The sequence below is a fragment of the Rhinoderma darwinii genome, chromosome 3 (genome assembly GCF_050947455.1).
Source record: "Rhinoderma darwinii isolate aRhiDar2 chromosome 3, aRhiDar2.hap1, whole genome shotgun sequence".
NCBI lineage: Eukaryota > Metazoa > Chordata > Amphibia > Anura > Rhinodermatidae > Rhinoderma > Rhinoderma darwinii.
Window position 1 is genome coordinate 424,486,281 of NC_134689.1, and position 72,089 is coordinate 424,558,369.

General features: G+C 42.1%; 2 protein-coding genes across 2 annotated transcripts; both read left to right on the top strand.

Annotated features, from left to right (window-relative positions):
- The first annotated feature begins 19,573 nt into the window (after nucleotides 1-19,573).
- On the top strand, nucleotides 19,574-20,521 carry LOC142750658 (olfactory receptor 11L1-like). The gene has a single exon (XM_075859649.1). The coding sequence runs from the start codon at nucleotides 19,574-19,576 to the stop codon at nucleotides 20,519-20,521; it is 948 nt and encodes a 315-aa protein (XP_075715764.1).
- A 2,256-nt stretch (nucleotides 20,522-22,777) lies between these two features.
- LOC142750659 (olfactory receptor 11A1-like) lies at nucleotides 22,778-25,825 on the top strand. Its single transcript, XM_075859650.1, has 3 exons — nucleotides 22,778-22,810; nucleotides 23,536-23,574; nucleotides 24,893-25,825. Exons 1-3 carry the CDS (start codon nucleotides 22,778-22,780, stop codon nucleotides 25,823-25,825), a joined length of 1,005 nt encoding a protein of 334 aa, XP_075715765.1.
- The last annotated feature ends 46,264 nt before the right edge of the window (nucleotides 25,826-72,089 follow it).

The window sequence follows — 72,089 nt, forward strand, 5'->3', positions numbered from 1 at the left end:
GAGCGTTAATATGAAGGCTTGTTTGCCTAAACATTGGCCCGTGTATTAGGGCCTTTACTGTACTTCCCTATGCCCCTTATTTTGTGCAGAGGGTTTATTCTGTTGTATTCCGGTTAAAAAAAATATTCTCATGTTCCATCAGATGCCATATTACGAAGCATTGTTGAAAAGTCCTGGTGTTTCCCATGCTTTGTGGTAAATCCAACATAAAGGAAAATATATTCATTTGTCTTAAAATCTTAAAAGGATCAATAAATCTGGCCCCCAACTTGCCACATGATTGTTTTATACTGATTTTTTTTTATGGACTACCACACTCTATCTTCCCCTTTGAATTTATGTGGCCTCTGGTGGCGATCAAACTTGTGTTTAGCACAAAGGGCAGCTGAACCCAAAGCCCAATGGCCCTTACTCCACACTGACTTAACCCCTTCAGGACACAGCCTGTTTTGGCCTTCAGGACGCAGGCAATTTTTTCAAATCTGACATGTTTCACTTTACGTGGTAATAACTTCGGAATGCTTTTACCTATCCAAGCGATTCTGAGATTGTTTTCTCGTGACACATTGGACTTTATGTTACTGGCAAAATTTGCTCGATACATTAAGTATTTAATTGTGAAAAACACCAAAATTTAGCGAAAAATTGCAAAAATTAGCATTTTTCTAAATTTATATGTATCTGCTTGTAAGACAGATGGTAATACCACACAAAATTGTTGCTAATTAACATCCCCCACATGTCTACTTTAGAAGCAATTTCTCACATTTTCAAGAAAATTTCAAAAGGCTATTTTTACAAGGGCCAGTTCAGTTGTGAAGTGGATTTTAGGGCCTTATATATTAGAAACCCCATTTTAAAAACTTCACCCCTCAAAGTATTCAAAACAGCATTTAGAAAGTTTCTTAACCCTTTAGATGTTTCACAGGAATTAAGGCAAAGTAGATGTGAAATTTTCAAATTTCTATTTTTTTTGCAGAAATTAATTTTTCATCTATTTTTTTGTAACACAGAAAGTTTTACCAGAGAAACGCAACTCAATATCTATTGCCCAGATTCTGCAGTTTTTAGAAATACCCCACATGTTGCCCTAGTGCACTTATTGACTGCAGCACAGGCCTCAGAAACAAAGGAACACCTAGAGGATTTTGGGGCCTCCTGTTTTATTAGAAAATATTTTAGGCACCATGTCGGGTCTGAAAGGCTCTTGCGGCGCCAAAACAGTGGAAATACCCCAAAAGTTACCCCATTTCGGAAACTATACCCCTTGAGGAAATTATCTAGGGGTATAGTGAGCATTTTGACCCCGCAGGTTTTTTGGAGACATTATTGGAATTAGGCTGTGAAAATGAAAATCTACATTCTTTCAAAGAAAATGTAGGTTTAGCTAATTTTTTCTAATTTCCACAAGGGCTAAAAGGAGAAAATGCACCACTACATTTGTAAAGCAATTTCTCCCGAGTAAAACAATACCCCACATGTGGTAATAAACGGTTGTTTGGACACACGGCAGGGCTTAGAAGGGAAAGAGCGACATTTGGTTTTTGCAGCTCAAATTTAGCAGGAATGGTTTGCGGAGACCACGTCGCATTTGCAAAGCCCCTAAGGGACCAAAACAGTGACAACACCAAAAAAGTGACTCCATTTAGGAAACTATACCCCTTGAAGAATCCATCTAGGGGTGTAGTGAGCATTTTGAACCCACAGGGGTTTCATAGATTTTATTAGAATTGGGCAGTGAAGATAATAAAAAATACTTTTTTTCCAATAAGACGTAGCTTTAGCTCAAAAATTTTCATTTTCTCAACAAATAAAGGAATAAAAAAATAAAAACATTTGTAAAGCAACTTCTCTGGAGTACGACAATACCCCATTTGTGGTCATAAACTGCTGTTTGGGCACACGGCAAGGATCTGAAGATAAGGAGCGCCATTTGGCTTTTGGAGCACAGATTTTGCTGGATTGGTATCTTGACACCATGTCACTATTGAAAAGCTCCTAAGGTGTCAGTACAGTGGAAACTCCCCAAAAGTAATTCCATTCACAAAACTACACCCCTTGAGGAATTCATCTAGGGGTGTAGTGAGCATTTTGACCCCACAGGTGTTTCATAGATTTTATTAGAATTGGGCAGTGAAAATTAAAAAAAAAACCTTTTTCTTCAATAAGACGTAGTTTTAGCTGAAAATGTTTCATTTTCTCAACAAATAAATGAAAAAAAGCACCACAACACTTGTAAAGCAACTTCTCCTGTGTACGGCAATACCACATATGTGGTCATAAACTGCTGTTTGGGCACACAGTAGGGCTCAGAAGGGTAGGAGCGCCATTTGGCTTTTGGAGTACAGATTTTGCTGGATTGGTTTCTGGGCGCTATGTCGCATTTGCAATGTCCCTGTGGGACCAAAACAGTGGATCCCCCACAGAAGTGACCCCATTTTGGAAACTACACCCCTCAAGGTATTCACTTAGGGGTGTAGTGAGCATATTAACACCACAGGTGATTGGCAGAAATTGGTGTGCACTCAATGTTGCAGAGTGAAAATGGGATTTTTTTCTATAGATATGCCAATATGTGGCGCCCAGCTTGTGCCACTGGAGACACACACCACAAAAATTGTTAAAAGGGTTCTCCCGGGTATGGTGATGCCATATATGTGGAAGTAAACTGCTGTTTGGGCACACTGTAGGGTTCAGAAGGGAGGTAGCGCCATTTGGCTTTTGGAGTGTGGATTTTGCTTGTAGTAGTCTTGTATTGAGTCTTACTGGTGTTTCCGTTTATAATGTGGGGTACATGTAAGCCGGGCGGAGTATATAAGGGGCATAGTCAGGTGGTATAATAATGGGGTAAACAAAAACAATAAAATGATCCATAGATATTTGTTACGCTGTGACACAATCCTTTCTGCACAGGCCGGTGTCGCACTGATAAACTGTGTCCTTTCTTATCCCCCTTTTGGTCCACACTCCGCACCTTTGCAGTTTGAGGAATTTTGCTGAGAAGTGTAGTCCTGGTATAATACGGGCACCCTCGCTTTCAGCAGATATGTTTGGCCCTCCCCTTCCTGGTTCCCTAATTTTAGGGGCCTTGATAATTTGCCACTTGAAACAGAAGAAATGTTTCCCTCGGGCCGGCACAACTGCATATTTTTATTTCCTGCCTTATTGGAGCCTTGACTAATTTTATTTTTTCATAGACGTAGTGGTATGAGGGCTGTTTTTTTTTGCGGGACGAGCTGTAGCTTTTATTGGTACCATTTTGGGGTACATGCAACTTTTTGATCACATGTTATCCTTTTTTTTTTGGGAGGCAAGGTGACCAAAAAACAGCAATTCTGACATTATTTTTTTAATTCATTTTATACAGCGTTCACCACGTGTTATAAATTACACGTTACCTTTATTCTGCGGGTCAGTCCGATTCCGGTAATACCTAATTTATAGAACTTTTTTATGTTTTACAACTTTTTGCACAATAAAATAACCTTTGTAAAGAGAATGGATTTTTTCTGTCGCCATGTTGTGAGAGCCATAACGGTTTTAATTTTTTCGTTGACGGAGCTGTATGAGGGCTTCTTATTTTTAGCGAGACGAGTTATAGTTTTTATAGGTACCATTTTTGGGTACATGCGACTTTTTGATCACTTTTTATTTACATTTTTGGAAGACAGTGACCAAAAAATAGCAATTATGTCAGTATTTTTTAGTTTTTTTTTTACGGCGTTCACTGTGCGGAATAAATAACATAATATTTTTATAGTTAAGGTCGTTACGGTCGCAACGATACCAAATATGTATGGCTTTATTATTTTTTTCAATAATAAATGACTTGATAAAGGAAAAAGGGCGATTGTGTTTTGTGTTATTATTTGAAACTTATATTGTATTTTTACAACTTTTATTTTTACTTTTTTTACACTTTTTTTCTACACTTTTCTTTAGTCCCACTAGGGAACTTGAAGGTCCAACTGTTTGTTTGATGTTCTAATACATTGCACTACCCATGTAGTGCAATGTATTAGAACTGTCAGTTGTTCACTGACAGCAAGCCGATCAGGCTCCGCCTCCGGGCGGGGCCTAATCGGCTAACGTAATGGCAGATAGGAAGCCTTTGTTAGGCTTCCGTTTGCCATAGCAATCGCGCCCCCCGCAACAATCGGCCCCCGCAATCGCGTAGCGGGGTGCCGATGTTGCTATAAGAACTTAAATGTGGCGGTCACTATTGACTGCCGCAATTAAGGGGTTAATCGGTTCGGATCACCGCTGTGATCTGACCCGATGTTTTCCCCCAGTACTAAGGCTGCTAGTAGCAGCCTGTACTGGGAGATGCCGGTCTGCGGGGAGCGTCTGTGTGCTCTGTTAGGAGCACACGTGGATTAACGGGCTGCAGGCACAACGACCAGCTTTGCAACCCGTTAATCTACGTGGGGTGGTCGTGAAGGTGTTAAACATCTTAATTCTCAGTCTGAGCAATAGAATGTCAAAACCCACACTGCCGGCAAATGAAGATGACTTGGGGTGAAAACCATAATTACAGAAAAACGAAGGGACATTAGTGGATTCATGACACAAGTTGTTATAAGCAGAAGCTGGACCCAATTATCATGTAGTTATTAAACATAATACTGGAGATAATGCTCTAATGTCTGGTTTACTCTCTCAGTCTGAACATTGGTCTGTGGATGATAGGCAGTGGAGAAACTCAAATCAAAACCTAAATTTGCACAAAAGGTGAACCCCTGTCAGATACAATAATTTCAGGAATACCATGAAGTCTCACCACTTTTGGAACAGAGTGAGTAGCCAGCTTATCAACAGAGGGCAAGCCAGACGAGGGTATAAAATGGGCCAATGTAATGAACCTGTCTACAATAGCCTAAATGGTATCCCTCTCCCGGATCTGGGCAACTCAACATTAAAGTCCATGGATATGTGTGTCCATGGTTTCCTGGGAATGGGCAAAGGTTTTAACTGACCAAAAGGTGATGCCCTTGATGTCTTATTGCAAGTACAGATGCCACATTTCCCAACAAACCTTTGCACATGTCTCCTCATATCTGGCCACCAAACAGATCGAGACAAGGTCTTACACAGCTTAGTGATATCTGGAATTTGCTACCTTGACACACTTCCCCATCGACTTCTAGGCTCTGAACTTTTCCCAACTTGTGGGCAAAATACCCCTCTTTACTGCAATACAAACAACGACCCAAGTGTCTCCTCCTATACGTCTCTGCCATAGAGAGCCTCAGGAGACCCAGTAGCAGTGGTTCCTCCTCAGACACTTTAAGATAAGAGACATCAACAAGAGGAAACAAAGCAGTCTCCCTCTTTGACCTTCTCTCCCTAATATGCCTGTCAATATTGATGGCTAAAGACACAAGGCTATTGAGAAAATCACACATGCAAAATTCTACGATGGCATACTAAACCCGAAAAGCCCAAACGATACTGACTACGGAGGGCGGCATCATTCCAATCACTATGAGTGACCAACCATCAAAATTCTGCTAATTATTCCTCAACTGTCCTGTCACCCTGTTTTATAGCCTGAAGATGAGCAGCCACTGAAGTAGCTATATCCGGGTCATCATAGAGAAACCCCAAAGCTGATAGGAATGCTTCTACACTTAGTAATGCAAGATCTATAGACCTGAGACTAAAAGCCCAAGATCGTGGATCGCCTTGTAAACAGAATCTTAATAACTCCAACTCTCTGGGTCTCTAACCCCGAAGATCTAGGCCACAAAGGAAAATAAAATCGACAAATCTCACAAAAAAATTATAAAATGAGAACGATCACCAGAAAAATGGAAAGGTACATTTATATGAGGCTCAGGACAAGTTATAGAAGTAACATCACCCCCTGCATATTGTTAGTGAGAAATCAAATGAGCTAAAATATTCTGCAACACAGAACCCAAGGTCTGAATTTGATCAGTCAAACTTTGCACAAGATGCAGATCAAACATGATGTGGCTTCCGGTGGGGCTGGTTATAATGTTACGCCGCTAGTAGTGCTCAAGACTGCAATATCAGGCAATCACTAATACATGGGTAAAGCAGGTATCAATACTGACAGAAAACATATTGCACAAGTTACTCACCAGTGGATAAGCGGAACAGATTACTGAAGGTAGTAGAAGATGGAGACTATGCATAAATGAGTGGATGGCTTGGCAGCAGACCAAACACACAGGAAAGGCATATAAACCAGTGGAACTACTGATCCCAGGATTCACATAAACCACTATACAAAAACTAGATCTCTAAGAGGATGAACAGGCCCCACAGAACAAACAAACATATAGACAACAAGTAGAAATTTGGAAAGAGTTTAGCAAATGTCAGAAACACTATAACCAGCACCTGAGCAATCCCGGCCTAACATCTATATAAGCCCAATAAGCACTCCACCCTAACTAACCAAACAAAGCTAAGTGATGACCAAATACAGACTTAGACCAAAGGCTTTGCCTAGCTGCACCCAAACACAGAGATAACAGAAATCATTGATTAGCAGTAGTCACATGTTATGTCTAACACATAACAATAGTAACACATGTTATATCTAATACCAGATTTTGGGTTTGTCAAGGGAGGGGGAGTGCCCAGGCTACCCTTTTCCACCAGGGCCCATAAGCCTTTAGCTACATTTCTGCACACACCCACCACTGTTCATGAACGGACACCACACAATAGGGAGACACTGGCCCCAATGCACTGCTTGATCTTCAGAACCACTGCCACACAGGACCAATGGTAGACACCGTCGTCTTCCAGCAGTTTCTCCCCAACAGCTCTCTTCCTCAGCAGCTCTCATTCAACTCCTTCTCTCTACAACACAGTTGAGCTCCGGTCACATCAAATCCTCCTAGCACTGAACATTGCTTGGCAAGCCCACTGCCGTTTAACAGCATCGCGCACCCAGACATACCATTACGTCTGGGTGCGGGGTGTGATGTTTGGAGCGTGCTCACGTGCGACCAAATGGGCGCGTCCTAATAGGCGCGTCCTCCGGCACGTCCAAAAAGGCATATGCCCAGGGCAGACCTGGTGGCTTTTATCAGGTGCCCGACTGCCATGGTACCCCATTGGAGGCCCGTGATTGCATTTGCGGGCGGCCGATGGGGGAGAGAGGGAGCTCCCTCCCTCTGTAAATAAGTTAAATGCCGCAGTCGCTATTGACCGCGACATTTAACAGGTGAAACGGCCGAGATCTAAGTAAACTTCGATCGCGGCCATTGGAGCAGTAGTCCGGCTGTCATTAGACAGTTGAGCCCCGGCTCCAGCCTGCATGGGACACCCGTGTAGAACTTATACTGTTCCGCCGTGAAAAGGCGATGGCCTAGCCTAAGGCCCCTTAGTGAACGCCGTGAAAAGGCGTATTGGTGGTCACTAAGGGGTTAATTAAATATATGCCACCCCCAGGGTTATGATGAAGCATAGCCACGTGCTGATGTCACCACTCTGTTATGGAGTCGGGAAAATAAACAAAATTACATCCGGGTCGTAGATCCTGGCATCAAACATATTTAAGAGCCAGCAAGTCAACCATTGTTTGGCCCACCTGCAAAGGATCAATAGTAAAAGCAACAGTGAAATACTGTATACATAGTGCAGCAACACAATGTACACAGGCCAGACAGGCCAAAGAAATCAGACGCCATTACCCCAGTGCCCAGACTCACCACCAAACTGCAACAACAGCGGAAAAAAGCACATTCAAGGTTACACTGCAATATAATCCTTTCCTAATATTTACAATGCCACAGAGGGCCCAAATTACAAGGACATGAAAAATAAAATGTTCTCCTTAACTTAGGGACTTCTCCCTTACACTTTACACCACCACAGACTTTCTCTGCCTTGGCACCACTTCTTGAATCTTGGGCCAGTAATGATAAGCAACACTTTGCTCTATATGGGGTTCTGGAAAGACGCAGCATTTCTTGATAGCAGACGTGCTTTGTGGCCTTAGATGTAGTGTACTTATTGGTATGGTCCACCTAATATGCTTGATACCTTTCCTAGTGTCCCCTCCATGATGTATCCATGATACCTTTGTAATTAACATATGATTTAGATAGATATGATATGGACATGCTGATTTGTAGCCACTTATTTTGTGTATCAATGTGATATTTTTACTGGAGTCCTCTTTTCTAGTCTATGCCTTTATAGTATATATTGTCAGTTTTCTAAGTGATTTAATACAATTTGGTATTTTTTGGGATACATGATAGTTTTTGACTCTTCTTTTTCTTATGTTTTACAATATACCTCTGGTGGAGTTTTTCTATCAGTTATATAGGGGGTTCTATAGTAGCCATGAGCACCCAGCCATACTTACAAATGTTTAGGGCGTTTTCTATGTATCTGCACAACTTTGCAGAGACCTGCAAGTAATTCAAGCACAAATTTCTCCCAGTACGAGAATCTTCACGCCTAGACGCCTTTCTGCTAATACTTGGTGCTCCTACCAAAATTTTCTCTAAAATATACGGGTCTACTACTGAGAAGAGCACTGGAAAAACCTTGTTATTTTCTGACTCGGGGAAGAGAACTGAAGACGTCTTTCTCCAGAGACAAAGTGTCCTTTATTTCTTAACAATCTCACTTCTTTTCCAGGTGTTAAAAATTCAGGAGAACTCCCATAAAACTCTCACTAGGTGGTCTACAAACTAAATCTGCTGTACGAAAGATCTGCAATACAAACTAATCCCGAACCATTCAGGTAATTACTGGAGGTTCAGTGCTCATTCTGAGTCTTTCTCCGACGTTTGGTGAGACTGTCCAAAAGTTCAGCAGTATTGTGGAAACATGTCCGGCATAATTTATAAAGACTGTGACACAAATGTCTTACTCACCCCTGCCTAATTCTGCTTTGGGCCCCCTCAGACTTCTTCTGACCTTAATGGGGAGACCTTGCTTCCCATATGATTGCAGAAGCTAATGTACTAATCCCTCTAATTATGAGCAAACAAGAGGTTCCCACTGCAGATGTGGTAACTAAAATGGACTTCATATTCAGACTGGACGAACATAAACACCTGGAAGCCCTGGATCTCATTCATAACCTCCCCCTGTCTTCTAAATTTTCCTCACCAACTTAACTTCTGCTATAAACCTCTGTTAATACGGCGAGATCTGTACCCACAAAATCTAACCCAGGTGTAATGTCGGGAGAGGGAGACAGACAGATGAGCCCTAATCTACCCGCCACTCAGTCCCTGCCTACTTGCACGGCCCATCCTAGGCGACGGCGTACAACTGGGCGACGGACCCTACGCTCAATATGTGCACGACAGACAAACAGACAAGGGTACACAGAAGCTAGGGAAATATGGTAGTTGCCCACGGCAACACCGTGAGCAACAAGAGTAGAGAACGAGCCGAGTCAAACCAGGAGTGTACGAGGTACCAAACGCAGAGCAGGAGCCTAGTCAGTAAAGCCAGGGTCGATATGAAGCAGAGGTCAGTAGTATTAGCAGGAACAGCAGAGCCAGGAAACAAGAGAGAATCACAGGTAAAGACAAGAAGCAAATGAAGGTATAAATAGACCAAGGGCGGGAGCTAGAACCGTCTGGCCAGGCTGTGATAGGTTCTCCCACTCCTCAGCCTACCAGCCTGAGTGGTAGCAGATCGAGTCACTCTATTAGACCTAGGAGCAGATGCAGACTGATTAACCAGGGGCGTCGACACAGAAGCTGTGTCTGGCAGATCCTTTACAGTACCCCCCCTTTTATGAGGGGCCACTGGACCTTTCCTAGGTGGACCTGGCTTATTGGGGAACCGAAGATGGAACCTCCTGAGTAATACACCAGCGTAAACATCCCGGGCAGGTACCCAAGTCTTCTCCTCAGGCCTGTATCCTCTCCAATGGACCAGGTACTGGAGGGAGCCTTGGACCATCCTGCTGTCTACAATCTTGGCCACCTCGAATTCTACCCCTTCCGGGGTGAGAACAGGGACCGGAGGTTTCCTCAAGGTAATCAAGGACGTGGAGCAGCGTTTTAGGAGGGAGGCATGAAACACGTGTATTTGAATAGACGGGGGTAACTCCAGCCGGAAGGAGACAGGGTTAAGGACCTGAATGACCTTGTATGGCCCTATATACCGGTGAGCAAACTTCTTGGACGGAACTTTAAGGCGCAAATTTTTTGAAGACAGCCACACCAGATCCCCGACCACAAACAAGGGGTTAGCAGAACGCCTTCTATCAGCCTGAGTTTTTTGTACGCACTGGGACGCCTCTAGGTTCTTCTGAACCTGGGCCCAGACTGTGCACAGTTCCCGATGAACTACCTCTACCTCGGGATTGTTGGAACTACCAGGTGAAACGGAGGAGAACCGTGGATTAAACCCAAAATTACAGAAAAAGGGGGAGACCCCTGACGAGTAACTGACCCGGTTATTAAGGGAAAATTCGGCGAGGGGAATGAAGGAGACCCAATCATATTGACAGTCAGAGATAAAACACCTTAAATATTGTTCTAGAGACTGATTAGTCCTCTCAGTTTGGCCATTAGTTTCAGGATGGAAGGCCGAGGAGAAGGACAGATCTATCTCCAACTTTTTACAGAAATCTCTCCAAAACAATGAAACAAATTGTACCCCTCTGTCAGAAACAACACTGACAGGAACCCCATGGAGACGCAGGATGTGTTTGACAAACAAGGTAGCTAACGTCTTGGCATTGGGTAGTTTCTTGAGGGGCACAAAGTGGCACATCTTACTGAAGCAGTCTACTACAACCCACACCACCGACTTGCCTTGAGATGGAGGCAGATCGGTGATAAAATCCATGGAGATATGGGTCCAACATCTCTGGGGAATAGGCAAAGAACATAGTAAGCCCGCTGGTAAGACCTGGGAGTCTTGGACATAACACAAATTTCACAAGTGGCGACGTAGGCCTTAACGTCTTTAAGCAACCCAGGCCACCAATAGGTTCTAGAAATGAGATGCTTGGTACCCAGGATGCCTGGATGGCCAGATAGTGCAGAGTCATGATGTTCCCTGAGACGGAATTGCAGGTTGAACAAACAGCTTGTCCTCTGGAAGGTTCCCGGGAGCTGAACCTTGATCAGCCGCAATTTCAGAGACTAAATCAGAATCAATAGAAGAAATGATTATACCAGGAGGCAAAATACAAGCAGGATCTTCCTCCGAAGGAGGGCTGGCCATGAAGCTACACGACAGTGCATCGGCCTTAATATTTTTAGACCCAGCCCTATAGGTAACCAAAAAGTTGAATCTGGTAAAAAATAGCGCCCATCGAGCTTGTCTCGGGTTTAGCCTCGGGGCAGATTCTAGGAAAACCAGATTCTTGTGGTCGGTAAGGACCGTTACCTGGTGCCTAGCCCCCTCCAGGAAGTGGCGCCACTCTTCAAATGCCCATTTAATGGCTAAGAGTTCGCGGTTGCCAATATCATAGTTACTCTCAGTGGGCGAAAACTTCCTGGAGAAGTAGGCACAGGGACGGAGATGGGTGAGGGACCTGGTACCCTGGGACAAGACAGCCCCCACTCCCACCTCGGATGCGTCAACTTCCAAGATAAATGGCTCCATTTGGTTGGGCTGAACCAGCACCGGGGCCGAGATAAAGCACTACTTAAGGACCTCAAAAGCCTGGACAGCCTCAGGAGGCCAGTGGAGGAGATCAGCACCTTTGCGAGTGAGGTCCGTAAGAGGCTTTGCGATGACCGAGAAGTTAGCAATAAATCTCCTGTAATAATTAGCGAACCCCAAGAAACACTGTTACGCCTTCAGGGAGGCAGGTTGGACCCATTCCGCCACAGCCTGGACCTTGGCGGGGTCCATGCGGAATTCATGAGGAGTGAGGATTTGACCCAAAAATGGTATCTCCTGTACCCCAAACACAATTTTTAAATTTTCGCAAACAATTTGTTTTCCCGAAGGACCTGGAGCACCTTCCTGACATGCTCAATGTGGGACGCCAAGTCCTTGGAAAACACCAGTATGTCATCAAGGTACACTACAAGAAATACCCGCAGGTAATCCCTTAAAATCTCATTTATGAAATTCTGGAAGACCGCAGGAGCATTACACAAACCAAAGGGCATGATGAGGTATTCGAAATGACCTTCGGGCGTGTTAAATGCAGTCTTCCACTTATCCCCCTCTTTGATGCGGATAAGGTTATACGCCCCCCGTAGATCAAACTTAGAGAACCATTGGGCCCCCTGAACCTGATTAAAGAGATCAGGAATCAAACAAAGGGGATACTGTTTCCTTACAGTGACCTTATTCAAGTTACGGTAGTCAATACATGGCCTAAGACCACCATCCTTCTTCCCTACGAAGAAGAAGCCAGCACCTACCGGAGAAGTAGAGGGGCAAATGTAACCCTTGGCCAGGCATTCCTGGATATACTCTCTCATGGCTTCACTTTCGGGACAAGAAAGATTAAATATCCTACCCTTAGGGAGCTTAGCTCCTGGTACCAATTCGATAGCGCAATCGTATTCTCTATGAGGAGGTAACACTTCGGAGGCCTCCTTAGAGAAAACATCAGCGAAGTCCTGAACAAACTCAGGTAGCGTGTTCACCTCCTCAGGGGGAGAAATAGAATTAACAGCAAAACATGACGTCAAGCATTCATTACCCCATTTGGTACGCTCCCCAGTATTCCAGTCAAACGTGGGATTATGCAACTGCAACCAGGGAAGGCCTAAAACCAAATCGGACGATAATCCCTGCATCAACAGTACAGAGCACTGCTCCAAATGCATGGAGCCAACAAGGAGTTCAAAAACAGGGGTATGCTGTGTAAAATAACCATTAGCAAGAGGAGTGGAGTCGATACCCACTACCGGGACAGGTTTAGGCAAATCAATCAAAGGCATAGCTAGAGACATAGCAAATTCCACAGACATAATATTAGCAGAAGACCCTGAATTCACGAAGGCACTGCCGGTAGCAGACCTACCACCAAAAGAGACCTGAAAGGGAAGCAAGATTTTATTACGTTTCATATTTACGGGAAATACCTGTGCGCCCAAGTGACCTCCTCGATGATCACTTAGGCGCGGAAGTTTTCCGGCTGCTTATTCTTTTGCCTAGGACAGGTGTTCACTTGATGCTTGTCATCCCCACAATAGAAGCAGAGACCATTCTTCCTGCGGAACTCTCTACGTTGTCGGGGGGACACGGAGGCTCAGAGTTGCATAGGTACCTCCGAGTCTTCCGTGGAAAAGCGAAGCAACGGGACCTCGGGAGGCATCTTGGGGGAGTCAGAGGGGAAAACACAAAAACGTTCTAGTTGTCGTTCCCTGAGACGTCGGTCAAGTCGTACCGCTAAAAGCCATAGCCTGGTCTAGGGAGTCAGAAGAGGGATAGCTAACTAGCAGGTCTTTCAGGGCATTCGACAGACCCAACCTAAACTGGCACCTTAAGGCAGGGTCATTCCACCGAGAAGCTACGCACCACTTCCTAAAGTCAGAACAATACTCCTCAACAGGTCTCTTACCCTGACGTAAGGTCACCAGCTGACTCTCGGCAAAGGCAGTCCTGTCAGTCTCGTCATAAAGGAGTCCGAGAGCAGAAAAGAAACAATCAACGGAGGAAAGTTCAGGGGCGTCAGGAGCCAAGGAGAAGGCCCACTCTTGGGGCCCTTCCTGGAGCCGGGACATAATTATACCCACCCGCTGGCTCTCAGAACCTGAGGAGTGAGGCTTTAAGCGAAAGTAGAGCCTACAACTCTCCCGAAAGGAGAGAAGCCCTCCGGTCCCCTGAGAATCGGTCGGGCAACTTGAGGTGGGGTTCAAGAGGAGAGGTGAGGGGCACTACCATGGTAGCGTCAGGCTGGTTGACCCTCTGAGCCAGGGCCTGGACCTGTAGGGAGAGACCCTGCATTTGCTGGGCCAGGGTCTCAAGGGGGTCCATAGTAGAGACAGGGACCAGGGTAGACTAGGTATATGGGCTTGTGATTATGTAATGATAGGGGTAGGGAAACGGACAAGTGAGCCCTAATCTACCAGCCACTCTGTCCCTGCCTACTTGCAACGACCTGCCCTAGGCGACGGGGTACAACTGGGCGGCGGTCCCTACGCTCCGTAAGTGCACGAGACAAACAGACAAGGGTACACAAAGCTAAGGGAAAAGGGGCAGTTGCCCATGGCAACACCGTGAGCAACAAGAGTGGTGAACGAGCCGAGTCAGATCAGGAGTGTACGAGGTACCAAACGCAGAGCAGGAGAGTAGACTGTAAGCCAGGGTCGGTATGGAGCAGGATCAAATAGTTAGAAGCTGTAGCTGGGCCAGGAAACCACACGAGAAGAATCACAAGCAAAGGAGGAACAGGAAAGGCAGGTATAAATAGACAGAGGGCGGGAGCTAGCTGAGTCTGGCCAGGCTGCGATAGGCTCTCCCACTCCTAAGCCTGCCAGCCTGAGTGGTGGAAACTGGAGTCAGTCTCCAAGACATAGACTCAGGTGCAGACTGATTACCTATGGGCGTATACACAGAAGTTGTGCCTGGCAGATCCTTTACACCCAGGTAGTCTCTTAAAATCTAATTTATGAAATTCTTGAAGACCGAGTATTACACAACCCAAAGGGCATGACGATGTATTCGAAATGACCTTCGGGCATGTTAAATGCAGTCTTCCACTCATCCCCTTCTCTGACTAGGATAAGGTTATAAGCCTCCCGAAGATCGAACTTAGAGAACCATTGGGCCCCCTGAACAAGATTGAAGAGATCAGGAATCAAAGGAAGAGGATACTGGTTCCTTACATTGACCTTATTCAAGTTTCCGTAATCGATACACGGCCTAAGACCACCATCCTTCTTCCCTACGAAGACGAAGCTAGCACCTACCGGAGAAGTAGAGGGGCGAATGTAACCCTTGGCCAGGCTTTCCTGGATATATTCTCTCATGGCCTCACGTTCGGGACAAGAGAGATTAAATATCCTAACCTTAAGGAGCTTAGCTCCTGGTACCAAATCGATTGCGCAATCGTATTCTCTATGAGAAGGTAACACTTCGGAGGCCTTTTTTGAAAAAACATCAGCGAAATCCTGAATAAACTCAGGTAGTGTGTTCACCTCCTCAGGGAGAGAAATACAATGAACAGAAAAACAGGACGTCATGCATTCATTACCCCATTTAGTAAGATGCCCAGTATTCCAGTTAAACGTGGGATTATGCATCTGCAACCAGGGAAGGCCTAAAACCAAATCGGACGATAATCCCTGCATCACCAGTACAGAGCACTGCTCCAAATGAATGGAGCCAACAATGAGTTCAAAAACAGTGGTATGCTGCGTCAAATAACCATCAGCAAGAGGAGTGGAGTTGATACCCACTACCGGGACAGGTTTAGGCAAATCAATCAATGTCATAGCTAGAGACATAGCAAATTCCACAGACATAATATTAGCTGAAGACCCTGAATCCACGAAGACACTGCCGGTGGCAGATCTACTCTCAAATGAGACCTGAAAGGGAAGCAAGATCTTATTAGGTTTCATATTTACGGGAAATACCTGTGCGCCCAAGCGACCTCCCCGATGGTCACTTAGGCGTGGAAGTTTTCCGGCTGCTTATTCTTACGCCTAGGAGAGTTGTTTACTTGATGCTTGTCATCCCCACAGTAGAAGCAGAGACCATTCTTCCTGCGGATCTCTCTACGTTGTTGGGGAGACACGGAGGCCCCAAGTTGCATTGGTTCATCCGAGTTTTCCGTGGAAGAACGAAGCAACGGAATCTTGGGAGCCATCATAGGGGATCCAGAGGAGAAGGCACAAAAACGTTCAAGTCGTCGTTCCCTGAGACGTCGGTCAAGACATACCGCTAAAGCCCTAACCTGATCTAGAGAGTCAGAAGAGGGATAGCTAACTAATAGGTCTTTCAGGGCGTTCGACAGACCCAATCTAAACTGGCACCTTAAGGCAGGGTCATTCCACCAAGAAGCTACACACCACTTCCTAAAGTCAGAACAGTACTCCTCAACGGGTTTCTTACCCTGACGTAAGGTCACCAGCTGACTCTCGGCAAAGGCAGTCTTGTCAGTCTCGTCATAGATAAGCCTGAGAGAAAAAAAAAAAAGTAAACAGAGGAAAGTTCAGGGGCGTCAGGAGCCAAGGAGAAGGCCCATTCTTGGGGGCCGTCCTGGAGCCGGGACATAATTATACCCACTCGCTGGCTCTCAGAACCTGAGGAGTGGGGCCTTAGACGGAAATAGAGCCTACAACTCTCCCGAAAGGAGAAAAAAGACAGACAGGTGAGCCCTAATCTACCCGCCACTCAGTCCCTGCCTACTTGCACGGCCCGTCCTAGGCGACGGCGTACAACTAGGCGACGGTCCCTACGCTCAATATGTGCACGATAGACAAACAGACAAGGGTACACAGAAGCTAAGGGAAATGGGGCAGTTGCCCACGGCAACACCGTGAGCAACAAGAGTCTTGAACGAGCCGAGTCAAACCAGGAGTGTACGAGGTACCAAACGCAGAGCAGGAGCGTAGTCAGTAAAGCCAGGGTCGATATGAAGCAGAGGCAGTAGTATTAGCAGGAACAGCAGAGCCAGGAAACAAGAGAGAATCACAGGCAAAGACAAGAAGCAAATGAAGGTATAAATAGACCGAGGGCGGGAGCTAGAACCGTCTGGCTAGGCTGTGATAGGTTCTCCCACTCCTCAGCCTACCAGACAGAGTGGTAGCAGATCGAGTCACTCTATCAGACCTAGGAGCAGATGTGACTATTTAACCACAGGCGTCGACACAGAAGCTGTGTCTGGCAGATCCTTTAAACCAGGACCCTCTTGGTATAGTAAGACCGGGGTTACCCGACCAATTTCTGATATTTGAAGGATTCTGTAGATCATATCGTCCAACTGAATTCTGGAAACTATGTAAACGGCTACTTGTCATTTACCATAGTAGAAATGCAATCGGCACTGCTCTACAAGACCTTCACTATAGCGTATGGGACCCTCGACCAAACAAGTGGAGCTCATTGTTAACAGCAAGTTCTTAAACATATGAATCTCTAACTTGACTCTTAACGCATTCAAGACACAGTGGTAAGAAACTTTAACTTGACCTTTTTAATGGTTTTTAATTTACTTAAGTGATAAGTTATCACACTGCAGCAAGTTATCAGAGTCAAGATAAGGAATGCTACATCGGAAATATCCAACTACAAGAAAAAAGTTGCGTCTCTCATTGGCTTAATACTCAATGTATAATTTAAAGAAATCAAATGTTACCCGGGATCATGGTTTATGCACAGAGCTGCGTGTATAGAGTCCATATAGAGCCATAGGCACTCCATGTCTGCTTATGCCATGGTAGATTATCTCCATTTGGCACCATATTACGAGGCTATTCACCCTGGAAGCAATGCCTCACAATATTACATCTGATGTAACATGACACAAGTTTTTTTTATGCCTGAATCCGACAGAAAAAACCGTTGTATGAGATCAAAGGCATCGAAAAGTATAGTGACGAGCCATAGAATACTTTTCATGTCATATTGGGCCTCCTTATATCTTGAGCCTTGTTATGGCCGTGTACATGAGGCTAATGATTATTTTTAATATTTTTTATTATTAATTGTTTACAGTGTTAATCTATATGGAAAATTTGAGTGCAAAAATACTCAAACTTTTAATTTTACTCAATAAAAGTTTCCTCTTCTAATTGGTGTTTTACTTTCTAAACTTTTTCCCCTTGATGTTAAACTATATTTCCATAAGGATGAAATTAATTGATCTGCAAATCAAAAAAAGTTAAGTGAAAGTTAATTATGAAGAAGACAACAAAAGAAACCATCTCCATTGAGTTTATCGACACGTCACCTGTGTTCATTCTGTGTATATATACAGGTAGTCATCACTTTATGCTTCATATATTATTACTATGAACATGTGTCTGATCGCTATATATTATATCACACGACTTCATTACACTGGAAAGCTTCTTATCTTGAACAGTCCTCAGATGCATCCTGGGATATTTTTCTTTTCAAAATTGTAATTGCAATTAAATGTTTCATCTATAAGGAAATGTTTGCTTCAGAAGATGGACCAGATGTAAGTTCTGCTGAGTAAATGCTTACAGGAAATTAGTTTTAGTGACTATTACTGATTATTGTAATTTATCTAATTTTCTAATCCTGTTGATAACCCCTGGACGAAAAATATTTTTTAATTAACTTTTGCTTAATTTATGTTTGTTCTGTCCTAAAGATAAGTAGAACAATGACCTATCCAGGTTATATCCAGTAAGGGCAACCCTAACCCTAAGGCCAGTTTCACATAAGCGTATCTTGGCCACAAATTCAGGCCCAACCATAGGGACCTCTAACCTTTGGACCTCGGGCAGAGATTTGCAGCAATTATACTTTTATGTACTTTTATGCTTCCATACTTAGCTACATGAAACTGACGGTAGGGTGCGCTCACAAGCAGAAATTTATATCTATCAATTGCTCAGGGTCTCTGTACATTTTTTAGTTTTCTCATGCACTATAAATATAAGGCTGGATATGCAAATGTAGTGTTGAGGCAATTTGTATTTAGACAAATACAGAGAGGATTCTAAAGAAAAAAGAACAAATATAAGTTCTTCCTCTACTTTTACGCTCTTTTGAATCCACTTCTGGCTTTAGATAAAATAAAAAAACAAAAAACTGTCCCTAAAAACTTACATGCTGCCTGCTGTCCTGGCAAAATATAAGACCTCTATGAATGATTACTTTTTTTTTAAATAGAAGTCAAAAGCAAATTGATGCAAATATATGGTAACGCCTATCAAAAAAAGAAATAAATATATAAAAGTATTCTATGTTAAGTTCTCCATATGTGAAGATTTCTCTTAAGTGGTAGAATAGAAAAGTTGGGAAGTTGGAAGAATTTATCGACAAAATCAAACCCTCTTAGGAAGATCATTTTAGATTAATGCTATTGTATAATTTTAACAATGTGTTTGTGCTTCAACTTCAATCCAACTCTGGAGAAACTACAACTCCTAGAATGTCAGCATCAAATTGGGGGTAAAATATTTTTTTCAATAATTAGAAAAGTCTTTCAAGTTATATCATATAAGGTTTATCTAATGGCAATAAAACGAGGACAACATTTAGGGGCACGCATGAGGTCTGACTGTTTATAAGGGAATTCTGGAAAATTATCATATTAAAATAGAATTTGAAATGTTATGTACACCCTTATAAACCCTGATCAGGAATGGAGAAGAGTTATCAATGTAAAGACATATAAAGCAAACAAATAATACGTTTGATTGATGTGTTTGGGGTGGGGAGAGGAGGGATATGGAGGACATATTATTAATTAATTAATTGACTTATTTATTTACTTATTCCCTTTTTTCCCCTACATAGTATATTGTTGTTGGATATGATATGTACCGGCCACTTTACTTGTATTTGCATTGAAGGTCATAATGAAGAGCAACAGACATGAACTCAAGTTGTGGGTTTATTATATAAGGAATTATGTATTTTACTTTATTATAAATATAGGGATGTTGTATTCTGAATATCTTGACTTAACATGAGATCTACGTTATTGTTCTAAATGCAGGAGAAGAATCTGACTGAGGTGACAGAGATTTTTTTCTTAGGATTTCAAGGCAGTCAATGTCTAAGATTATTTCTCTTTGGTCTTTTTATTGGTATTTACTATTTTACAATATTTGGGAACCTTCTGATTATCACCCTGGTGTCCACCAGCAAGAACCTCCACACTCCAATGTACTTCTTCATCTCACAACTGTCCATCAGTGACATCTTGTTGAGCACAGATATTGTCCCCGAAATGCTCAATGTTCTACTGAATAATGGGGGGACCATCACTTTTTCTATTTGCATCACACAGTTTTGTTTATTTTGTACTTCAGTATCATTTGAATGTTTTCTCCTCACAGTGATGTCTTATGACAGATATGTGGCCATCTGTAACCCCCTCCGTTACTCCTCTATCATGACATGTCCGTATTGTGTGAAACTGGTCGTCATCTGCTGGTTGTTGGGTTTTTCTGTAGCATTTGTTACCACTATAATGATATTGACATTAACCTTTTGTGGAAACAATATTATTGACCACTTTTTCTGTGACCTCGTCCCTTTGCTAGAAATTGCATGTACAGAAACCTACATGGTCCAACTTGAAGTCTCCTTACTGGGTATACCTGTAGTCATTATGCCGACCATCATAATCATTATGTCTTATGTTCAAATTTTGTCTGTCATCTTAAGGATTCCATCCAGTACTGGTAGACAGAAAGTCTTCTCCACCTGTAGCTCCCACCTGACTGTGGTCTCCATATTTTACTGCTCTCTGTTCACTGTTTATGTCGCTCCAACAAGAGCACAGACATCGACCATCAGTAAGATCCTATCCCTGTTCTACACTGTGCTTACCCCTTTGATCAACCCCATTATATACAGTCTGAGAAATACAGACATTAGGAAAGCTGTGCAGGAATCAGTTAATACAATTATCATATGTGGCAATCATCCTTAAATTAATATTTTTAGGTTGCACATAAATATAATTTTTTTTGGCTGGTAGTACTATAGTGTACTAATAAATAACATACATCTAAGAAGGACAAAAGTGCATCGCTATAATGGCTATTATGGACATTACCCATGCCATTCTAAAAAACACTACTAAGCCCAAAACATGCAACATCCTTGGGGTGCAGACCACACACCGGGTGTAATGGATTTGCCTGACACAGCTTCCTTGTCGACGCCCGTGGTTAATCAGCCTGCATCTGTGCCTAGGTCTGTTAGAGTGACTCGATCTGCTACCACTCAGGCTGGGAGGCTGAGGAGTGGGAGAACCTATCACAGCCTGGCCAGACGGAGCTAGCTACCGCCCTCTGTCTATTTATACCTTCATTTCCTGCTCCTCCTTTGCCTGTGATTCTGTCTGGTTTCCTGGCTCTGCTGCTCCTGCCTGTACTATTGTCCTCTGCTTCAAATTGACCCTGGCTTTACTGACTACTCTCCTGCTCTGCGTTTGGAACCTCGTACACTCCTGTTTTGACTCGGCTTGTTCACTACTCTTGTTGCTCACGGTGTTGCCGTGGGCAACTGCCCCATTTCCCTTAGCTTCTGTGTACCCTTGTCTGTTGGTCTGTCGTGCACTTATTGAGCGTAGGGACCGTCGCCCAGTTGTACGCCGTCGCCTAGGACGGGCCGTGCAAGGAGGCAGGGACTGAGTGGCGGGTAGATTAGGGCTCACCTGTCTGTCTCCCTACCCCGTCATTACACCGGGCTCAAAAGAGGGAGACCAGCAATGGTATATATTATGCAGACTCCTAAAATCCATTTACCAAGATGAAAAGCTCCAGAAAGCCAGAAAGCTTATGAAATTGACTAATGAAAAATAAAGGTGTCCATCTTTTGAGATATCTCTCCTGTGACTCTCAGCAAATGCAGACAACTAAAGCCAAACTGATGCATTAAAGGCAAAAATCATGCCATACTTCTGGCTATTTCCATTTGACCTGTCTTTCACCCTTAATAGTTCACTAAAGACCATTAAAAGAACAGATAACTTCTTGCCTCTTTATGATGACCTCGGCCTGGACCAGCCAAGCTCTTGTCGTGGCTACAGATCACTGATGTTGCAGTCCTCCTGTTTCTTCCCAAGGTTTTACCCTGGCATCCAGTTAAAGAGCATTTAAGCCACAAGAGACTCTCCACACCAGCGGATAGAGAGGCCACTGGGACCTCAATTGGATGAGCTAAGACGTGAGTGGTTGCACTGCCAATCAAAGTACATCCACCAACCTAACCTAACCTGTCAGATTGGTAATCACTGTTCAACTTACTTATTATTTAGTTATTAGCACTAGTCAACATTTGATGGAAGTCGACCTTCATACCTTTAGCATGAAGGTGTTATTCTAGGTTGCCTCTTGTTGGGGAGACATTAGTGCTTTTTATCTTAAGAGACAGAAAATTAGTCAGGATCTATTAGTGGCTTGAACAGCTGCCCACAAGTATATACAAGGGCAACAATAGTGCCCTCCTTGGTAGACGCAGACCTACAATTTCCCCACCCCTCATCTGTATGTATCACTATGTCTGGTGTCATCTGTCACTTCTGGTGTCATCTGCGTCATCTGGTATCATCCACCACGTCTGGCATCATCTGCCACGTCAAGCTCCATCCGTACCAAAGTCTCTGCTATTGTTTGGACTCTTTCAGGTACTCTTGTGCTAAAGACTTTGCATAGAATTTATATAGACTGCGGAGCGGCCTAGTTGGTGCACATACCACTTGACAATACCCGTAAGACCATGAAGGCTTTAAATGCTTAACTTAAGTTATAAAGGTTTTTCACTTCTTTTCTTTAGTATTTTTTTGTATTGAAATCAGAATAAATATTAACTTTAAAAAGAGTTTTACTTTTTTCTTTCTTTCTTTCTTTCTTTTTTTTTTTTTTTTTAAGAGAGTGACAAAAGTGAAAGTCTAAATCCTTTAGGATTATATTCAATAGATTAATTAGACTTATTTCATATATTATGTCTGTACACCGGGGACGCTGGTGGAGCCCTCTCTGGAATCTCCATATATAGATAATTCCACACATGAAGATATAAAATGACCGTATTATGAAGCTTTCTACACTTATTAGACTATTCCACTGGCTGCACTCTGCACTAGTATGTGTGGGATTTCTCTTATTCTAAAGTAGAAACATTGAGTGTTGTCCTCTAATATTATAAGATATAATTTACCGGGTTTTTATTATCTGCACATATGGATATTCTACACAACACAGATAAAGCTGAGGTGAGTCCCCAAGTGTTTCCTAATCTTATCCTATGAAATAGTCATTCTGAAGGAAATGGACCGGGGTCTCTACACAACAGAAATAGTATTAGCAGTGAATGAATTATAAAATGTGGGTTTGGTATCTGCTTATATTGTTATGCGGAGAGTTAGTAGACCCTCCATCACCATGATCAGATGGATGCAAGATAACCTGGAGGTGAGGAGTCTAAGGGTATGTTCACACGATGAGAGGCATTTACGTGTGAAAAGACAGACTGTTTACAGCTGCCTCGTTTCACACGTAAATGCTCCTCCTCGTAATTTACGAGGCGTCTGAGACGCTCGTAAATCTTGAGCTGTGCTTCATTGAGTTCAATGAAGAACAGCTCAAATTACGTGGCAAAGAAGTGTCCTGCACTTCTTTGCCGAGGCAGTCCATTTACGCGTCGTCGTTTGACAGCTGTCAAACGACGACGCGTAAATTACAGGTTGCACAGTACGTCGGCAAACCCATTCAAATGAATGGGCAGATGTTTGCCGACGTATTGCAGCCCTATTTTTAGACGTAAAACGAGGCATAATACGCCTCGTTTATGTCTGAAAATAGGTCGTGTGAACCCAGCCTAAGGGAGCCCATGTCTTAGCTCATAACCCTCTCCTGGAGGTAAGGTCTATTCTGCAGGGTACTTCCCCCATATTGAGGTCATCTGGATAGTCTCTAAATGGTGATAACTGCTCTACAGGGTCCGACAGATGAAGGCAAGGTTAAAGCACAGACAGAGGTAAGATCTGAGGATCATTTTAACCACAGTATCAGCAATGTCAGACTGGATGTGGAATAAATTCTGGGGACAATGCTACAGCTACGTGGATACATTAGGCTAGGTTCACATTTGTGTCGCAGACCTGTTCGGAAAATGGCAGAAAAATAGCGCAAAACCTGTTTTATTTTTTTTATTGGCAGCATTTGCGTGTTACACATCATTTAAGCTTTATTTAAAAAATCTGGGGGTAATGTGAATAAAAAGTAAAATCACTATTGTTTTTTGGCTTTTTTTTTTTTCTAGTATGCACCATGCTGTATAAGTAAATTGTTAACTTCATTCTACAGGTCATTATGGTTATGGCACTAGCAAATATGTCTAGTTTATTTCATATTTACTACTTTTGCACTCAGAGGCGTAACTAGAAGGAAACATTTTTGTCCCTGGATCTTCCCCTAAACATTTTAGCTCCCCACACAGTAATAGTGCCCCCAAAAAGAAATAATGCCCCGTGAACAGCACATAGTTCCCCCAAACAGATGTAGTCCTCTTTTGCAATTTGATCCCCATACATTAGTTAGGCCTTTATATAGAATTTAGCTGCCCCATATAGCAGTTAGGTACCCCTATATAATAGTTAGAACAACATATTTTAGTTAAAGCCCCATATAGTAGTTAGGTCCCTTTTACAGCCGTTAGGTCCCTAATACAGTAATTAGATTCCCCATATAGTATTTAGGTGCCCCTATATAGTAGTTAGGTCCCCCAGAAAGTAGTTAGGCCTCCAAATAATATTTAATTGCCCCCATATGGTAGTTAGGTGCTTCCATAAAGTAGTTAGACCTCCCAGATAGTAGTTAGGCTCCATATAGCAGTTAAGCCCCCCAGATAGTAGTAAGTCTCCTATATAATTTTTAGGCCCCATATGGTAGTTAAGTCCTTCAGATAGTAGTTCGCCCCTCAGAATGTAGTTAGTCCCCCAGATAGTAGTTAAGTTCCCATAAAGAATTTAGGTTTCCATATAGACGTTTGGTTCTCATAAAGAGGTTAGATCTCATATAGTATTTAGTCCCCAATATATTAGTCAGGTCTTCATACAGTAGTTAGGCCCTCATCTATTAGTTAGGTTCCCATCTAGAAGTTACGCCCCAATATAGTATATGACCCCATATATTATTTAGGTCCTAATATAGCAAGTTGACTTGGAAATAGTAGTTAGGTCCCCCATACAGTAGTTAGACCCCATATAGTAATCACGCTCCCATACAGTAGTTAGGTCTTCATTACACGGCTATCATTGTGTGATTCTTAGAATTTAATCATGTGTCTCCTCCAGATGAAATTAAAAAATAATATCACCTCCATCATCCTTCTGGGATTTCCTAATCTACAAAACTTCACATTTCTATTCTTCTCACTACTGGATATTATTTACTGTGGGACCATTTTAGGAAACCTTCTTATCATGATCTTATACTTAGTGAGTACATCTCTCCAGTCTCCCATGTACTTCTTCATTACACAGCTATCATTGTGTGACGTCCTGCTGACTACTGATATTGTCCCCACCCTGCTTCACTCTGTACTGTATGGAGGGAGTACTATGACTCTCATCGGCTGCATCATCCAGTTTTCTGTCTTTGTCACCTCGGAGTCCTCAGAATGTCTTCTACTGTCAGTGATGTCTTATGATCGATATCTGGCCATCTGTAACCCCCTCCGTTATAACTCCATCATGAATCATGTGTTTTGTGTGACATCAGTAATTGTGACTTGGTTGGTTAGTTTTATGGTGATGTTGATCTATACAATCTCTATCTATAATCTTAATTTCTGTGGACCGCACGTTATTGACCATTTCTATTGCGACTTTGAACCTATACTGCAGCTCTCCTGCTCTGATACATCAATCATTCGGAAAGAGGTTCTTATATTGGGATCTTTAGTTGTTATGGGACCCTTTATAATAATTGTGCTGTCCTATGTGTACATTGTCATCACCATTTTGAAGATCCCATCCAATACCGGAAGACATAAAGCCTTCTCCACATGTAGCTCACACCTCATTGTAGTTTCTTTATTTTATGGGACATTAATGATTGTTTATATGTTTCCACCAAGAGGACAATCCCTGATTCTGAGCAAGATCATGTCTCTGATGTATACTGTGGTGACCCCACTGCTTAATCCTATTATATACACTCTGAGGAACAAAGACTTTAAAGAATCTTTCCATAAAATTCACATTTTCGTTCAAATTTTCTCATAAAGAACACTAGTTTCATATAGTGTAGTGTAATAGTCAATAAAGATAAACTTTACATGAAAAAAGAAAATGGTGACGATCAGTAATGTTGTATTTTTTCTTTAAGGTAATAAAAATAACTTGTCACCAAATTCTATGGTATGGTGGTGTTATCCAGTCACAGTATGGTGGTGTTATCCAGTCACGGTATGGTGGTGTTATTTAGTCATGGTATGTTGCTGTTTTCTAGTCATGGTATGGTGGTGTTATCCATTCACGGTATGGTGGTGTTATCCAGTCACGGTATAGTGGCATTATTTAGTCATGGTATGGTGCTGTTATCCAGTTATGGTATGGTGTTGTTATCCATTCACGGTATGGTGGTGTTTTCCAGTCACGGTATGGTGGTGTTATCTGATCATGATATGGTGGTGTTATCTAGTCATGTTATGGTGGTGTAATCCAGTCACGGTACCGTGGTTTTATCTAGTTATGGTATGGTGCTATTATTCAGTCACTGTATGGTGGTGTTATCCAGTCATGGTATGGTGGTGTTGTGTCATCTTGGTATCGTGGTGTTAACCATTTACGGTATGGTCATATTATCTAGTCATGGTATGATGGTGTTATCTAGTTATGTTATGGTAGTGTAATCCAGTCATGGTACCGTGGTGTTATCTAGTCATGGTGTGGTGGTGTTACCCAGTCATGTTATGGTGGTGTTATCCAGTCACGGTATGGTGGTGTTATTTAGTAATTGTATGGTGGTGTTATCTAGTGACGGTATGTTGTTGTTATCCAGTCACTGTATGGTGGTGTTATCTAGTCACTGTATGTTGGTATTACCCAGTCATGGTATAGTGGAGTTATCTAGTCATGGTATGGTGGTGTTAGCCAGTCACGGTATGGCAGTGTTATCCAGTCATGGTATGGTGTTGTTATTTAGTCATGATATGGTGTTGTTATCCAGTCACGGTATGGTGGTGTTATCTAGTCATGATATGGTGGTGTTATCTAGTCACGGTATGGTGGTGTTACCCAGTCTTGGTATGGTTGTGTTATCTAGTCATAGTACGGCGGTGTAATCTAGTCATGGTATGGTGGTGTTATCTAGTCATGGTGTGGTGGTGTTATCTAGTCATGGTATGGTGGTGTTACCCAGTCTTGGTATGGTTGTGTTATCTAGTCATGTTATGGTGGTGTTATCTAGTCATGGTATGGTGGGGTTATCTAGTCATGGTACCGTGGTGTTATCTAGTCATGGTGTGGTGGTGTTACTGAGTCATGGTATGGTGGTGTTATCCAGTCACGGTATGGTGGTGTTATTTAGTCATTGTATGGTGGTGTTATCTAGGGACGGTATGTTGTTGTTATCCAGTCACTGTATGGTGGTGTTATCTAGTCACTGTATGTTGGTATTACTCAGTCATGGTATAGTGGAGTTATCTAGTCATGGTATGGTGGTGTTAGCCAGTCATGGTATGGTGGTGTTATCCAGTCATGGTATGGTGTTGTTATCTAGTCATGGTATGGTGTTGTTACCTAGTCACGGTATGGTGGTGTTATCTAGTCATTGTATGGTGGTGTTATCTAGTCATGGTATGGTGCTATTATTCAGTCATGGTATGGTGGTGTTAGCCAGTCACTGTATGGTGATGTTAGCCAGTCATGGTATGGCTATGTTATCTAATCACTGTATGTTGGTGTTACTCAGTTATGGTATGGTGGAGTTATCTAGTCATAGTATGGTGGTGTTCTCCAGTCATGGTATGGTGCTGTTATCTATTCACGGTATGGTGGTGTTACCCAGTCTTGGTATGGTTGTGTTATCTAGTCATAGTACGGCGGTGTAATCTAGTCATGGTATGGTGGTGTTATATAGTCATGGTATGGTGGTGTTACCCAGTCATGGTATGGTGGTGTTATCCAGTCACGGTATGGTGGTGTTATTTAGTCATTGAATGGTGGTGTTATGTAGTGACGGTATGTTGTTGTTATCCAGTCACTGTATGGTGGTGTTATCTAGTCACTGTATGTTGGTATTACCTAGTCATGTTATGGTGGTGTTAGCCAGTCACGGTATGGTGGTGTTATCCAGTCATGGTATGATGTTATCTAGTCATGATATGGTGTTGTTATCCAGTCACGGTATGGTGGTGTTATATAGTCATGATATGGTGGTGTTACCCAGTCATGGTAAGGTGGTGTTATCTAGTCATGGTATGGGGTTCTTATCCAGTCACGGTATGGTGGTGTTATCGAGTCATGGTATGGTGCTATTTTTCAGTCATGGTACTATGGTGTTACCCAGTCATGGTATGGTGGAGTTATCTAGTCATGGTATGGTGGTGTTAGCCAGTCACGGTATGGTGGTGTTATCTAGTCACAGTATGGTGGTGTTACCCAGTCATGGTATGGTGGTATTATCTAGTCATTGTACCATGGTGTTATCTAGTCATGGTAACGTGGTGTTACCCAGTCACGGTATGGTGGTGTTATCTAGTCATGGTATGGTGGTGTTATCTAGTCATGGTATGGTGCTATTATTCAGTCATGGTATGGTGTTGTTAGCCAGTCATTGTATGGTGATGTTAGCCAGTCATGGTATGGTTATGTTATCTAGTCACTGTATGTTGGTGTTACCCAGTCATGGTATGGTGGAGTTATCTGGTCATAGTATGGTGGTGTTCGCCAGTCATGGTATGGTGGTGTTATCTAGTCTTGGTCTGGTTGTGTTATCTAGTCATGGTATGGTGGTGTAATCTAGTCATGGTATGGTAGTGTTATCTAGTCATGGTATGGTGGTGTTATCTAGTCATGGTATGGTGGTGTTATCTAGTCATGGTACCGTGGTGTTATCTAGTCATGGTACCGTGGCGTTATCTAGTCATGGTATGGTGCTATTATTCAGTCACGGTATGGTGGTGTTAGCCCGTCATGGTATGGTGGTGTTATCTAGTCATGATATGGTGTTGTTATCAAGTCACGGTATGGTGGTGTTATCTAGTGATGGTATGTTGGTGTTATCTAGTCATGGTATGGTGGTGTTATCCACTCATGGTATGCTGGTGTTATCTAGTCACAGTATGGTGGTGTTATCCAGTCACGGTATGGGAAGGGGGGATGTACAAACTTAATGTACAAATTTGCAAATGACAATGACTTGCTTGATATGGAACATGAGCATGATTGTCACAGTTTAATGCAACTCGAAGCCCAAGGGTTACCAGGTGTCACTGATGTACCTTTGACTAACTATGATATTCAGTATTTTGTAGACGGATCTAGGTACTAGAATGAGCAGACGGGACATTTCACCACCAGTTATGTAGTAGTCTAGGAAGGTAAGACAGTGCTGCAAAAGTCACTGCCCTCCAGCAGCTTCGCCCAAGAGGCAGAACTCATGGCACTGGCAGAAGCATGTAAGTTGGGCACAGGTAAAAGTGTGAATGTCTATACAGACTCAAGGTATGCCTTTGGAGTCGCAAACGATAATGCCACGATATGGCAAATAAGAGGCTTTCTGACTTCAACAGGTAGACACCGCTCAATCCATGGAAAAATAAAAAGTTATGACTCTCAGAATGGGTCGGCAAAACACATTTTTTAAAAAAAACATTTAGTGTCTTTCTTGTAAAAGTAGTAAACCATTAAAAAAACTATATAAGTTTGGTATCCCCGTAATCGTATTGACTGGCATAACAAAGTTAACGCACCTTTTTTACAGCACAGTGAATGAATAAAAACGAAAGCCCTCAAAATGTTGAGAAATTGTCCCACAAATCAGTTTCCCAATACAATACATTACATGTATGGTACCGTTAAAAACTGCAACGTGTGGGGGGGGCGGAGTTACCGCGCATTGGGATGGACGCTTAACTCGTGAGCTCCTCAACTCATGTACAGAAACTACAGCTTCTAGGCAGTAACTTTGCAAAATAATGGTAAAACCTTCGAAGGAAAAGTACAAGGACTCTCCCGGTCCCGCTCAGCAGGGGAAAAATCAACCCGACATGGATAAATGCCTTCGGAAAAAGCTATCGTCTCCTTCCATGATGGCGCTGGAGCGCCAAACAGACAATACTAGGGATGAAGACTCTGACGGGGACAGCTCCACAGCTTATTCGGGTACGTCACGGTGTAGAGACACGCTGTCTCTGGCATATCTCAAAAAGGTCCTGACTCAAGCAGTCGCGCCTATAATGCAGGAGCTGGCGGACATTAAGGGAGATATTAAACAAATATAATGCAGAGTGGACTCGTTAGAAGAAACACAGTCCTTCACCTTGAGACACAGTGAGGCGGTTAACTCTATATTGGCGGCCCATCAGACACATATTAACAACACCCATCTAATAATAGAAGACCAAGAGAATCGCAGCCGTCGGAGGAACATAAGAATATCTGAAATTATCACTGGCGATACTTTACCTCAGGTGAGCGTGCAGATCTTCACTGATTTAGTGGGCAAAGAAAGAGCAGATAACATGGTGATTGAAAGGGTGCATAGGGCACTAAGGCCAAAGCCGGCTTTACATGAACCGCCGAGAGATGTCATCTGCGGTTTATTAAGCTTTGTAGACACATCAAGCATCTTGAAAGCGGCCAGAGAACAAATGGACTTTCAATTTGAGGGCTCGAAACTACTCTTTTTTCAGGACTTAGCTCCTAGCACACTAGCAAAAAGAAGAATCCTGAAGCCCATAACGGATACCTTGCGAAATAAGAAGTTGCCAGTGAGATTGCTATTTCCTTTCGACTTGGCGACGGTGAAAGATGGCCGGCAGATTACCCTCCGCGACCCAACTGACCTTCCGAAATTCTGGGAAAAAACAGGCATAACACCTATGGAGATACCATCGTGGCTGCCAGCGCAAAGGGACTTGGATTTCCCGATATTACCTCCTCAACAAGAATGGCGGATGGCACCTCGACTGAAGGCTCCAAGAACCAAGACGAACCGAACATCTACATTGGACGCATGAAACGACCACCTTGAAAGAAGGGACTTGTTCTTGTTTTCTTGATATTTACAGCTGGGAATATGTAAGTGATACTTGACAGCCGTTGATTGATCTTACTATTGACCCTCTTATGTTTTACCAGTTTTGCTTTCTAAAAAATTACCTCTGACACCCCCTGCGGGGGTCTTGTCATTTGCATATGCAATGGCGTTGTGGTATTTTTGTTGAAGGGATAACGCATATATTGGGTAAGATAATAATGCTACACCCTAAAATTGCCTTTCTGCTAAGATTGAATGGTACTGTTTCTGGAGGTGGTTTCCCTCCTTGATGGTGCTGTGCCTCCCACCCCCTCCCTTGCAGGTTAACTGCAAGGGCACATTACTCTGGGCCATTGGGGTTATTCACCTATGTGTGAAAAAACATGTGCATTATAACATCATTATGTTCGTTTATACCCAACTTGACTGGTCTAGGAGATGTGTTTAACTGTTGGTATGTATATAAAATGTTGTTCTGTTGGATCTGTGATCGAGCTTGGGCTACACTGCGTCTGTTTCACGTTAGGATAGACAGATGCAAAGTCTTAACGTTTAATACCAAAGGGCTGAACATCCCGGAAAAACGCAGCCAAGTGTTTAATTTGATGAGAAGAGAAGATGCCGACTTTATCTTCCTACAAGAGAAACACTTTAAAACAAATAAAATACTGTCACTGCCCACGAAACCATATGACAAGTGGTTTCACTGCACTTATCATACAGCGTCTAGAGGCGTTTCTATTGCTATACGGAACACTATCCCGTTCATTCTGGAAGCCTCACAAATTGACCCACTGAGCAGATATATTTTCCTCAAAGGTACGGTTTATGATATGAAAATTACATTAGTAAACCTTTATGCCCCAAATGTGGGACAGGTGCAGTGGATGATAAAAGTGTTGCAGACTCTGCAACCGTTTCTTGATGGTTTGGTGATACTGGGCGGGGATCTAAATTTAACGATAGAACCGAGTATAGATTCTTCTTCGGGGACATCTCATATAGCACATAAGACCCTTAGACGCCTTAAAATGCTCCTGACCAAAATGCAGCTAAAAGATGTGTGGAGACTCCATCATCCGAATGGGAAGGATTACTCATTCTATTCAATTCCACATGACTCGTACCAACGTTTAGACTATATATTTCTGCCAGAAAGGTTTCTACCCCAGGTGGCCTCATCCTTGATAGGGAATATTACCATCTCGGACCATGCTCCGGTCTCTGTTAAGTTTACCTTGAAAAGGTTGCCTGTTAGAGGATGGAACTGGAGACTTAATGATACGCTCTTAGAAAACTCCAAAGATGTAGACTCAGTAGACAGTAAACTGAAGGAGTTCTTTAGGTTTAATGATGACCCCCTTATTTCAAAACCTCTCCTATGGGAGACACACAAAGCATTTGTAAGAGGGGAACTTATTGCCCTAGGGTCACGAGTTAAGAGGAAGAGGTCGCAACTCATAGATGAGGTGTTGGGCAAAATATCCTCTCTAGAAAATGTACATAAAAGATCGCAGCTGGAATCAGTTCAGACAGAACTCCAACACCTAAGGAAACAACTTAAGAACATTCTGAAAGTAAAATTTGCTAAATCCCTCCAATTGCTCAAATATAAAACATATGCTCATAGAGACAAGGGCAATAAGATGATGTTGAACCTTATCAAACAACAAAGGGGGAAAACCTTTATATCCACTATAAAGGGAGACTTAGATAGAAAGATTAACGACACTACTCTCATAGCAAGGGAATTCCGGAAATACTACTCTGAGATATACAACCTTAAAAAAGCATCTGTCCCGACTAACCAGATTACCCACACAGAAGCTATAAGTAACTATTTACATTCCATAGATGCTCCTTCCTTGACTGAAAAGGAGCAATCTACGTTACTTGCTCCGTTTACGCTACAGGAACTAGACAAAATATTAGGAACCATACCAAATGGGAAAAGTCCGGGACCAGACGGTCTCCCAATCATTTACTATAAAAAATGTAAACAAACATTGCTGCCATATTTTCTTTCTGTCTGTAATGCCGTTTTGACAGGTTCACTATTTCCTGCACAGACCCTTGCAGCCAATATTACTATTCTCCCTAAAGAAGGGAAGGATCTGGAGAGGTGCAGTAGCTATAGGCCTATTTCCCTATTAAACTCAGATTTAAAATGGTGGGCAAAAACTTTATCTACTAGAATTAACCTTTTTCTCTCCAAATTGGTAGGGGTGGAGCAAGTGGGTTTTGTACCGGGAAGAGAGGGAAAATGTAATACTATTAGAACTATACATGCCATATTTCTTGCAAAAAAACAGAAGATACCTTTGATGCTACTCGGTACAGACGCTAAAAAAGCTTTTGATCGCATTGATTGGACATTCTTGAAAGCTGCTCTTCACAAATTTGGCTTCCCACAACAATTTATAGATGCAATATTTTCATTATACACGACTCCTACAGCAAGAGTTCAAGTGAATGGCACCTTTTCAGAATCCTTCCCTATTCGCAATGGCACCGTCAGGGATGCCCATTATCCCCTACATTATTTATACTAGCTATGGAGACATTAATTTTGAAGATCCGTCAAACGCCCACTATTAAAGGCCTTAAAGTGGGAGTTTTTGAACATAAAACTGCGGCATATGCAGATGATTTGTTGGTATATATTACCAATCCACGGGACGCTCTACCACAACTTATGCAAATCTTTGAGGACTTTGGGTGGGTCTCCAACTTTAAGATTAATTATGATAAGTCGGAGGCGCTCAACATAACCCTTTCACAAAGTATGTTAAGGACAGTTAGCATTCAATCCCCTTTTAAGCAGCCAAAATCTGAAATAACATATCTGGGATTAAAAATTACAGCAGAGCCAAAGAGGCTCTTTGATAGGAACTATAATCCATTATATTAAAAAATCAAAGACTTCCCAGTTAAACTCAAGGTTCCATATATGTCGTGGATTGGCAGAAAAAACCTTCTTACCACATTTGTACTGCCACAGGTCCTGTATGTATTACAGTCCTTGCCCTTGTATATTCCCACATATTATTTTTCGAGGTTTCGCCGTTTGCTAACTGAATTTCTATCGAATAAAAAACGTCCTAGACTTGCATATACACAACTAATATGTAGAAAGGGTGAGGGAGGATTGTCATTACCGGATCTTCCAACCTATTATAAGGTTGTGCAATTAAGAAGGTGGGCACAACTAGCTAATCCTAATGTCTCCTTCCCACATGTGGAATTAGAAAGGTTTCTCTTAGGCAAGGAGCGGACCTCCTATCTATGGGTAGGGTCAAAGACAGCAAAAACAACTTCTTGTTCACAGGTACAAAGTGATATGACCAGAGGTTTGATTAAAGTGTGTCAGGCCTCATCGGCGTTGCATATGCACCACAATAAATTCTCGGGGCTACTCCCCCTTTCCACTCTTCCTTGTCTGGTTAATAAGACTTGCACTCAAGTACCAGAAACATGGTTACACCTCCATTCTCTGAAGATAGCGAGACTTTTCGAAGCCATAGAGATGCCTTCGTTAGGAACATTGCACGAAGAACTGAAGGTTTCGCCACCTAATCGCATACAAACTTTAGATTTTTATCATACTTGCCAAAAACCGCAAATGTCACTGAGTGCCCAAAAATTTGACCCCACTTGCCTAGAGAATTATACCTTGCTACCCTCACTCCCTAAAAAATATCTCTCTAAAATATATAAATAGCTGATTTCTTCTATGTCCAAAGTCGAACCAGGCTTTCTTTTAGCTTGGGAGAAAGAATTGGGATGCGTCTTTTCCAAAAAGGAGAAAGCTACCATTCTACGAAATTCACATGGATTCTCGGGATGTGTTAGAATGCAAGAAAATTCATATAAATTACTTACAAGGTGGTATAGAGCGCCTGAATATCTATATAAGATTCGGGCATCTCCAATAGATACTTGTTGGAGGTGTGAGGCAGAGGCAGGGAGCATCTCTCATATATGGTGGTCATGCTCGAAAGTGCAGGGTTTCTTGAAGGAGGTTGAAGCACTGATTCAAGAGGTGTTCTCTGTCTCGTTAGCTCTTACAAAAGAAATGGTTCTGCTTTGGATGCCTCTTCGAGATTTCTCCCCTTCAGCAAAAAATCTCCCCACTTTTATTATAGCTGCGGCGAAGCTATTGATCCCTACATTGTGGAAGGAGACATCTCCTCCGTCACGTGCTCATCTAATCACCAAATTTCACCAGATTTGCAGATTAGAAGAATTGGCAGGTTGGGAAAACAAGAGTAGGGGATATTTTCTCAAAATTTGGCAACCATGGCTAGACTTTAGGGATAAAATATAGATGGGTTGGGAGACATGGAAAGAAGGCTGCATTGAATACATAGGCAAATTGAGCAGAAAAGGGATGTTAACCCCTTCCCGCTCCTTGACGTACTATTACGTCATGGCAGCTGTATCGTTGGCGCTCCATGACGTAATAGTACGTCACGGGAGTAACGGCTGTTTCGGCCGTCCTCCCGACACATACAGGAGCTGTGACGCTGCTGTCTTGTTCAGCAGCTGTCACAGCTCCTACAGCGGGGACCGATCGCTGTGTCCCCGCTGATTAACCCCTTAAAAGCCGCGTTCTATAGAGATCGCGGCTTTTTAGGGGTTAAGCTGCCATCGCCGGCCTGCTACGGGATAGCGGCCGGCGATGGTGACTATGGCAACCGGACACCAAACAATGGCGTCCGGCTATGCCATAGACGGAAGCCTAGTGGGTCCTGACAACGTCAGGACCCACTATGCTTGCTGTCAGTGAGTAGCTGATTGTTCTAATACACTGCACTACGCATGTAGTGCAGTGTATTAGAATAGTGATCAGAGTCTCCTGCCCTCATGTCCCCTAGTGGGACAAAGTAATAAAGTTAAAAAAAAGTTAAAAAAAGATGTGTAAAAATAAGAAAATAAAAGATTTAAAAGTAATAAAAGTAAAAATCCCCCCTTTTCCCTTATCAGTCCTTTATTATTAATAAAAATATATAAACAAACAAATAAACTATATATAATTGGTATCGCCGCGTCCGTAACGGCCTGAACTACAAAATTATTTCATTATTTATCCCGCACGGTGAACGCCGTAAAATAAAATAATAATAAACCGTACCACAATCACAATTGTTTGGTCACTTCACCTCCCAAAAAATGGAATAAAAAGAGATCAAAAAGTCGCATGTACCTAAAAATGGTGCTGATCGAAACTACAGTTCGTTACGCAAAAAATAAGTCCTCGCACGGCTTTATTGATTGAAAAATAAAAACGTTATGACTCTTAGAATAAGGTAACACAAAAAGTGAATGATTGTTTACAAAACGTATTTTATTGTGCAAACGCCATAAGACATAAAAAAACTATAAACATCTGGTATCGCCATAATCGTATCGCCCCGCAGAATAAAGTGAATATGTCATTTATAGCGCACGGTGAACGCTGTAAAAAAAAAAGAATAAAAAAACAATAGTAGAATTGCTGTTTTTTAGTCACCACGCCACCTAAAAATAGAATAAAAACTGATCAAAAAGCTGCATGCACCCCAAGAAAACTACAATGGATTCCTCAAGGGGTCTAGTTTCCAAATTGGGGTCACTTTTGGGGGGTTCCCAATGTTTTGGCACCACAAGACCTCTTCAAACCGGACATGGTGCCTAATAAAAAAGAGGCCTCAAAATCCACTAGGTGCTCCTTTGCTTCGGAGGCCGGCGCTTCAGTCCATTACCGCACTAGGGCCACATGTGGGATATTTCTCAAAACTGCAGAATCTGGGCAATACGTATTGAGTTGCGTTTCACTGATAAATCCTTTTGTGTTATAAAAAAAATGGTATAAAGAGGATTTTCTGACAAAAAAAAAGTGTAAATTTAACCTCTACTTTGCTCTAAATTTTTGTGAAACACCTAAAGGGTTCATAAACTTTCTAAATGCTGTTGTAAATACTTTGAGGGGTCTAGTTTCTAAAATGGGGTATTTCATAGGGGTTTCTAATATATGGGCCCCTCAAAGCAACTTCAGAACTGAACTGGAACCTTAAAAAATAAATAAATGAGGCAATACTTCGCTTCTTACATTATACTGATAATGAGCCGTGCCCACCCCGAGATGACCCCAGTTTTGACCGTTTGTATAAACGGAGACCCCTATTAGACCGTTCCAGTGCCCGGTTTTCCCAAGCATACACCCCCGAGAAGTGTATTTCTATTGATGAGTCCTTGGTACATTTTAAAGGGAGGGTTCAATTCCGCGAGTACCTGCCGGGTAAGAGGGCAAGGTATGGCGTGAAGATGTATAAGCTGTGAGAGTGCATCAGGGCATACCTACAGGTTTAGGATATATGAAGGAAAGGCCACCCCCAAACCACACTGCATCCTGGACTACAATAGGTACATGGGAGGGGTGGACTTGTCAGATCAAATCCTGAAGCCCTACAGCGCCATGCGGTGTGGTATAAGAAGCTGGCCGGGCACATCATACAGATGGCATTGTACAATGCGTACGTGCTACGTCGATGTGCAGGCCAGACGGGAACTTTCCTGGAATTTCAAGAGGTGATTATCAAGAACCTAATCTTTAGGGACCAAGAAGGGGGGGCACCCAGTACTTCTGGAAGCGGGGCCACACGCATCGTACCTGGGCGGCAACACTTTCCAGGAGAAGTTCCCCAAACTGGCAAGAAGGGAAAAAGTCAAAAGAGGTGCAAAGTCTGCTATAAGAGGGCGATAAGGGTTGACACAATATATCAATGTGACACATGTCCCGAATAACCAGAGCTCTGTATGAAAGCGTGTTTTAAAATTTATCATACATCCCTTGGTTTATAATTTACCCCAATTTTACTTACCCTGATGCACTCTGCACAGCTTATCCCCCCTCGTCTTTCCCCTCTGAGCCCTGCTGTGTGCCCAGGCAGCTGATAACAGCCACATGTAGGGTATTGCCATACCCGGGAGAACCCACATTACAGTTTATGAGGTGTAGGTCTCCGGTCAAAATGCTCACTACACCTCTAGATGAATGCCTTAAGGGTGTAGTTTTTAAAACGGGGTCACTTCTTGCGGGTTTCAACTGTACTGGTACCTCAGGGGCTTCTGCATACATGACTTCGCACTAGAAAATCCCCAGTAGGCCAAATGGTGGTCCTTTCCTTCTGAGCCCTCCCATGGGCCCAAACGGCAGTTTATCACAACAAATGGGGTATTGCGGCCTTCAGAACAAATTGCGCAACAGAATGGGGTATTTTGTTTCTTGTGAAAATAAGAAATTTTCAGCCAAAACTACATATTATTTGAAAAAAATAATTTTGTTTTCATTCCCAGCCCAATTCAAATTAGTTCTGTGAAAAAACTATGGGGTCAAAATAGTCACAACACCCATAAATGAATTCCTTGAGGGGTGTAGTTTCCAAAATGGGGTCATTTGTGATTGGTTTCTATTGCTTTGATAGCTCTGGGGCACTGCAAATGCGACATGGCACCCAAAAACCAATCCAGCAAAATCTGGACTCCAAAGAACACACAGCGCTCCTTTCCTTCTGAGCCCTCCCATGGGCCCAAACGGCAGTTTATCACCACAAATGGGGTATTGCCGCACTCAGGACAAATTGGGCAACAAAATGGAGTATTTTATTTCTTGTGAAAATAAGAATTTTTGAGCTAAAATGACATATTATTGGAAAAAATATATATTTTTTTAATTCCCAGCACAATTCAAATAAGTTCTGTGAAGAAACTATGGGGTCTAAATGGTCACATTACCCATAAATGAATTCCTTGAGGGGTGTAGTTTCCAAAATGGGGTCACATCTGGTGGGTTTCCATTGCTTTGATACCTCTGGGGCTCTGCAAATGCGACATGGCAGCCGAAAACCAATCCAGCAAAATCTGGACTCCAAAAAACACACAGCGCTCCTTCCCTTCTGAGGCCTCCCATGGGCCTAAACGGCAGTTTATTGCCACAAATGGGGTATTTCTGCACTCAGGAGAAATTGGGCAACAAAATTGAGCATTTTGTTCCCTGTGAAAATAAGAAATTTTGATAAAAAATTACATCTTATTGGAAAAAATTTCATTTTTTTAATGTCACAGCCCAATTGAAATAGGTGCTGTGAAAAAACTGTGTGCTCAAAATGCTAACAACAACCATAAATTAATTCCTTGAGGGGTGTAGTTTCCAAAATGGGGTCACTTTTGGTGGGTTTCCATTGCTTTGATACCCCTGAGGCTCTGCAAATGCGACATGGCACCCGAAAACCAATCCAGCAAAATCTGGACTCCAACAAACATATAGCGCTCCTTTCCTTCTGAGCCCTCCCATGGGCCCAAACGGCAGTTTATCACCACAAATGGGGTATTGCCACACTAAGGACAAATTTGGCAACCAAATGTGGTAATTTGTTCCCTGTGAAAATAAGAAATTTTGATCACAAATGACATTTTATTGGAAAAAATGAAATTTTTTTCATTTCACAGCCCAATTCAAATACGTGCTGTGAAAAAACTGTGCGGTCAAAATGGTAACAACAACCATAAATGAATTCCTTGAGGGGTGTAGTTTCCAAAAAGGGGTCACTATTGGGGGATTCCTACTGTTTTGGCACCTCAACACCTCTTCAAACCTTGCATGCTTCCTAAAATATATTCTAATAAAAAAAGAGGACTCAAAATGCACTAGGTGCTTCTTTGCTTCTGGGGCTTGTGTTTTAGTCCACGAGCGCAGTAGGGCCACATGTGGGACATTTCTAAAAACTGCAGAATCTGGACAATACATATTTAGTAGTGTTTCTCTGGTAAAACCTTCTGTGTTACAGAAAAAAAAATGAAAAAAAAATGGAAATTCCGCAAGAAAAATGAAATTTGCAAAGTTCACCTCCACTTTGCTTTAATTCCTGTGAAATGCCTGAAGGGTTAAAAAACTTTCTAAATGCTGTTTTGAATACTTTGAGGGGTCTAGTTTTTAAAATGGGGTGTTTTATCAGGGTTTCTAATACATAGGCCCCTCAAAGCCACTTCAGAACTGAACAGGTACCTTAAATAAAAGGCATTTGACATTTTCTTAAAAATATGAGAAATTGCTGTTTATGTTCTAAGCCTTGTAACGTCCAAGAAAAAAAAAAGGATGTTCAAAAAACTATGCCAATCTAAAGTAGACATATGGTAAATGTGAACTAGTGACTATTGTGGGTGGTATAAACGTCTGTTTTACAAGCAGAAGCATTTAAATTCTGAAAAATGCAATTTTTTCAACATTTTCTCTAAATTTTGCAATTTTTCACCAATAAACACTGAATATATCGACCAAATTTTACCTTGAACATGAAGCCCAATGTGTCATGAGAAAACAATCTCAGAATCGCTTGGGTAGGTTTAAGCATTCCCACGTTATTACCACATAAAGTGAAATATGTCAGATTTGAAAAATGGGCTCTGAGCCTTAAGGCCAAAACTAGGCTGCGTCCTTAAGGGGTTAAGTTCAGTTCTCTCTAATACTTGGAAATTTCAACTTTGCATTGTAATAGTCTTTACCTAAGCGATGATCACAGGGATTAGTTGGTTTTTGTGTTTTATTGTATGTATAGAAAAATTAAGTACAACGGAACAGGGGAAAACCCCAAGCAAACTAGGAAAAAACCTATAAGCGCACAAGCGCAGGGGATATAACATCCCAATAGAATATGAAAGTAAATACCATGGACAGTAAGAAAATATGTAACTTTATTAATGTATAACAATACATGGTATAACAATGTCAAATATATTAAAAATATATATGGCGGATCATATATCAAAAGGAGTAGCAATATGGTAAAGATGACAACATACCATAAGAAACACAAGAAAAAAAACAACCTCAAAAACACATCCCAATGCTAACATACCAAGGGTACAGGTAAAATGAGATATCAGAGAAGAGGCAACTATATAACTATGTAGATATAATACCTACATAGAAAAAGTGCATATCTTAAATCTACAAGGAATAAATGGCGTGCATACAGACAGGCATATATAATGAATGCCAAATGGAAAAAGTAAATAGTTCAGATACCTGTAGACATGATGGAAGCAGGGGATGTGGCGAAGTGGCACAGGAACGCCTCGACGCTCGTTTCGCCTACCACCGGCTTCGTCAGGAGGCTACCATGTTTAAAAAACCGGGGGTTTATATACAGCCATAAGGCCATGATACTCTGTTGATCTGTTCCTGTAATACCAAACTTTGTTAAGATTTCCCTCAAATATCCCAATGGACTCGATCGAACGCCTTCTCTGCATTCAGAGAAAGAAGGCGTCCGATCACGCTCCACCAACCCCAGCAAATCCACAAACCTCCTTGTACCATCGAAGGAGAGCCTGCACTTCACAAATCCCACTTGATCCTGATGGATTAAATCCAGCAAGATCTTAGCACGGCGATCAGTAGGTATTTTTGAGTATAACTTAAGATCTGTATTTAATAGAGATCTGGGTCTAAAATTGCGCGGTCTATAAGAAGTATTTCCAGGTTTTGGCAAGACAACTACTGTAGCTCGAAGCATCTCTTAAGGGATTCTGCATGTGGTTTGTACAGAATTAAATAAACGCAGCAAGTGATTGAGCAATGTAGAACTAAAATACTTATAATAATTGAGGAGAGACTGAGGGTAGTTGCACAGATTGTAAAAAGGAGGAAATATTGGATGTAGTAGGTTGTATTGTAACGGGACCGTCTTTGAGATTGTACGGGTTAGCATAATAATTCGCACCACATTCGATATTTCCTGAGGGTTAAACACTCTTCCGTTTTTAGTATAATATAGGAAAGGAATCCAAGACTGAAATTTCCTGTTTTTAAGGTGAGAAGCTAATAAAGCGCTGGCCTTATTCTACCCATAATACTTTGCTTGAACTTTTCTCAGGGCTTGTTCATATTTATATAGATCTAATTGGTGATGCTGATTTTGTAAGATAAAATATCAGCCCGTTGTGAACAATAGGCTGGTTTGTTAAGCGCACGTAGCTGTGTAATTGTAGAGGATCGGTGAAATCTCAGATCATTTTACTTCCGTTTGTCCTACCTTGTATATCGGCCGTGTGGGGACACCAGAGTGTGGAAGAAGAAATGATATAGGATCCATTATTTAAGAAAAATTCCTGTAATATAGTTTAGATTTAGTGTCAAATTTAGGCAATTGTAAAAAGTGGTTGTTCAGTCGCCAGGGGGTTGATGGAGGACATTTGCAGAGCCCCAGAGGTATCATAGCAATGGAAACCCACCAGAAGTGACCCCATTTTGGAAACTACACCCCTCAAGGAATTAATTTATGGGTGTTGTGATCATTTAGACCCCACAGTTTTTCCACAGAATGTATTTGAATTGGGCTGTTAATTTAAACATTTTTTTATTTTTTTCCAATAAGATGTAGTTTTGGCTCAAAATTTCTTATTTTCACAAGGAATAAAATACCCCATTTTTTTGCCCAATTTCTCCTGAGTGCAGCAATACCCCATTTGTGGTGATAAACGCCTGTTTAGGCCCATGGGAGGGCTCAGAAGAAAAAGACCACCATTTGGCCTACTGGAGCTTTTCTGGTGCTAAGTCATGTATGCAGAGGCCCCTGAGGTACCAGTACAGTTCAAACCCCCGAGAAGTGACCCCGTTTTAAAAAACTACACCCCCTAAGTCATTCATCTAGAGGTGTAGTGAGCCTTTTGACCCCACAGGTACTGTGTAAAAGATAATGCGCAGCAGATGGTGCAGAGTGAGATTTGCGATTTTCTATATATCTATGCAAGTTCAGTGTCCGATATATTGTGCCCGGCATGTGCCACCGGAGACATACACCCCATAAGCTGTAATGTGGGTTCTCCCGGGTACAGAAATACCCTACATGTGGCTTTTAACAGCTGCCTGGGCACACAGCAGGGCTCAGAAGGGAAAGATGAGGGGGATAAGCTGTGCGGACACACAATATGTTGCTGCTAGAATGTGCCCTGCTCTCACCCCTTCTGAGTGTTTGCCCTGCAGAGTCTTGGGGAGGCCTCTCAGATTTCTTCTAGCAGTGCCGCATGCCGCAGGACTTCTGGAAGTGAGGCATGCCAACCGGGAATGTTTCCTTTTCCACAAGAATTTAATAAAAAGACTCTTAAAACTTTTGAAATAACTAGTTGGAAGTTCAAGAGGCAGACTCTGCATCATGTATAGGATCTGTGGGAGCGCATAAGTCACAAGTAGATTTTTACGTCCTATCCAAGAGACATAAGGAATGTTCAATTGGGAGATAAATTTATGAATTTTGGAGAGATGAGGTTTAAAATTAAGTGCGAAAAGCAGGGACACATCAGCTGAAATCATTATCCCCAAATATTTAATAGCATGCGAGGGCCATTTAAAAGGAGAAATAGATTTCAGAACCGAGAGCTGAGCAACCGGTACATTAAAAAACCTAAAGCCTCCGACTTGTCTTAATTAATTTTAAAATTAAAAATATCTACAAATTCAGTAAAGACATCTATTATCTGTGGAAAGGCTACAAGTGGATTCGTAACCATCAATAGAAAATCATCTGCAAATGCTGCTAATTTATGAGTATAATTCCCCATCCGCAGTCCTTCAATATCAACGGTCTGTCGCAATTTCGCAAGTAATGTCTCCATCACCATACAAAACAGAGACGGAGACAAAGGGCAACCTTGGCGAGTCCCATTTGTTATAGAAAAATAGTCTGATAAAGACCCATTCACTTGAATTCTTGCAGACGGGGAAGCATACAGAGAAAATATGGCATCAATAAACAAAGGAGGAAAATTAAACTTAAGTAAGGTAGCTCTCATGTACTCCCAACAGACCCTATCAAATGCTTTCTCTGCATCCGTACCGAGAAGGACCATAGAGTGCCCTCGGCGCCTCACTTGATAAATAGCATGCAATACCCTACTAACATTGTGTCTACCTTCCCGTCCCTTCACAAATCCCACCTGCTCTACATTTATGAGTTTAGGCAATAAGGGTTGAATGCTGGGAGTCAGAATTTTTGCCCACCACTTCACATCACAATTTAAGAGCGAGATAGGCCTATAACTCCCACAGCATTCTGAGTCCTTCCCCTCCTTAGGGAGAATAGTTATAAAAGCTTCCAATGCTTGCTTAGGTAACGAAGCACCCTCCATCAGAGAATTGCATACCTCCACAAACTTCGGAATCAGTTGCTGACTAAATTTTTTATAGAATGAAATAGGGAGACCATCCGGCCCTGGGCTCTTCCCAGACGGTATTAAATGCAATACTTTCTCAACTTCCTCTTTAGTGATAGGCGCCAAGAGCACTCCACAATCCAACTCAGAAAGGCCAGGAACCGTAATGGAATCTAAGAATCTTCCTATTTTACCAGTCTTCTCCTAAGACGCTAACCCAGAACTTCCTTCCGAGCTTCTTAGATTATATAGGGAAGAATAAGAGGATTGAAAGGCCTTTGCTATAAGCGGAGTGGTAGTCTTTCTTGTCACCTTATCATCCTTAATGGTCCCTATAAATGTTTTAGATTGTTTTTGTCGGATCAGCCAGGTCATCAATTTAGAGCCTTTATCTCCATGAAGGTACATGTGACTTTGGGCAGCCAAAAAAGCTTTAGCCGCTTTAACATTCAAATGATCCTTAAGTTCCTGTCGTAACTGACAGAGCTCCCGATAATCCTCAGCCAAGCTAGAATTTTTATGTGATATTTCCAGTTGGGATATTTTTTTAAGCAAGTCTAGGATTTGGGCATTCCGTTGTTTTTTAACCCGAGAAGACAAGGCAATAAGTTCTCCTCTCATGAAAGCTTTTTGCGTCTCCCAGAGAATGGGTCTAGAGATTTGCGGAGTATCATTAAAGCCAAATAATTCTTCTAGTTTCAGGGCAAGAGCCTGACTATGCTCCTTGTTTGCAATAATGGTATCGTTCAATCTCCAGGTCTATTCCCGTCGAGGCAAAGTAAACAATTCTAAGGAAAGAGAGATCGGAGCATGGACCGAGACTGTAATACTACCTATATCAGCTTGGAGTAATGAAGGAACAAGGATCATAGGAATTAATATATAGTCTATTCTGTCATAAACATTTTTAGAGAGCAAAGAGTTTTACGTAACCACAACAGTTGTCCAACATTAGGCACATATACAGCTGCTAATGTAAACTTTATGTTGGAGATGTGGCCCTTCAAGAATACATATCTACCCATGGGATCAAGCAAAGAAGCTTCCACTCTAAAGGGAATGTCTTTATGAATAGCAATAGAAACCCCCCTCGATTTAGAGGAATAAGTACTATGGAACCATTGAGTATATGGTTGTTTAGACAGATATGGGAGATGTGTAGGACGGAAGTGGGTTTCTTGCAGCATTAATATATCAGGAGTATTAAACCTTAAGGAATTAAAAATACGAGACCTCTTTTGGGGAGAATTCAACCTCTTCACATTGAAGGAACAGATACGTAGTCTACCCATGGAATTTTACATGTAGAACTAATCGGACCGCAATAATGTATGCAAAGAGCCACCACCAGGAAGATAAAACAAAATTGACAATAAAACATATAATAACAAAACAATAAGGAATGGTATCAGAACGAAACCTCCATATTATCCCGAAAATAGGAGGTGCATCAGTGATGCAAATAAGCATCCAACAAATCCCCTGCCAGAGGGGGGGGGGAGAGTTGCCATGGTATACAAAACATCGCACCGATTCTTCATAACTCAAAAGACATAAACCGTATACTAATTCGTATACTAAAACTAAACTGAGTCACCTCAGTGATATACTAGAGGGTGGGAAGAAACATATGCAGGGGGTATATGTACGAACATAAACATCTGTCCAGTGCAGCGTCTGACACACACTATAAAAATTATTCACCATCCTACAATTTAGAAATCTTTACCAACCCCGTAGTAAAACAGTAGCAAATCCTCCTCCCACCTATCAAGGTAAATTTACAATAATGTATTGGGTTTACATGAGATAAAATCAAATGCCCCATCATGTACAAGCAACCACAACAATATGTGAAGAAACTGAATAATATATATCACTCTAAGACATCATTCAAGTGTCCTCAGCCATACACGTCTTCTTGCCTCTCGGAGACTTGGGCTTGAGTAAAGAGTGCCACGGTTCCTGCATAGGTGGCAATACTAGATCCAACGACACCGGCATCCAGGACGGAATTTCCATAGGCTCGATCCCTAATTTGCTCCATGTGCTATCCAGATCTCCAGGTGTGCAAATGGTGATTTGTCGGCCCTCCTTCATTGTAGCAAGGCCAATAGGGTAAAGCCATCGAACAGGTAATTTCTTAGCCCTAAGAGCCTCTGTAACCGGCTTCAGAATACGGCGTTTGGCCAATGTGCTCGCCGCCAGGTCTTGGAAGAGTAAGATCTTAGTCCCTTCATACACTACTTCCTGAGCATCTCCTGCAGCCCGTAAAATGGCCGCAGTGTGAACATAGCTAAGAATCCCACAGATGACGTCACGTGGTGGTTCACCAACCCAAGGTCTGGGGCGAAGGGCTCAATGTACCCTCTCTACCGTTATAGCCATAGCTAGCTTCGATCCCAACAATGTGCGAAAAATAGCATCCACAGCAGCAGGCAAGGCATCATGATCAACCGATTCTGGAATTCCTCGTAGGCGGACATTCCTCCATCTACTGCGGTTTTCTTGATCTTCCATGTGAAGATATAAGTTATTCAAATGCATTTGGTGAGCAGAAAACTCCTGATGTACTGAAGCGCCATATTTGGAAGTGGTAATGTGAGCTTCCTCCAGCGCCATTACCCTATGGCCAATATGATGCATGTCAGATTTGATGTCTGATAAATCCTTCATCACAGGCATGAGTGCCTGAAGCCGGGTTTTTTTTCAAGTAAGCCCTGGATATCGGCACAGAGTCTGCATCCCCAGCCGAGTCTGAAGGCGCCCAAGAGCTGTCTGATTCCTCTCCCTGCTCACAGTGTGAGGACGCCGGCGCCATCTTAGATCTGCCTTCCACAGACGGCAGCTTTTTGCCAAAGTATTTGTCCATGTCGGACAACTGTTTATGAGATCTGGGAGTACCTGTGTGATCCTTAGTCTTGTCCCGACCTGTCTTCACCATGTTAGCTGAATAAGCGGGCAGTAAACTGAAGAATCGGTGGATGTAGTGAGGAGCGCCGGGATTACACGTCCATCACCATGCGTGGCAAGCTCCGCCCCCCTGCATGCGACTTTTTGATCAGTTTTTGTTTTAAGTGGTGTGGTGACTAAATAACAGCAATTCTACTATTGTTTTTTTATTCTATTTTTTTTAGAGCGTTCACCGTGCGCTATAAATGACATATTCACTTTATTCTGCGGGGCGATACGATTACGGCGATGCCAGATGTTTATAGTTTTTTTATGTCTTATGGCGTTTGCACAATAAAATACTTTTTGTAATAAATCATTCACTTTTTGTGTTGCCTTATTCTAAGAGCCAGAAATTATTTATTTTTCCATCAGGAAAGTCGGCGAGGACTATTTTTTGGTGTAACGAACTGTAGTTTCGATTAGAACCATTTTTAGGTACATGCAACTTTTTGATCTCTTTTTATTCCATTTTTGGGAGGTGAAGTGACCAAAGAATTGTGATTCTGGTATGATTTATTATTTTTTTCTTTTATGGCGTTCACCGCGCGGGATAAATAACAAAATAATTTTGTAGTTCAGGCCGTTACGGACACGGCAATACCAATTATGTATAGTTTATTTGTTTATTTATAGATTTTTATTCATAATAAAGGACTGATAAGGGAAAAGGGGGGATTTTTACTTTTATTACTTTTAAAACTTTTATTTTCTTATTTTTACACAACTTTTTTTTACTTTTTTTTTACTTTATGACTTTGTCCCACTAGAGGACTTGAGGGCAGGAGGCCCTGATCGCAATTCGAATAGACTGCATTACATCCGTAGTGCACTGTATTGGAGCTGTCAGTTACTCTCTGACAGCAAGCATAGTGGGTCCTGACTTTGTCAGGACCCACTAGGCTTCCGTAGATGGCATAGCCTGATGCCATTGTTAGGTGTCCGGTTTCCATAATGACCATTGCCACCCACTATCATGTAGCGGGCCGTCGATGGTGGTTTAAGCACTATGAAGCCACGATCGCTATTGAACGCGGCTTTTAAGGGGTTAATCAGTGGGGACACAGCGATCGGTCCCCGCTGAAGGAGATGCAGCAACTGCTGTACGAGACAGCATCTGTCATGGCTCCTGTATTACTATTCCGTCATGGAGCGCGAACTGGATGGTTTCCATGACGGAATAGTACGTCACTGAGTGTTAAAGGGTTAAACCAATAAAACCTGGTGGTAGTGGGTGAAAGATCATGTATATGTAACCTATATTTATCTTCTAAGTAGCTCTGCACCTTGTGATCGCAATGGGGTCACTTTACGCCTTGATCATCTATGCAGGTTCAAATCAGGTGGGGGGGTGCGAGCTCGGAGAAGCAAAGACACACTGAGACCAAGTTCTCAAAGTAATACTTCTAATTTATTGAACTACAACGTTCATACTTATAGCATCAGACGAACAAAGAACATTCCATAACATATGAGTCATCTGTATATTCTAGCCTTACGGCTTCCTTTCCCATAAAAGCTCATTGGTGGAGCACCAGGTATTCCCTTATGTTTCCTTTATGCTTGGGGGGTGGTCAAGTGACGGAAGAGCATCTGCAAACTATTTCTTCTCTTAACCTTTCTAAAATACCCATTATTCTGTATAGTCATAAGAGCATTAACCATTTATCTCTCACAAATTCCACCTTTTGTGATTTTAACCATCTTATCTCTTAAACTCACAACATCCGTCTCTGATCATAGTGTATAGGTCTTCGAGAAAAAGCATTTCTTATCTTACAAAAAGCATAACAATTGAAACATGTAAGTAGTACAAATAATATCATCATACAGATTAAAGCTTGAAACAATACGTGTAATATTGTAGTGGCTGTAGGGGAAAATCCTGTGAAAATATCATACCAGTGGTGGGCACTAACATCCTTTATGGCTGAGGATAAATGCACTATTTTTCCTGAAGCTATAGTGGCCAATACTTTTAATTTATTTAAGGTTACATTGTGTTCTTTTATTAATTTCTGGACATCTTGTGATTTTTGTAATACCCTTCTTAGTTCTTCTAACGGTAAACTAAAATTGCTATAAGGTAGTGGTTTAGGAACCCATATTGTAGACATAATTTCTTCTAGGGTGGGCAAGAAGACTACCGTATCATTACCCCAATTCAAATGAGTCACATTATACAAACACCCTGAGAATGGACTGGTGACATTAAATTGTTTAAGTGTCTTTAGGTCATCCGTTATGAGACATACATGCAAGGGGCCTAATTCTATATATATTCTCAATTGTGAAGCAGGGATAACTGTGAGAGGACAAACATTATCTTGATGCTGCATCAAACAGGGTTCATATATTCCTGATTGCGGATTACACACATATCCCTGTTCTGTCAATTGGCATAGGTCAATGTCAACAGTCGTGTTTTGTGAACTTATGTGAGTTCCCTTTATCTCTGGCATCCAGTACTGTCCTTCAAACATAACTGGGTCTATCATCACCATAGGCATAACTATAAATTTGCATAACAATGTAGGGCTTTTTACCTTGAAAGCTATTAGTCTACCAGCACACTAAGTGGGAGTGCATTTAGTATGTTCAGGTTGCAACAATAACCAAGTATCATCCACTTTTTCTACCGGTAGAATATCTGTCCACTGTCTTACGTGTGTGCTGAATAATTTTGATTTAAAATCATCCATCGGTTCTCTTTGCCATATTGTTTTGAGAGTACATACAGTCCAATTTACAAACGCTGAGATATTCTCCATGGTTCTATATTGCACTAGCATAGATTCGTTAAAAACATTTAAAAACAGCTGATCTATTTTGAGACCACTCTGTTGGGTAGCAAAACTCGTAGGCAACCATGTAGCTCCTACGCGTAAGGCTGTTGCTGTGTCGTCTCCTACGGAACCAAGTTTATTCATGACTGTTTCTAACTGTATACCATTCAATACTCCCAGTCCCGTTCCTACCCCTCCTAACATTGTGTCATACCATTCTCTCTTTATTCTAGTGTGACAATCTGAGGGTTTAGGGAAGGAGATATTGAAATGTATATTCTTCCTTTGTTCTTGAGTAACAGCATTCTTACATGTATGTGGTATTCTTTCTAAACTTTGTTCGGTTATGTGTGGCTTATGTTCATCATGTAAAATTTCAATTGATAATACAAAAATCGTTCTGTTACTTATTTCTGATGCATTGGTACAGAGTATTCTATTCATACCTCGTGTAACAAATACAGTTTCATTTACCTTATCACATCCTTTTACACTTTCATTACAGTAGTCTCTTCGTTGTATCATTTGCTTTTCCAAATATTTCTGCACAAAATGTTTGTCAGTGTTAATGCAACAAATAAGCAATTTACTTGACGCCTGGGTAATCGTGACATTTGGTTGTTCCCCATATTTTAGGTGTAAGTACCCACTCCTTCCCATTGGTCCTGACTTAAAAGTTCCTGCTGTGGTTGTCCAATTGGCAATCAAACACCTGGTATTTTCTTGACATGTAAAATTGCCTTGTTTCCGTGTCCTTGTAGCATTGTTCCAGCTCATTGTGAACATTTTTCCCTGGCCTTCCCCTTGTATTTTTACCACAGGGGTTGCTGTCCATACATTGTGTAACATCATAAAAACAGTAATTATCGCAACAACCGAGAAAAGCTTCATCTTGACTTCACAGTCCTTCGTCTTTGGCGCTTCTTGAAATTCTTCTGATAGTATCAGGACCTTTTTACAGTGGCTGGCATGTATCCAACTGGGTTTTCCTTCTAGCTTTACTGAGGTGCTTGTAACGAGCAAAACTTGAAAAGGACCATCAAACCGTGGCTCAAGGCTCCTCCTCACGTGTCTTTTGACAACGACCCAATCTCCTGGTTCTAGCTTATGCGCGCCGGCAACCGATTCTGGGTCTGGAATGGAAGAAAACACTTGTGCATGCACCTTGGTCAATTGTTTGTTCAGGGTTGATACATAGTCAGTTAACCTACCATACTGCATCTGGAGCACCTGTGGAAAATAACATCCTAGTCTGGGAGCCGACCCAAATAAGATCTCATATGGGCTGAGACTTGTTCTTTTTGTGGGCGTGTATCTTACTGAGAACAAGGCTAATGGTAGACACTCGGTCCATGGTTTCCCGGTTTCTACCATAGCTTTTTGGATTTTCAATTTGAGAGTCCCGTTTAATCTCTCAACCTTACCACTACTTTGCGGTTGGTATGGTGTGTGGAATACTTGGTTTATACCTAACGAAGATAAAACATTGTTCATGATTTCACCCGTAAAGTGTGTTCCTCTGTCGCTTTCAAGTACTTCCGGCACTCCATATCTGCAGACCACTTCATTTATCAGCTTCTTGGCTGTGGCTACTGCTGTAGCTTTGGTGACTGGAAAAGCTTCTGGCCATCCTGAAAAGAGATCAATACAAACAAGCACATACTCATAGGTACCAACTTTGGGTAGTTGAATATAGTCTATCTGCAGTCTCTGGAACGGATATATAGGTCTGGGTATGTGCTTCTGTGGTACTTTTACAGTTCTTCCAATATTATGTGTTGAACAGATCATGCATCCTTGTGTAAAACTGCTGGCCATCACACTAAACCCTGGGGCATACCACACCTTGTTTACCAAGTCCATCATTGCCGTTTTTGATTGGTGAGTCGCTCCATGTGTTATTTGGCGCCATCATTGGGAACACTGTCTTAGGCAGGCACAGTTTATTCTGGTATTGCCAGAGGCCATCTTTTCGTAGCTTTGCTCCTTGGGCCGTCCACTTGTCTTTTTCTTCTTTTGTTGCTTGTCCTTGAAGTTTTTGCAGTAATTCCGGGCTTACAGCTGGCATTGTTTCCTCTGGATCTTTTATCTGACATACGGCTGCTAACACGGGTAGCTTCTGTGCTGCTTGCTTTGCCGCTTCGTCTGCCAGGGCATTTCCCCTTGCTTCTGGTGTGTTGGCCGAAGTGTGAGCTTTTATTTTTATTACTGCTACCTCAGTTGGTAATAATAAAGACTCCATCAAATACTTTACGAAATCCGCATTCTTAACTGGGGTACCTGCTGAAGTCAAAAATTGTCTTGCCCTCCATATGGGGCCATAATCGTGTGCAATCCCAAATGCATACCGAGAGTCAGTGTAGATATTTGCTGTTTTACCTGTGGCCTGATGGCAGGCTTGGGCAAGTGCTTTTAGTTCTGCTTCTTGTGCGGAGCGTGAGGCCGGTAAGAATGCTGTTTCAAGTACGGTTTGTTCTGTGGTGACTGCATAGCCTGTGAAGAAAGAACCTTGCACACAATACCGTGAACCATCCACAAAGAGTATCAGGCCTGGATTTTGGAGTGGGGTATCTTTCACATGTGCGAACCCCACTGTTTCCTGGGCCATAAGGGCCATACAATCATGTTCTTCAGTATCTGGTAGATATTCTGACCATACTTTACCTGTCTCTACTCCCCCTTGCTCCAGAGGCAGTAAGGTAGCTGGGTTCAAAGTGGTACACCTATGGAGTGTGACCTGCTCAGGGAGAAGAAGCGCACAGGTTAATCTTAGATGTCTGGCAGTGGACAAATGCTTAGGTTGTACTTGAGTTAGAATAGCAGTAATATCATGGGGGGCATATATCTGTACAGGAAATGCTAATACAAGATCAGACGCTTTATTCAACATAAGATTAACTGCAATAATAGCTCGTACACAGGATAGGATCCACGGGCAACCGGGTCAAGCCTAGCTGAATAGTAGGCAACTGGGCGCTGTTCTGAACCTTGTGCTTGCGTAAGTACAGACGTGGCATGGCCATTTTGTTCAGTACAATATAGTCGAAAAATCTTGTCATAATTGGGGGTCCCGAGAGCTGGGGCTGTCTGGACCACCAATTTCAAAGTGTGGAAGTTCTCTTCAGCTTCGGGCGTAAGGTGGAAAGGCTGGCTACTGAGGCAGTCATACAGAGGCTGCATGAGAATGGATGCGGAACGAATCCATGGTCTGCAGTAAGAGACTAAACCTAAAAATGTACGTAAAGCATTTAAAGATTTTGGAACTGGTATTTGTACAATAGTTTCTACTCTGCTGTGTGTGAGATGCCTCGTGCCTTGTGCTACACAGTGTCCTAAAAATACAACTTGAGTACAACAAAATTGCAATTTATCTTTAGAGGCCTTGCACCCATTTTCCGCTAAAAACTTCAACAGTGATACCGAAGCTTGGATACACGCTTCAGAAGAGGGACAGCAAAGAAGTAAATCATCGACATACTGCAATAATACAACATCCGGTGGTGGCAGCCAATCGTCTAATACTGTTTGCATAGCAGCCGTGTAAGCACTGGGTGAATTGTGGGCACCTTGAGGTAGAACGGTCCATGCATATTGTTTGCCTTGATTGGTAAATGCAAAAAGGTATTGGCAATCAGTATGTAGAGGGACTGAAAAGAATGCATTTGCCAGGTCCACCACCGTAAAATGAGAGGCGGTAGGTGGAATCTGGGCTAAGAGCACATGAGGGTTTGGAACAATGGGCGTATTAAATACAGTGGCTGCATTTACTGCCCTAAGGTCTTGAACCATTCTATATTTAGTGGGCTGCCCTTTGTCTGATTTCTTCTTGACTGGATACAGTGGAGTGTTACAGGGGGAGACTATTTCCACCAGAACTCCTGCATTCAGAAAATATTTTATGCTATCCGAGATAGCGTCTGATTGAGCCTGGCTAAGAGGATATTGCTTTTTCTGGGGCAGTGGGTGGCCAGGTCTTAGTTGTACAGTGACAGGGGGTACTGGCAGAACTCCTACGTCCATAGGGCTATTCGACCATAAAACATGAGGTATATGTTTTAAATGGTGATGCTGTTCTACTGGAGTACACACATGGACTCCTACTGGCGGTCGGTCTTCCCATGGATCTGTATCACAGGCTGCTATGAGACACAGCTCTTCATTATTTAAACTACCGGTCAACTTGACCGTACCATCCGGAAGATATTCTATGTGGGCTCGTAATTTCTGCAACAAATCTGCACCTAATAGGCAGACAGGAGTTGATTGGCTAGCAACTAATCTAGTGACCAGAGACCGATGTGGGCCAAAATGTAGGGTGACGGGTTTTGTCACTTGATTATTCGTTATACTTCCTCCTACGCCTATGCATTCCTGATAATCTGGGGATAGGAGGTCTGAAGGGACGTGTGCAGTTTTTATGACAGTGGTGGCTGCTCCCGTGTCTATCAAGAATGGAATCGGGGTTCCATCATTAATACTCAAAGGAACTGTAGGGGCAGGTCCTAAAGTTACTGATTGTATTAGGACCACTGCACTTTCCCTGGGTTTGCCACTGTCCTATGCGTGATATGTTTGTATCTGTTGGTCACTAGGTGGGGCCGTAGGTATGTTTCCTTCGGTCTGTCTGGGGCGCTTTGGGCCTCTACAATTTCTGGCAATATGCCCTGTCTTTTGACAGTTGTAACATATTATTTCCCTACGGGGGGTCTATTCTGTGTCCCCTGTGGGTTCTGGTATATCCCTACCCCCGTGATCTGCTTCCTACGCTGAGTCTGGGCTTTTAATCCCTGCTCCACTCCCTGAGCTACCTTCAGCAAATCTCTAGAGTCTAGACTACGATATTCTGGTCTGGCCGTTTTCAGCCCGTCTTGTATGGGTCTTTTTAATCCTTCCACAAAACTACTAGTAAGCAGTCTACAGTCCAAATGGTTTTGTTCTCGATACCCCATGTTCTTCCAGCTTGTCTTGAGCCTAGTGAAGAATTTCTCCACAGTTTCTGAGTTTTCCTGAGTGAGGTCCGTTAGATTTACTCCTAACTCGGCTTGCTTGTGAGTTGCCCACTCTTTTAGCTGTATCACCAGTTGATCCCCTGAATCCTCACTCTGTCTCCATTTCTCCCCTCCCGCTAGGGGTTCTAAGTGATCCAATACTGTGGCACTATATCCTCCCATTTTTGTATGTATCAATTGTGCTAGGTCTTGCCAGGTTGCTTTGTACATACTCTGTATCTGTTCTAGATATCTATAGAAGGGTATGGGTTCTGCCTCTGGATCTGGTGCTTTTTGGACTAATATAAGTGCATCCCTGGGATTCCAGGGTTTGTACTTATATTCCCTTTTCCTAATTTTCTTATCTGCCTAGCTAGCATATATGTTGGTCAGTACCTGGAGCTTGGAGGCTACTGCATTCAGTGCCTCTGTAGCGTCTTTCCCCACTGGTATATTCCTCCCTTCATCCATCTGGTCTTGGAGGGTTTGGAGCTGCCTTTCTCTTTCTCTTTCTTGTTCCTCTCTTTTTGCCTTGTCCTTCCTGTTTTGCTCTTTTTGCTCCTCTTCATCTTCCTCATCCCCTCCCTCTGCTCCTCTATTTGTTTTTCCTGCCCTAGTAATTACCCCTGCTGGTGCTAACACCACTAGGGCCATTCCCGCAACCTGCTTATATGGTTCCGGTATATGCGTGGGGGCAGGCGCAAAAGGGTTGTTGTTCGAGTATCCTGGCACTACTGGGTATATACCTAGAGGATTTTTGTCCCTAGGTCTGGGAGCGCCACATGCATAACATACATCCCTCCACTCCAGGTTCTGAGAACCGCACCTAAAACACGTCCATCCTTGTGGACCATTTGCCGTTCTGTCTCCTTACCCCGGGGGTCTACCTACCTTCTCTGTCCTTTTTCCTGGATTTTCATTATAGCAATCATAATAAAACTTTTTCTTACATTCTGTTTCCATGCATCCCCCTCGCGTTACTTCCTCTGACACCTTCTTCCATGCTTCGGCTTTCTCAGTCAACCCTTTATCTTTCAGCCATCCACGCTTTGTGTCACAACATTCATTCCATTTGTCTGCATCTAACCGTCCATGGGATTCTAGACCACATGCTTTCATTAACCCCTTAAGGACGCAGCCTAGTTTTGGCCTTAAGGCTCAGAGCCCATTTTTCAAATCTGACATATTTCACTTTATGTGGTAATTACGTCGGAATGCTTAAACCTACCCAAGCGATTCTGAGATTGTTTTCTCGTGACACATTGGGCTTCATGTTCGTGGTAAAATTTGGTCGATATATTCAGTGTTTATTGGTGAAAAATTGCAAAATTTAGAGAAAATTTTGAAAAAATTGAATTTTTCAGAATTTAAATGCATCTGCTTGTAAAACAGACGGTTATACCACCCAAAATAGTTACTAGTTCACATTTCCCATATGTCTACTTTAGATTGGCATCGTTTTTTGAACATTCTTTTATTTTTCTTGGACGTTACAAGGCTTAGAACATAAACAGCAATTTCTCATATTTTTAAGAAAATTTCAAAAGCCTTTTTTTTAAGGTACCTCTTGAGTTATGAAGTGGCTTTGTGGGGCCTATGTATTAGAAACCCTGATAAAACACCCCATTTTAAAAACTAGACCCCTCAAAGTATTCAAAACAGAAGTTAGAAAGTTTTTTAACCCTTCAGGCATTTCACAGGAATTAAAGCAAAGTGGAGGTGAAATTTGCAAATTTCATTTTTCTTGCTGAATTTCAATTTTATTCATTTTTTTTTTCTGTAACATAGAAGGTTTTACCAGAGAAACACTACTAAATATGTATTGTCCAGATTCTGCAGTTTTTAGAAATGTCCCACATGTGGCCCTACTGCGCTCGTGGACTAAAACACAAGCCCTAGAAGCAAAGAAGCACCTAGTGCATTTGGAGTCCTCTTTTTTATTAGAATATATTTTAGGCAGCATGCCAGGTTTGAAGAGGTGTTGAGGTGTCAAAACAGTAGGAATCCCCCAATAGTGACCCCATTTTGGAAACTACACCCCTCAAGGAATTCATTTAGGGTTGTTGTTACCATTTTGACCGCACAGTTTTTTCACAGCACGTATTTGAATTGGGCTCTGAAATGAAAAAAATTTCATTTTTTCCAATAAAATGTCATTTGTGATCAAAATTTCTTAATTTCACAGGGAACAAAATACCCCATTTCGTTGCCCAATTTATCCTTAGTGTGGCAATACCCCATTTGTGGTGATAAACTGCTGTTTGGGCCCATGGGAGGGCTCAGAAGGAAAGGAGCGCTATATGTTTGTTGGAGTCCAGATTTTGTTGGATTGGTTTTCGGGTGCCATGTCGCATTTGCAGAGCCTCAGAGGTATCAAAGCAATGGAAACCCACCAAAAGTGACCCCATTTTGGAAACTACAACCCTCAAGGAATTAATTTATGGGTAATGTGACCATTTAGACTCCATAGTTTCTTCACAGAACTTATTTGAATTGGGCTGGGAATTTAAAAAAAATATATTTTTTCCAATAATATGTCATTTTAGCTCAAAAATTCTTATTTTCACAAGAAATAAAATACTCCATTTTGTTGCCCAATTTGTCCTGAGTGCGGCAATACCCCATTTGTGGTGATAAACTGCCGTTTGGGCCCATGGGAGGGCTCAGAAGGAAAGGAGCGCTGTGTGTTCTTTGGAGTACAGATTTTGCTGGATTGGTTTTCGGGTGCCATGTCGCATTTGCAGAGCCCCAGAGGTATCAAAGCAATAGAAACCCACCACAAATGACCCCATTTTGGAAACTAAACAGAGAGCAATTGTGACCCTAGGTAGTCAGCAGGTAAAATATTTAATCAACAAAAGGAATGCCTTCAGGCAAACAAAAACCCTTATTTCCTGACTACCCACAATTTAATAGGAAAATAAACTAACAAATTTTATTAGGCTACGTGTAGCAAGAGGACAGACCACATAAACGTCAGTTTTAAAATTGTCACTGTCAAAATGCCGAAGTGAGTACTGACTGATTGAAGTCAGTTACAATATAGAAGCCACACTAGGTGAAACGGCATCAGATTCGGCTAGGACAGGAATTAAAAACACATTTTAAAGCCCCCCCGACATGTTTCGCTAACCAGTAGCGTCCTCAGGGGTACATGGGGCTAAGGGAAACTACACCCCTCAAGGAATTCATTCATGGGTGTTGTGACCATTTTGACCCAATAGTTTTTTCACAGAACTTAATTGAATTGGGCTGGGAATGAAAACAAAATTATTTTTTTCAAATAATATGTAGTTTTGGCTGAAAATTTCTTATTTTCACAAGAAACAAAATACCCCATTCTGTTGTGCAATTTGTTCTGAGTGCCGCAATACCCCATTTGTTGTGATAAACTGCCGTTTGGGCCCATGGGAGGGCTCAGAAGGAAAGGACCACCATTTGGCCTACTGGGGATTTTCTAGTGCGAAGTCATGTATGCAGAAGCACCTGAGGTACCAGTACAGTTGAAACCTGCAAGAAGTGACCCCGTTTTAATAACTACACCCTTAAGGCATTCATCTAGAGGTGTAGTGAGCATTTTGACCGGAGACCTACACCCCATAAACTGTAATGTGGGTTCTCCCGGGTATGGCAATACCCTACATGTGGCTGTTATCAGCTGCCTGGACACACAGCAGGGCCCAGAGGGGAAAGACGAGGGGGGATAAGCTGTGTGGAGTGCATCAGGGTAAGTAAAATTGGGGTAAATTATAAACCAAGGGATGTATGATAAATTTTAAAACACTTTCATACAGAGCTCTGGTTATTCGGGACACGTGTCACATTGATATATTGTGTCATCCCTTATCCCCCTCTTATAGCAGACTTTGCACCTCTTTTGACTTTTTCCCTTCTTGCCAGTTTGGGGAACTTCTCCTGGAAAGTGTTGCCCTGGTACGATGCGTGTGGGCTCGCTTCCAGAAGTACTGGGTGCCCCCCCTTCTTGGTCCCTAAAGATTAGGTTCTTGATAATCACCTCTTGAAATTCCAGGAAAGTTCCCGTCTGGCCTGCACATCGACGTAGCACGTACGCATTGTACAATGCCATCTGTATGATGTGCCCGGCCAGCTTCTTATACCACACCGCATGGCGCTGTAGGGCTTCAGGGCTTGATCTTACAAGTCCATCCCTCCCATGTACCTATTGTAGTCCAGGATGCAGTCTGGTTTGGGGGTGGCCTTTCCTTCATATATCCTAAACCTGTAGGTATACCCTGATGCACTCTCACAGCTTATACATCTTCACGCCATACCTTGCCCTCTTACCCAGCAGGTACTCGCGGAATTGAACCCTCCCTTTAAAATGTACCAGGGACTCATCAATAGAAATACACTTCTCGGGGGTGTATGCTTGGGAAAACCGGGCACTGAAACGGTCTAATAGGGGTCTCTGTTTATACAAACGGTCAAAACTGGGGTCATCTCGGGGTGGGCACGGCTCATTATCAGTTAAATGTAAGAAGCGAAGTATTGCCTCATTTATTTATTTTTTTAGGTTCCAGTTCAGTTCTGAAGTTGCTTTGAGGGGCCCATATATTAGAAACCCATATCAAATACCCCATTTTAGAAACTAGACCCCTCAAAGTATTCACAACAGCATGTAGAAAGTTTATGAACCCTTTAGGTGTTTCACAAAAATTTAGAGCAAAGTAGAGGTGAAATTTACATTTTTTTTTTGTCAGAAAATCCTCTTTATACCATTTTTTTTATAACACAAAAGGATTTATCAGAGAAACGCAACTTAATACTTATTGCCCAGATTCTGCAGTTTTGAGAAATATCCCACATGTGGCCCTCGGGCGGTAATGGACTGAAGGAGCGGCCTCCGAAGCAAAGGAGCACCTAGTGGATTTTGAGGCCTCTTTTTTATTAGGCACCATGTCCGGTTTGAAGAGGTCTTGTGGTGCCAAAACATTGGGAACCCCCCAAAAGTGACCCCAATTTGGAAACTAGACCCCTTGAGGAATCCATTGTAGTTTTCTTGGGGTGCATGCAGCTTTTTGATCAGTTTTTATTCTATTTTTAGGTGGCGTGGTGACTAAAAAACAGCAATTCTACAATTGTTTTTTTTTTCTTTTTTTTTTACTGCGTGCACCGTGCGCTATAAATGACATATTCACTTTATTCTGCGGGGCGATACGATTACGGCGATACCAGATGTTTATAGTTTTTTTTTATGTCTTATGGCGTTTGCACAATAAAATACGTTTTGTAAACAATCATTCACTTTTTGTGTTCCCTTATTCTAAGTGCCATAACGTTTTTATTTTTCAATCAATAAAGCCGTGCAAGGACTTATTTTTTGCGTAACGAACTGTAGTTTCGATCAGTACCATTTTTAGGTACATGCAACTTTTTGATCTCTTTTTATTCCATTTTTTGGGAGGTGAAGTGACCAAAGAATTGTGATTGTGGTTCGGTTTATTATTATTTTATTTTACGGCGTTCACCGCACGGGATAAATAATGAAATAATTTTGTAGTTCAGGCCGTTACGGACGCGGCGATACCAATTATGTATAGTTTATTTGTTTGTTTATATATTTTTATTAATAATAAAGGACTGATAAGGGAAAAGGGGGGATTTTTACTTTTAATACTTTTAAATCTTTTATTTTCTTATTTCTACACATCTTTTTTTAACTTTTTATTTACTTTATTACTTTGTCCCACTAGGGTACTTGAGGGCAGGAGGCCCTGATCGCTATTCTAATACACTGCACTACATGCGTAGTGCAGTGTATTAGAACTGTCAGCTACTCACTGACAGCAAGCATAGTGGGTCCTGACGTTGTCAGGACCCACTAGGCTTCCGTCTATGGCATAGCCGGACGCCATTGTTTGGTGTCCGGTTGCCATAGTCACCATCGCCGGCTGCTATCGCGTAGCAGGCCGGCGATGGCAGCTTAACCCCTAAAAAGCCGCGATCTCTATAGAACGCGGCTTTTAAGGGGTTAATCAGCGGGGACACAGCGATCGGTCCCCGCTGTAGGAGCTGTGACAGCTGCTGAACAAGACAGCAGCGTCACAGCTCCTGTATGTGTCGGGAGGACGGCCGAAACGGCCGTTATTCCCGAGACGTACTATTACGGCATGGAGCGCGAACGATACAGCTGCCATGACGTAATAGTACGTCAAGGAGCGGGAAGGGGTTAATTTTTTTATTCCCTGTGTCGCCTTTTTACCTTCTCTTTCTGCTACTACCTGTTTGGCGGTTTGTCCTTTGGGATGTTCATCTTTAAAGAGGGTAACCAAGTTTCCCATCTTGTGACTGTAAGTGGTGGCCTTAGGCACACCCGTATTTTGTTACAGATTTTAGCTACTGACAGATGAATTCTATTCTCATCTATTTTAGACAGTTTCTAGTTTCCGTACTTACTTTCTACTCTGGCCAGAGAATCTTCCTTTTACAGTCCTTCTTATTTACTTTAAACACCACTCAAGGAGATATCCTCCACACCATAACAGTAAAACGGCTAGTATCCCTAGTCAAAATAATAGGGCGAGTGTCAAATCCAAGTGTTGATTCATCATGCCGGATTATTGGACTGCACAAAATTTTCGATTTCCGGGCTAAAATTTAGCCTATCATAATCCCCGTAGTCACCTGAAGCATGTACACATGTTTCTGGTAATTTGCCGGATTATCTGAATTTTTTCCCAAAACAATTTCCTTATTCTAAAATGCATTTGTGACACAAAACTGGGTTTCTACAACATTCATACAAATACTGCCATAGAGATCAGGCACTTTATCCTGAGGGTAGGATTTATTTTAGACTTGACCAGATTTTTACACTAAAAATACCCTCATGTGGCCCCTCTATTCCTTAGGAGTGGTACCAGGAAGGTGACCTGCCAGACAGGAAGGTGCAGAGCAGAGTTTGTAAGAATTAAGTATTCTTACCTTGCTGCAGCAGTGGTCTGCACGCTCCTTCGTCCGGGAGGTCGCCACTCGAGTCCCGGGAGATCCCCTAGGTGGGGTGCCGTCCTTCTGGTCAAGTCCCTGTTCGGGCGCCAATTTCTGTGATCGCAATGGGGTCACTTACGCCTTGATCATCTATGCAGGTTCAAATCAGGTGGGGGGGGGTGCGAGCTCGGAGAAGCAAAGACACACTGAGACCAAGTTCTCAAAGTAATACTTCTAATTTATTGAACTACAACGTTCATACTTATAGCATCAGACGAACAAAGAACATTCAATAACATATGAGTCATCTGTATATTCTAGCTTTACGGCTTCCTTTCCCATAAAATCTCATTGGTGGAGCACCAGGTATTCCCTTATGTTTCCTTTATGCTTGGGGGGTGGTCAAGTGATTGACCACCATCTGTTTGCAATTTTCAAGGGACGGCAGAGCATCTGCAAACTATTTCTTCTCTTAACCTTTCTAAAATACCCATTATTCTGTATAGTCATAAGAGCATTAACCATTTATCTCTCACAAATTTTAGTATTCAGTTTTTTAGTGTTCCTGCAATGTATGCTAAAGACCATAAAAGAGTCATATCTTAGTTTAAAAAGAGTCAAATCTTCATTCCTCAAGTCTTTCCGACTAAACTTAGGTATTTCAGTACTGGGTGCATATAGTACATATAGTAGGTCCAGGGAACCTAGAAATATCCCATGGCTATCCTTATATATGGCCGGTTGTTAGGGCACAACAGCTTGAGTCATAATGACACAGAGCATAATGTATTATCATACAGACCCGCATGGTGAGAAGGATGTGATGGAATGTGAATAGGCAAGAAAAGTCCCAAACATCTCCTGTGATTGAATCTTGCCAGTCATCACATGGACAGGACATGCATCAGGTGTATTTCACCTGTCACTTTATTCCTGGGCTTTGTATCCCAGGATCTGTGGCTCTTGAATCTTTATCCCATTCCCGCGTACGTCCTATAAGAACCACCAGTTTGCAGTGCCTGCACCTCCCCCGTGATATGTCGGAGCCATGATGTCACTATGCTTGTTAGTTTCTGGTTCATGTCCAATTTAGTTCTCTCCTGGACCTTTTCTTCATCCATTGCTTGCAAGATTGAAAACATGATCACATTTCTTGCTTCATATTTAGCTTCTCTGCCCTTTCCCAAGTCTCTGTCTGGCAGCTGGAGGTACAGTTATGTCCACTCTTACTTTTGCTTGAATTTGGTTAAAGACTCTAATTTCTCATGAACTATTTCCATATAATATCGTGACATGATAGCAAAACCCTTGATAGGCTTCAGTCCACACCACAAACCACTGGGTTACACACATAGACACATATAGCAAAGATATCTCATGACAGAGTATCTCAAAATCATGTGTTTTGTTTTGTTTTTAAAGCTGGTCATCTTACATCACACATCTCACTGTATGTTGAGATAGGATGAAAAGTAAGGAAGAACACATCTATATTTTGCTCATTTTTACTGTATCTTGCATCTAAGCTTAGAATAGTGAGTTTAAATCTTTGCATGAGACTCTTTCTTGTAAGAAATGTAAGTGACAAATAGGTCTCCTCATCAAAAGATCTGAGCAAGTGAGAAGCAGCACTGATAAATTGCCAACGTCTGATCTCCATAATCACGTTCCTTGGTTTACTGCTATGCTGCATTAGATAGTCTTTCGATGCTCTTACAACAACACATAAACACTTCTCCCTGACCACAATTTCTTCTTGGCACCCTCTGAGCCTGTGGACGCTTCAAGAAAAGTTGACCTTCTTTATGCCATTCAGGATTTTTCCTGATCTCATTCTTATGTGCTGGCCATCACCACCTGACTCCTTTCCATCCACCTCCGACAGTCCCACCTCTTCCTCAACTACTCCATTATATACCCCTCCAGGGGTAGGAACATCTTAGCAGTTTCTAGTCACCATGATTTGTTATAATGACTTTAGTTTGTATTTCTACTGTCTGTATGTGAGTTGTGTCTTTTGTACTATTATGTGTATTGCCCAACTATTGTCTGCCACAGCCAGGATGAGAACGCAGTGGGGAAGATAATTGGATCTGCTTGGTTTGCTGGTCTGCACACTAGCTGAGTGATGGTGGTGCCTCCTTATGATCCCCTGTCGAGACTGGACAATGAGGACACTTTATGTCTTGTGGCTGCACCTCTGACTCATCTGATTGTCCATATGCTGGAGACACGACCTGTGTTACCTGATTACAGAATCATTCCTCTCTGCTGAAGGCTTACTGAGTTGGACTACTACCAATCTAATACTGATCCTGAGAATAGGCCATCAATTTTAAAAATCCCAGATAGCCCCTTCAAAAACTGCTTTACCACCATAAAGAGAAAAACTGCTGATTTTCACATCCGAGGTGCACCAGTGCTGCACCTGTGTGGGACTCCTAATCACACATCCCCATAAACTAGGGTATATGAAAGGATGTGTGAAGCACAAAAAAATAGGACATGTTCTATTATTTACGGACCCTTTACACTTACGGGTCAATAGCTAGCCTCAGAAAAAGCCAGAGAAGTCAAAGATAGTGCTTCTAAACTGGCTGCCAGGCGCTGAAACTAATGCAATCAAGATCGAGCATCTATTACTTACGGGTCATGGCAGCCAGTTCAGAACTACTGTCTTTGACTTCTCAGGCTTTTTCTGAGGCTAGCTATTAACCCGTAAGTCATAGACGCTCGATCTTGATTGCATTCGTTTCAGCGCCTGGCAGCCAGTTCAGAACCACTGTCTTTGACTTCTCTGGCTTTTCCTGAGGCTAGCTATTGACCCGTAAGTCATAGACGCTCGATCTTGATTGCATTTGTTTCAGAGCCTGGCAGCCAGTTTAGAAGTACTGTCTTTGACTTCTCCGGCTTTTTCTGAGGCTAGCTATTGACCCGTAAGTCATAGACGCTCGATCTTGATTGCATTTGTTTCAGTGCCTGGCAGCCAGTTTAGAAGCACTTTCTTTGACTTCTCTGGCTTTTTCTGAGGCTAGCTATTGACCCGTAAGTCATAGACGCTCGATCTTGATTGCATTTGTTTCAGCGCCTGGCAGCCAGTTCATAACCACTGTCTTTGACTTCTCTGGCTCTTTCTGAGGCTAGCTATTGACCCGTAAATCATAGATGCTCGATCTTGATTGCATTCGTTTCAGCGCCTGGCAGCCAGTTCAGAACCACTGTCTTTGACTTCTCCGGCTTTTTCTGAGGCTAGCTATTGACCCGTAAGTCATAGGCGCTTGATCTTGATTGCACTCGTTTCAGCGCCTGGCAGCAATTTTAGAAGCACTGTCTTTGACTTCTCTGGCTTTTTCTGAGGCTAGCTATTTACCCGTAAGTCATAAACGCTCAATCTTGATTGCATTCATTTCAGTGCCTGGCAGCCAGTCTAGAAGCACTGTCTTTGACTTCTCTGGCTTTTTCTGAGGCTAGCTATTAACCCGTAAGTCATAGACGCTCAATCTTGATTGTATTCGTTTCAGCGCCTGGCAGCAAGTTCAGAACCACTGTCTTTGACTTCTCTGGCTTTTCCTGAGGCTAGCTATTGACCCGTAAGGCATAGACGCTCGATCTTGATTGCATTAGTTTCACACAGACTACATATACGCTCATCTGAATGAACCCTAAAACAAAGAGTTCATGTCAATGAATCCACCAATAATGTCCAGTCGCTAAATAACTCAGATTCCAGTAAACAAATAAAATGAAATCTCAGCGCTTAAACTCAAAGCAGAATTTTTAAAGTGTCAATTCAAACTATTGATGAGAAAGTAAAACTAGACACTTTATTGACGACTTTACCAAAGACAGCAGCAATACAAGGGTTAATACTATCACTGAATAGTCCACAATCTCATAAAAATGTATTGATAAGAAAAAATTCACTCATACTACAAATTAAAGAAAATTAAATATTCGCCACTCATGTAGTTATTGTATATCCCAAAGTTCTGGGAATCTGACAGATCTGGACCTAGAAAAAGGGTTTGTCTTCATAAGACCACACCTTAATAAAAAAAAAACAATATGAAAATTAAAAGGTAGTTTTTATGTACTGAAAACAAAAAACTAAAAAACATCTGAAACACAAAAAATAAGAACTCAGAGCTTAATATCAAAAAGTTATGGATCTCTGAATGTGGTGAGGCACAAACTGAAACAGGTGCTGCGTTCTAAAGACCAAAAATATCACACTAAGAACATTTTTTCCCTTTTCACAGGATAGATAATAAATGTTTAATTGCTGGGGCCCCACCACTGGGAACTCCACTGATTACTAGAACGGGGGTCCCAACCCCTGTTTCCCCTCTCTGCATGATCTCAGTGAGTAGGATTGTGAATGGAGCGGCGGTCGTGCATGTGTCCTGCTTCTCCATTCAATGTCTACGGCATTTAATTTGGCTGTTTACATCATTTGTATCAACTTTAAATGGGGCAGCAGCACGCATGCTTGACCGCCCCTCCATTTAATGTCCTCCTTACTGTGGTTGAGCAGTGAGGAGGAACAGGGGGTACAGGGGGTTTGGGGCCACCGTTCTCGCGATCCGTGTGGGTACCAGTGATTCCTTGAATAGGTGATCATTATGGTAATTGATGATTGAAACAATTTACCAGCTCCATGTGAAAGTTTACGGAGTATTCCCAGAATTGACAATTGAGTTCTCCCACCATAATAACTTCAAGCACTCGGCAATCTTTGGCAGTTCCAAAGAAAATTAATGGAGCGGCAGCACACGTGTGACCGCCGCTCAGGCCCCCGTTCTCTTGATCGGTGGGGTCCTAGCGGTGAGACCGCAAGTGATCAAACGCTTATCACCTATACTGTGGATAGATGATAAGTTGTTATGGTGGGATAACCCCTTTATGGGAAGATACACTTTTATTTGCATTAATCTAATTAGGAAGAATATTATTAGCATTATTTTATGTAGGGCGACGGGCTTTTTTGATGTTCATATTGGCCATATTACCTAGAAATTACCCTAGGAGCCATATGTACAGCATCTGATGGAGCCTATACGACATTACATAAAGGCTGTACCGCTCCGTACTACAAAACTAGGAGGCCATTTCTCATTGAATGATGTCCTTTATTATTTGACACAAGCATTCAGAGTGAAATCTCATCATCACAAAGGTCCAGTCTTACCGGTTAGGCTTTATCAGGGGCATCCTAAAATTGGCAGGCAGACCATCACCGAGTACTACATGAAGAAGCAATCTATACATTATACATGTTTTATAATTTGAATACTACTTTGCATGTTTCATTTATTGTATTGTATATATACATTGTTTATTATACAGAAGAAATAGAAGTTGCTTCGTTAAGACCCCTCAGGAATGGACTAAGCATCAATGGATCTTCCTGAAGGCTTCCTTGATGTCTTTGTTCCTCAAGCAGTGTATGACAGGGTTAATTAATGGAGTCAGCACACAGTATAATATAGATAGAATTTTATGTAAAGCAACAGATTTTCCATTGTCGGGGCTTAAATAAACAGAAACTAAAGCACCGTAAAATATGGACACCACTGTTAGGTGGGAACCACAGGTGGAGAAGGCTTTTTGCCTATGACTGATGGACTTGATCCTGAGGATTGTGTGGACAATATAAACATAAGAGATGACCACTATTAGGAATGGGCACAGGATTGCCAGGGAGCTCAGGATGGTAGACAGGGACTTAGTCTCCCATATATTAGAACAGGATAGTCTCAATATATAATCAAAATAAAAAAAGAAGTGATCGATGACATCCGACCGGCAGAACTTAAGCTGGGACATATTTATTGTTAGAATTGAGGTAACAGTAAGACTTAAAATCCAGGATATAATAATCAACTTCAGGCAAAGCATCAGATTCATTATGCACTCATAATGCAGAGGTTTACATATGGCCAGATACCTATCATAAGACATGGCTGTCAACAGAAGACATTCTGAAGATTCAGAGTAACCAAAGAAAAAGAACTGAGCGATGCATCATGAAATGGACATAGAAGAACCATTGTTCAGAACCATATGATGCATGTTCGGGACAATATCTGAGGTCGTCATGATGTCTGATATGGTGAGTTGTGATAGGAAGAAGTACATGGGACAGTGGAGCTTCCTACTGTTGGCCACCAGAGTGGCGACCATAAGGTTCCCACATATCGTTGTGAGGTAAATCATGAAGAGAAAGAGAAAAAATACAATTCTGAAGCAATGGAGACCTGGAAATCCGAGGAGAAGGATTGTGGTAGCATTGTACTTCTCCATTTCCTAGTAAAATATATTATTTATAAGATAAAATGTTCCTTTTCCATAGATTACAACACAATCAAAGCTGAGGAATTCCCCACATAGGGCATATGGAACATGTCTGTATGGAAAAAAAAACGTTAAACATTTATTTTTAGCTTTCTCATGTCAAAACCACTAAACTGTTGTCCAAAGTAATGGGGGTCACTGTGTTCACTACATGATACAATATTAGAATAATAGTTGGTAGTAGAGATGAGAACATTCTTCACTAAGAAGGTAAACCTGTATTATACACGTTCAATAATACTTCACAGCCCATAGGATATGCTGTATGTAATAATGATTGTAAGACCCTATATCAACACATTTAGTCATCACTTTCCCATTAGAGCACTGTTTCCTGATATCTGAAATGTTGATCTATGGTCATTGTCAGGGTGCAGAAGGTGAGTGTGTATTATAGTCATGCTCCTGATGGTGGTGGTGTGGACGCACTTCAATGCCTGTGCAATCACTTTAATAAAACAAAAAAGGCAGGATCAATAAATGGTTTTATAATCTTTATGGTCCTCAAATCTGTTTGGTAGCTTCCATTAGATCTTGCTTTTTATGTTTTAGTGAGCGGTTCCTTGAGGTCTCGTGCAGGAGGTCTGCAGGTGGAGCAGCAACCACGCTAACCAGAGGAAAAGCTTTTATCCACACGTGCATCCCAGGGTTGTGTCTGCCCGTTGCACAACTCGGCTTGGTCACTGTGGTTCTATTCCCTCCGCCCAGAGGAATTTCATTGCCCGTTTTCATTAATATATTACACTATGGAGCCCTTATTGCATTATTTGCATTATCACTTTCACATAGTAGTACTTTAAGATGTGCGGACAACCTTCTTTTCTTTGCAGCTTCCTTCCTACTGAGTAGCTGACTAGAGGGAGGGGTTAGCTGGTCCCAGGTGGTATAAATCAGGCCTCAGTACTCTGTAGAGCCTGCTCTGTGGCTTGAAAAAAACAAGTGGTTTGTATATCAAGTGGAGTTCCAAAAACCGGAGTTGAAAAGAGGAGTTAAAGCCCCAGTAAGTACTCTTCTTCTTTTTCTTTTTGCATTAACAACTGTTCGCTGTTTTTCTTGTAACTGGGATAATGGCCAGCAAGATTGGAGGTTTTCTTCAGTGCACAGTTTGCCATATGTATGCACGACTGGAGCCGGAGTTCCAGGGTGAATATCTCTGTGGCAGATGTGAGCATGTTGGTCACCTGGAAGCTTGTATTAGAGATCTGGAGGAGCAAAATGCAACACTGAGGAGGATAGACAATCTTGAGCGAAGCATGCTGCTCACGGAGCATGCAGTTAGTGGGTTAGAACTGGAGGGTGAAGACATGGGTGAGCAGGATCAGGTAAGTAGCTGGGTTAATGTAGTTAGGGGCAGTAGAAAGGGGTAAAAGAAAAGGAAGGCCAATCCGGTTTCTGACATTCCAACCAAAATTGCCAAGTTGGGTGATGATGCGAGGGTGTCAGTCTCAGAAATGGAAGCCCTAGTGGATACTGATCTCCCTAACAGCCGGGAGAACAGCCCAGCTAGTAGTAATGCAGGTAAGCCAAGACAATTGATAGTCGTAGGGGATTCTATAATCAGGAAGACGGATAGAATAATTTGTCGCCAAGACCACCTCAACCGAATGGTTTGCTGTCTCCCTGGTGCCAGGGTTCGGCATGTGGTGGAACGGGTGGACAAATTGCTGGGAGGGGCTGGTGATGATCCAGCTGTCGTGGTCCATGTGGTCCATGTCGGTACCAACGACAGAATAAATGGTAGGTGGAGGAGCCTTAAGAATAATTTTAAAGAACTAGGCTACAAGCTGAAGGGAAGGACCTCCAAAGTAGTATTCTCAGGAATACTGCCTGTGCCATGCGCATCACAGGAAAGACAGTGGGAGCTCAGGGAGTTAAATGCATGGCTGAAGTCTTGGTGTAGAGGAGAAGGATTTGGGTTCCTAGAGCACTGGGCTGACTTTTCATTGGGGTACAAACTGTATTCTGCAGATGATTTGCACCTAAATGGAAGGGGGTCCGCTGTGCTGGGGGAGAGAATTCTAGCTGGGGTGGTGGAGTATTTAAACTAGGGCTGAGGAGGGAGGTCAATGTAGAAAAAAAAGGGGTAACCAGGTTAGAGAGGGGTCAGACTATATTGGTAGGGGGAGAAACAGAATGTGGGGAGAGGACTAGACAACAAGATAAGGAGATCCTTTCGTTACAGAACAGCAGTGTAAATAAAAATGCCCAAATAATGTCAAATCACATTTCTGATAAAAGTGAAAAACTGACAGGCAAGTTAAAGTGTATGTTCACAAATGCCAGAAGTCTAGCAAGCAAAATGGGTGAGCTGGAGGCCTTGATACTGGAAGAAAATATAGATATAGTTGGTATTGCTGAAACATGGCTGGACTCTTAATATGACTGTGCTGTAAATCTACAGGGTTTTACACTTTTTCGGAAAGACAGGACAAATAGGAAAGGTGGTGGTGTATGTCTGTATGTGAGAAATGATATCAAGGCAAGTGTGAAAGAGACAATAGTGGGTGAATACTGTGAGGAGGTTGAAACCTTGTGGGTGGAACTAGAAAGGGAGGTAAACACTGAAAAAAATACTTTTGGTGTAATCTATAGACCCCCCAATATAACTGAGGAGATGGAAGTTCAGCTATATAAACAGATGGAGCGGGCTGCACAGGCGGGTACTGTAGTGATAATGGGAGATTTTAATTTCCGGGATATTAATTGGTGTCATGGTTCGGCTTCAACTGCAAAGGGGAGACATTTCCTCAACCTGTTGCAGGAAAATTTTATGGGCCAGTTTGTGAAAGACCCGACTAGAGGTGAAGCTCTGTTGGATCTGGTCATTTCTAATAATGCAGATCTTGTTGGGAATGTCAATGTTCGTGAAAACCTCGGTAACAGTGATCATAATATAGTTACATTTTACCTATACTGTAAAAAACAAACGCAGGCTGGGAGGGCAAAAACATTTAATTTTAAGAAAGTCAAATTCCCCAGGATGAGGGCTGCAATTCAGGATATAGACTGGGAAGAACTAATGTCAAATAATGGTACAAATGATAAATGGGAGATTTTCAAATCTACTTTGAGTTATTATAGTGCAAAATTTATTCCTATAGGTAACAAATATAAACGACTCAAATTAAACCCCACATGGCTTACACCTTCTGTGAAAGGGGCAATACATGACAAAAAAAGGGCATTTAAAAAATACAAATCTGAGGGTACATCTGCAGCCTTTGTAAAATATAAAGAGCTTAATAAAATCTGTAAAAAGGTAATACAATTAGCAAAAATACAAAATGAAAGGCAGGTGGCCAAGGATAGTAAAACAAATCCCCAAAAATTCTTCAAGTATATAAATGCTAAAAAGCCAAGGTCTGAACATGTAGGACCCCTAGATAATGGTAATGGGGAGTTGATCACAGGGGATCAAGAGAAGGCAGAGTTACTAAATGGGTTCTTTAGCTCTGTATATACAACAGAAGAAAGAGCAGCTGATGTAGCCGGTGCCAGTGCTGTTAATATATCAGTTGATATACTGAATTGGATGAATGTAGATATGGTCCAAGCTAAATAAAATAAAATAAATGTGCACAAGGCCCCGGGACCAGATGGGTTACACCCTAGAATTCTTAAAGAGCTTAGTTCAGTTATTTCTGTCCCCCTTTTCATAATATTCAGAGAATATCTAGTGACTGGTATAGTGCCAAGGGACTGGCGCCGCGCAAATGTGGTGCCGATTTTCAAAAAGGGCTCTAGTAATTATAGACCAGTAAGCTTAACATCCATCGTGGAAAAAATGTTTGAGGGGCTATTGAGGGACTATATACAGGATTATGTGACAAAAAATAGTATTATAAGTGACAGCCAGCACGGTTTTACTAAGGACAGAAGTTGTCAAACTAACCTAATCTGTTTTTATGAAGAGGTAAGCAGAAGCCTAGACAGAGGGGCCGCTGTGGATTTAGTGTTTTTGGACTTTGCAAAGGCATTTGACACTGTCCCCCATAGACGCCTAATGGGTAAATTAAGGACTATAGGTTTAGAAAATATAGTTTGTAATTGGATTGAGAATTGGC

Excerpts from the sequence above, each read along its gene's own strand:
- LOC142750658 (XM_075859649.1), top strand. The coding sequence starts at position 19,574 with ATGCAGGAGAAGAATCTGACTGAGGTGACAGAGATTTTTTTCTTAGGA.
- LOC142750659 (XM_075859650.1), top strand. The coding sequence starts at position 22,778 with ATGGATATTCTACACAACACAGATAAAGCTGAG. Across the intron at positions 22,811-23,535 it reads ACAACACAGATAAAGCTGAG|GGTCCGACAGATGAAGGCAA; the intron begins GTGAGTCCCCAA and ends ACTGCTCTACAG. Across the intron at positions 23,575-24,892 it reads AGGTTAAAGCACAGACAGAG|ATGAAATTAAAAAATAATAT; the intron begins GTAAGATCTGAG and ends TGTCTCCTCCAG.